This window comes from Podarcis raffonei, chromosome 5 (assembly GCF_027172205.1).
Source record: "Podarcis raffonei isolate rPodRaf1 chromosome 5, rPodRaf1.pri, whole genome shotgun sequence".
Classification (NCBI taxonomy): domain Eukaryota; kingdom Metazoa; phylum Chordata; class Lepidosauria; order Squamata; family Lacertidae; genus Podarcis; species Podarcis raffonei.
This window is the reverse complement of record NC_070606.1, coordinates 26,450,709-26,522,797: the sequence shown is the minus strand read 5'-3', so window position 1 is coordinate 26,522,797 and position 72,089 is coordinate 26,450,709. Positions and strand designations below refer to the sequence as shown.

The following is a 72,089-nucleotide window of genomic DNA, read 5'->3' as shown; positions in this document are numbered from 1 at the left end:
AAACTCTTGTTCAGTATTGGCCCCAAGTCAAGAACATAAGAACAGCCCTTGTGGGAAAATTAAGAATAAGGGCCGGATTTAGGTTTGATGAGGCCCTAAGCTACTTAAGGTAATGGGGCACTTTATTTGTCCAGCTGTCCTTTGTCAACAAGAAATTGTCACTGTTTTTTGTGCTGAATATATGCTAGATGGTAATTTATGGACCTAATAGGTATCTAAGGCCATTTGCACATAACAAAATATGTATTTTATCAAAGTAATTGTTGAACTGAAATACAATTAAGAAGTATATTAATAGTGAAATAATTATGAAGCTCTAATTTAAAATGATTTTTTATTCATAACAAACTTAATAATGCAAACACATTGGCATTTGGCAATAACAAAAGTTCCTTTAGAAACACAATTTACAAAGACTCATAATTTTTTGGGGGGGCAAGAGAGTGGGGCCCTAAGCTATAGCTTGTTTAGCTTATTCGTAAATCCGGCACTGTTAAGAATAGTAGGAAAGGATATGTTGGATAAGTATTATCCTTCCTTCACTCACACTAGTGAAGTGATGTAGCAGAGCAGATTGCCCTCAATATAGCTGGAAGCTAGTTGGCAGATTCGTTTGAATCTCTTAGTTAAGTTTATTTCCTGGTGTCCCCTTTAATCCCGCTTAAAAGTATAAAGACACAAGAGTCTTTCTGAGTAAAGTTACAAAAAGTTTACTCACATTTCAGTTCACGATTAGATTCCTGAAAGGCAGACTTTACTTTTCAATTACATAATAAACTGTGAATTCATCTCATATGGAGAGTGGACTCATGTGCTGCTGACTGCAGGAGAGCAGCATGGCAGCAAGAGAGAACAAGATAAGACAAGACAAAACCACAAGACAAAACAGAAAGACAAAATGGCTGCATGACTCGGCTCTTTTATGGAGTCAGCCAGAGCCACGCCCATGTCCCAGATCACATGCAGGGGGAGGAAGCTCCAGACCAGTGGAACAGGAAGTTACACTGACTGGATGTCCCCCTGCCTGTGCCCACTCTAGGGAAATAAGGAATGTTGTATTTGACTGTACTAATGGATTACATCCCAAAGCCTTGACGGATCAAGCCAAAGGCCTATCTAGCCCAACTTCCTTTTCCACTGCCCCCAGTGTGGGGTGTAGCCTGGGAAAAGAAGACATGGCTTGCGAGGGGATATGGCCTGGGTAGAGTCCCCATGGCCATATTAGAGAGGCTGGGAGGCTCACATGTGGCCACCAGGTTCCCAACCCCTACAGAAAAAAATCAAATCACCGGGCATCTGTGTAGAGATTCACACACAGCAGCAGTTCTGGAGGAACAATCCAGGCTTTCCTCAGCATTCCCAGAACATGACTTGCTCTGCCCAACCTAAAGAGGAATGGAAGATTTAGAAGAGAGGAAAGAAAGCACTTCTTGCTCCTCCGGGAGGTAGTGGTGACCACCACGTTGGATAACTATAAAAGACGATTGGACAAAATCATGGTGGAGATGTCTATCAATGGCTACTAGCCAGGGTGCCTCTACCACCATGGTTGGAGGCAGCAATGCTTCCCAATGCTGGAAACAAGTGCTCTTGTGCTAATGTTCTGCTCTCTAGTTTCCCACAGGCATCTGGTTGGCCACTGAGAGAACAGGATGCTGGACTGGATGGGCTGATCCAGCAAACTATCCTTATGTTCTTCTATGTGGTGTACCTACCAAGTGGGGCTGAGCTATTTACCTTGAACCAGCTATTTGACCAGCTATTTCCTGGTCATCAGTTTCCCAGAGGAACTTGGAAGCAGAATGCTGGAGTGGAGGAACTTTTCGTCTAAACCAGGACAACAACTTTTGTGTGGTTCTATGGTCTCTGTCTGAAAGTGTATCTGCATATGTGTATGTATGTATTTGTATGTGTGTGTATTCCACTCTTTTCTCTTGATCAGGCATAGGCAACCTCGGCCCTCCAGATGTTTTGGGACTACAACTCCCATGATCCCTAGCTAACAGGACCAGTGGTCAGGGATGATGGGAATTGTAGTCCCAAAACATCTGGAGGGCCGAGTTTGCCTATGCCTGTTCTTGATAGTAATTTATTTTAACTGATTTTAATATTGTATTTTTAAATTCTTGTAACTCAGTAGGCTGAAGGGCAGGTAAGAAATCTAAATGACAACAACTATGGCGACGACAATGGCTAAAGGTTGCCAAGCAAGCACTTACTATTTTACTGGATACTTTGCAACCATTGGGACCCTTGGATATAGTAGAGCTTGCCTGTTGGTGACCCCTGCCTTTTCCTTCCCCTTTCCTCCCCCATATTTAACTGTAACAACACTAATGGGGCCCCTGTGTGCTGCTGCTTCCTCTGTGCCCAAAGATGTCTCTGTGCCAGTGGCCACTGTGGCTTCACACCCAGATGCCAGCAAAACAGCACTTGCTAAAGAGCCTTTACCGGTGCTGCAATAATAAGAGCACTGATTTATAGCCCCGGGCTCTAAATCAGTCCTTCAGCTCTGAATCTGAATGTCAGTAGTGTGCTGCGTACATATCTCCTCTTCCATGTCCTGCCCTGCCATATGACAGTAATCTGATCAGATTGTCCTCTTCCGTATTCCTCCACGATCCCTCTTTACCTTGGTCAGATAGCCACTGGGTTTGATGGGCATATTTCTGTCTGATCGGCTCTCTCTGTGTGTGTTTGTTTGTGTGAGTGTGTTTGTGAATGTCTCCCCAGAGTCAGACAGACAAGGGACGGCCAAATCACAAAGGCAACCCTGCCTTTATTCTCACTTACTCCGTGCTTTGGGCATGAGCTTCTTATCTCATACATCATTATTCCTGGCCTGCCGCAGTGATTCCACAAAGTCAACTCAGGGCCTTAATACAAAGAGAAGTGGAAGCAAAATAGATGTTGTTGTTACTGCTGTTTTCATGGCTTGGCACTTTTGCCGGCTTGAATTTTTTAGTACAGCTGTAACGTCAGCTGCCTTCCTTTGCAAACAGATTTCAATTTGCCCAGTCCCCAGGAGAAAGGAAAATATTTAGGCTGCAATCCTACACATACTTTAGCTCAGAATAACTCTCACTGAATTTAGTGCAACTTAATTCTGATAGATAGGGGCACAGAAAGACTGCTTCATACCAAATCAGACCATTGCTCCATCTTGCTCTGCACTCATGGGCAGTTGCTCTCCAGAGTTTCAGGCAAGAGATTCTCCTAGCCCTGCCTGGAGATGATGAGTAATGAACCTGAGACCTTCTGCCTGTAGAGAAGATGCTCTACCACTATGTTACTGTTTATCCCATAAGAAGGAAAGGTAGGAGGTCCCAGGACAGGGTACACAGGAGACTGCCTTCTACTGAGTCAAACCATTGATCCATCTAGTTAAGTGTTGTCTATACTGACCAGCAATGGCTATGCAGGGTATCAGGCAGGTGTCTCTCCTGTACTTAGGAGGAGATGCTGGGGATGTAACCTGGGAGCTTCTGCAGACAATGCAGATGATCAGCTAATGGGCTACGGCCCTTCCCAATATGATACATGTATGATTGCACTGTTAAAATTCCTTACTCTCATTTTCACCACCTGAGATCTTTATTATAATGTTATTCATTGTGCTTCAAAGAGAAAACACGGTGTGAAAATTGCTGAATTACAATTTATCAGGAAATTCAATTCGGTCATCTGTTGTCAGCCACGTTCCTTCACTGACAGGGAATGAGAACCCTGGCATAGAGAGAGAGCAGATAAGAATGGAATGCAGAGGGGAGGGAGAAGTGGCAGGGAGCAGCTGTAACATGATCTCTGGGCACAGGGATAATGGAAGGCAGAGCCAGAGTCAAAGAAGGCAGCTTGTCAGCCTAGAAGGTAACTCAGACCCAGGAATACCGGCAGTGCCCTCTCCAAAATCTCATAGGATCACGAGACTTTATGAGAAACATGAAAAGGAAAGGAAAAGAAGGTGGGGGTTTTTCTGTTGGGGGGAAAGGGGGCAGAGCTTAGTTCAGGCAACTGTGCTATCTGAGGATGATGGAGATTAGCTGAGCTCTGACCTGGTTTGTTTGTTTGAACAATAAATCTGAAATAATTGACTGCCAGAGTCGTCTCACGTTTGTGGGAGAGACCCAAGCTATTACACCTGTGGTTTGAATCAATATTGCAGGTTTTCCCCCCGCTACATGTGCTAATGCCAAGACGTCTCTCTTATCACCAGCAAAATTGTGTTAATTGTCACTGTAACTATTTTGATTCTTTGTAATTCTCACTGACTGTTCCTTATGCAGTTCGTTTCTCTCTGATTTTACTTATTTCTATTCCACCACCACCACATACATATATGCCTACCAATCATAGAATCAAAGAATTGTAGAGTTGGAATGCAGGAATCTCACCTAAAGCATTCATAACACATGACTATCCAACCTGCAGGCTTAAAAACCTCCAAGGAAGGAAAGTCCAGCACCTCCCAAGAGAGACCATTCCACTTTTCAAGAGCTCTTACTCTCAGAAAGTTCTTCCTGGTATTTAGTAACAATCTCCTTTCTTGTAACTTGAAGCCATTGGTTTGAGTCCTACTCTGCAGAGCAGGAGAAAACAAGCTTGCTCCATCTTGAATGTGACAGCCCTTGAGATATTTGAATATGGCTATCATATCTCCTCTTGGTCTCCTCTTTTCCAGGCTAAGCATACCTAACTCCTTCAATTGTTCCTCATAAGGCTTGGTTTCTAGATCCTTGATTATCTTGGTTGTCCTCCTCTGCACCTGTTCCAGCTTGTCAATATCCTTCCTAATTGTGATGCCCAGAATTGGACACAGTATTCCAGGTGTGGCCTGACCAAGGCAGAAGAGAGTGGTACTATTACTTCCCTTGATCTGGACACTATACTTCTGTTGCTGCAGCCCAGAATAGCATTAGCCTTTTTTTTTTTTTTTTTTTTTTTGCTGCAGCACCACACTGTTGACTCATGTTAAGCTTGTGGTCCACCAAGACCCCTAGATGCTATTCGCATGTATGGCTAGTAAGCAAGGTATCATGGGATTGTGATGTGCTATCATAGGATTGTGTTTCACACATTTGATGAAGTGAACTCTGGCTTGCAATAATAATAATAATAAATTTGCCAGTCTTTAAGGCACTGCGATCCTCCTTGTCCTTTCTGCTGCAACAGACTAGCACAGCTTCCCCCTCTGGAAATCGCTAGAAAGAAAGGGCTCATCCTGCATTTGCTGAGCATTTGGGTCTCCTCCAGTGGAGCACTTAAATACACTTGTAGTCCCCTGTGTGGTGTCATTCACTCTCATGGGTCTGAGGATAGAACTAATAGCACCATCTGAAGAGAATTTCCCTCAGAGTCAAAGTTGATGGGATGTATGATAGTGAAATAGAACACAGGCCGGCCGGCTTATAGCATCATTCTCATGCAGTTCTATGAAGGTAGAGAGATGGAAGACAGCCATTTCCTAAAGCTGTCAGTCCAGCCCCTTTCAAGCCATTCATTCACTTTGACCATAAGGAATCAACTGCCGCAAGGAAATCCTTTGCTGCACATTGAACTCTTGAGTGATGCTTCAGAATTGCACAAAAAAACCCTACAGTCCTTCAGGATGGAAAAAATCTCCTTATATTTCTACATGCTATTCTCCCGCCTTTGTTCCAAAGCAAGGTCAAGCTAAGTAATTGAAAGCAGTGATGTGCGGTGACTTTTTCAGCAAGGCAAGCAATGAAAAAGACACACACACCCCAATGTACATATAGGCCGCGATCCAGAACAGTGAATGCCATACACAATAGCACATCCATTCCACTCACTCCCGACAGTTTTTACTTCAGCAGCTCCCCCCACCCATTTTTTTTAACTCCTTCAAGTTTTAAAAAGTAGTAGGGACAGAATATCAAAAGCAAAAATGGCATAAAACCTTAATAGACTGGACATAGGTAGTGAAATCAGGGGGATATGATGAAATAATTTAAGGACTCAGCTACATTAGTCAAAAAACAGCGTTTTGAATGCATTATAAACATTTCCTTAGTTTGGGGACTGTTGTTCTTTCAACATCCTTGCCAAACAGCAGCTCCTGGGATTTGTTAGGGAAAGCCGTGATATTAAACGGGAATAAAACCTGTGAGGCTGGAATGTAGCCATGCCTGTAGAAAGGGCATCACTCAGATGGCTGGGTGCAAAAGAGAGTTAGGTTCTTGTCTCTTGATAGTTTTGTAGAAGAGGACATTTCAGCTTGCATGATAAGCTACACCTGCTGAAATTCCTTCTTCTACAAATCTATTCAAGATGCAGGAGCCCCATCCTTGTTTACACCTGGCCACCCTAGGCACTACACCAGGATAATGAAAGGATGATATTGCCTCACCTTTAAAACCAGGAAGTCTTTGTCCACACACAATAGCCTTTGTGGTACCAAGGTCACAATGCTTTTGTGGGTGTCATAAAGCATGCTCCTGTTCCAACTGTGTCAGCATTTTGGTTCCAGACAAAGATGGCTTTTCCTCTCTGGCATTTGGATGGCACCCACGATGTGATATTGTATTTTTAAAAGCTGTGCTTAAAGTTTATGTGATTGTTATTGCATCCCCCACCTCCTGCTCTGGTTGTGAATCATTTCAAGATGGAAGTGCTGTATAAATTGAATAAACCTAACCGAAACCCTCCAGCCCCTTCATTGCAGGTAGATTCATAGGTGTGGGAGATTTGTTTTGTTACAGTTAGGGAAGTAGACATAGCTGATCATTAGAACTTGCATCATGTGACCTGGCCAATGAGAGAAGAGCACCTGCAGGCTATCTAAAGCCAGTAGCCTGTCTCCCTGATGCATCAGGCACCTAGGGGGCCAAATATGATTTCCTGTCCCCTCAACCCACACTGGAAGTAAGGAAGGGTTTAAAGAATCTACAAGAAGATACTTCCTGATTCTAGCTCTTTGTCTAGTTAGCTTGATTGGTCAAAAAGCTACCCATGTCTGTTTATTTATCACTGCTGGTGCAGTGGTGAATCCACTGTATATTTCGGCACTGCAAAAATAGGGATCATAACATGGACCAGGGAATAAGACAGCAAGATAAATGCTTCAGGTTAAAGCAGGGTTTACCAAACTTGGGCCTCCAGCAATTTTTGGACAACTCCCATCATCCCTAGCTAGCCCGACCAGTAGTCAGGGATGATGGGAACTGTAGTCCAAAAGCAGCTGGACCCTCAAGTTTGGGAAACCCTGGGTTAAAGCAAGGAACTCAGCCAGCTGAGCAACTACCTTTATGGGGATGGGTACTGAGGCAAAAAAATGGTGGTGTAGGAGCACCCATATCACCCAAAGTGAACAGCTGATGAGCCACATTGCCATAGCTTCAATTCTCTGCATGCATAATTCTGATATTGCTTGTGTATCACTAACTGAGCGTACGACAAATGCTCTTCAGGTGACCAGACTTGGGTACCGGGCCTCCAGCGGCTGAAACTTGCTTTACCCCAGGATGGGGATGCTGTGACCTTCAAATGTTGATAGACTATAGCGCCCATTCTTCATAACCTCTCACGATGCTGGCAGGGCCTGGTGGGCACTGGGGTCCGACAATGGAAGGTCACCGCTTTCCCAGACCATGGTGGTTATGTAACTCAGTTCCTTCTCCAGTGAGCAAGGAGGGAGGAAATAGTTTCCCCTCATCATACAGTGAAAGCACTTCAGCTCTACAAACATAAGCTTAAGCAAAATCTGTATGTGTCAGGCATTGTACGCCGGTTTCCAAGGAAACGAGCAAATCGTGCGTGGGGTAACAAAGATCCTGGGAGTGTGAGAACGGGTAGAATAAAACCTTGAGAGTAGTCCCTGTTCTTATCAGTTTTCTCACTGATTAGGAATATAAATTAAGAACCTTATAGCTTTCTAATGACTCTATAACTGGGAGCCATTTACCACCAGCCCCTGTGGCTGAAAGCTACAATCATTGTAAGGGACTGATAAAGCGCCTTCCTGTTTGGGAGCATTTCCTTTGATAAAGATGTGCAGTCAAGCACCATATTATGCATCGCGACAAGGAGCAGGGAAATATGCAGAGCATAATGCCACCATCAGCACATAATAGCAGCTCCCAGCAGGTTTTATTTCTGAAAGAGAGATTACAATAGGCCCGAGTATTTAAAGCTGCATTAGCCCTTTATAACAGGCCTAATTTTGTCAACATTCCTTGAACATCACCTCGGGAAAGAACTCCATCTGAACAGTGTGAGTGGAGGGAACAGCAAACTTTCAGAGCTGGAAGGATATCTTAGAGGTCATGTAGGATCAATGTAGGATGCAGAGTGCAGGATGCAACCACAACATCCACAGCATTTTGTTTGCTTTCGGCCGACACAACTTCTGATTTACTGAGCAGCCCACCAGCCTCATAGCGTGGCCTGCAAAGTGCTTGAAAACGCATCCTGTTGTTCAAGAAGGGACAACGAAAGCAGGTTTATCAAGACCACCAGAAATGGCTTGTGAACTGCAGCTTTCATGGTGACTCACAGGTTGTTAGGGCTGGGGGGCGGGATCAGTTCAATTCACACAGAAAATAGTAATATTATAATAATTTGTTATTTGTACCCCGCCCATCCGGCTGGGTTTTCCCAGCCACTCTGGGCGGCTTCCAACAAAGATTAAAAATACATCAAAATGCCACACATTAAAAACTTCCCTAAACAGGGCTGCCTTCAGATGTTTTCTAAATGTCAGGTAGTTGTTTATCTCTTTGACATCTGATGGGAGGGCGTTCCACAGGGCGGGTGCCACCACAGAGAAGGCCCTCTGCCTAGTTCCCTGTGGCTTTGTTTCTCACAGTGAGGGAACCACCAGAAGGCCCTCAGCACTGGACCTCAGCGTCTGGGCAGAAAGTACCAAATTTGTACTTTCTAAAACAAGATGCTAACCGAAATGCAGCCATCCCTCGAAATTCACTCTTCTCCGAATTTTGCAATGCAGTTCTGCAGCCAAGGAATGTATTAAAAAATGCATATTAGTGCTTTTTTCTGTGGGGTACGCAGAGGTATGTATACCCCTAAACATTTTGTGAATCTAATGGGAGAAGAAACTATATTATTTAATTTTTTTTTTTGGTTTCCTCTCTAGCACATTGAATCCTAAGTTCCATTGAATAGCACGGTAGCACGGTGACTGGTCAGTTTCAATGTTACCACCTCCGATGGTGGCTTCATTTCCTTTCCTGGTGTTTCCTGAGTCTCAGAGGGAAGCGAGCATTTAATGTGTGAAGCAGTGTGGAATGTGGATGTGTGGTGTTTTACTAATGAAAGGTTGGCCCCATTGAGGGGCAGTATTTCAATATAGTGTGAGCTGTCAGCCGTGTAATATGAGGTAATGCATGTTCTTTTATTTTGTCCATTTACTATATTTATTTTCCCCATTTGAAATGGTGATTTTCTTGAGTCAAAATGAGAACACTCCTAAACATTTATTTTTTAGAGAAAAACCCCCACTGCTTATACCAAAATTAGGTCATTGATTGATCTAGCTCTATGCTGAATGTTTCTCCAGAGTTTCCAAAAGGAAAGGTCATGTGCTTCTCACAAAGACCTGTATGCACAGAGTTGAGGCCACATTCTTCTTCTCCCCCATAAAGGAACAGTTGTGTGAACCAGGCATGAACCTCTGTGTGGTGGAGAAAGGCTTACCCCATCCCCGGCAACACACTTCTCAAGCACGGACAGAGGCTTGTGGGCTGGGTATATATGTGCACTAACCTCTTACATAACTCCCTAGAAGGGTTGCAAAGCAAGCAGTGTTGAGCCTGGTAAGGCTATTCTGTCAAAATCACGCCGTCTGATTCCTCTACGTGCCTGTCTGAGCAAACCCTTGAGGCAGTGACAGAGGCTTTGAAGCACAGTTCGACACAAGTTACTCCTTTAAATTCCCTCTCCACTACACTGATAGACACCAAGACCCTAAGTCTCTTAACAGACCACTCCAAGTCCATGGTCTGGTGCACAGTTTTTTATTGCTGTGTTTGCTGGCTTTGAAAAGAAACATAAAGAAAACAAAGGGATTGACTGTCTCTAAGCTCCAGTTAAAAGGAAGTCACTATCATAGCTACTTGTTCAGGACTAAAGACGAGTCACTCTAGAGTGTTTTTTAAAAAAGCAAAAAACACCTCTGGCTACAGAGGTTTTGTCACCCCTGTGACATCATATGAGGGAAATGATTTTATCAGGGTTTTCTGCACAGTCCACACATTTGCTTCTATCTGAGGTTGCCAACTTTCTTTTTCTTTTTGCATGTTTTTGATAGCAGCTCGATCTGCAAATTTTAATAGGTTATAATGCTCACCTTGACACTGAAAAGCTTCATCTGATTATTCCTGTGCATCAAGCTGCTGTGAAAGGCACAAAAACAAGTCAAACTAGTTGGTTTTTTGGTCAGTCGGCAGACTGGCAAGGGCAAACTGCATGCAGAACCAGCTTAGTACATGCCCATCTGATGCAAATTCAGTTGTGTACACCTGAAGTTGCAATGCAAACAAGTGAGTAAATAATACCTGGAAAACAAGAGGCAGATGCCTGGTTTTGGTTAGCATTTGCTGAAACTCCCTTGATTCATTTTTGTCCCCCCTCTCCCGGTCCCTTCTCTCGTTTATAGGATTTTACAACATCTGAAATGACAGCGACTGTGGACATCACACAACATAAGCATCACACAGGATGTTATTGCACCGCAGGAAAAGATGTTGGAAGGAAGCAAGCAGAGAGAGAGGCAGGAGGGGGGGAGGGAGAAGTCAGTACCTCTACAGGAACACCTTCAAGTTTTATTCTATGATCAAAGCTGAAGGGCCAATGGCTTTTCTTTGCATAAGGATATATCAGTCAAGGTGCCACACCTATGAATGGCAGCAAATTACAAGGTCAGGTTTGCTGAACTAAATGAGAGATGGCTTCATGCAACCTCAGCCTCTTAAGGCAGGATGAAGAACCTTTCTCTAAGCTAGAGACCAGAGATTCCCTTCTGGACAACCTTCTAAGAGCCACATGACAATAGCAGATTGGTCCTGACGCAAAAGTGGATGCTGTGTTTTTGGATCCAGGTGGTGCCAAAAGCAAAATTCAAAATGAATGGGTGAATTCCTTCTTAGGGAAAACATGTAAGGAGTCTTGAGACAGGACTTATCCACATTTACCTTTTGCCACTCTCTTTCCATGCAGAGGTCTGCTCTTTAACCCTCCGTTTCTGAGTATGGGTAATTTTTATTTTTATTTTGCCTGAGTTTTCCCCATCTCACCAGCTGCTACTGTTGGTGGACTATGCAGATCCTTCTTGATGAGGGAAATGTGCAGCCAGAGAGCATCTCTGACAGATGCCTATCTAGTGTAGTTGTTCCATGAAACTGGTTGGTAACAATGTAGTGCACAAAACAGAACAGGACAGCCCTGAATTCTATGCTCTGCTGTTGGCTACTGCACAGTTGAGCATAGAACCAAGGCATTTTCCTATGAGTTAATAATATATATTCATGCAAATCAGGGCTGCAGATCTGTGGCCTTCCAGAAGTCATTGGAGTACCATTCACATCATCACGGAGTCCTTGACTATTCACCATCCTGACTGGGAGGGCTACAGGCTCCATTTCCCTGATCTAGATGTGCATCTATAGTGTTTCCATAGCCTCCAAATATTTTACCCAAATGGATGGCTCCTTCGATACATTTACAAACATGAACTATTCTTTTGCCCATTCAGAGGTCAACAGAAGCTATCTCAGGTGTAGACTTTTGTTATCCATGCTTTCACCTGTGCCCTCATTTTAAGCCCACTTCACCACAACACATTCTCTTTCTCCCTTACCTGACAGTTCTATTTGTAGCCCTGTTCCTTTCCTACTGTAATGTATTTGCTCTTTCTCCCTTTCTCCTGCAACATCTATGGTTGTCACATTATTCCTCAAGCCTGGAGGAGCACAGTGACTTCTGAGGCAGGTGTCACTGCCGCTCTGTGAATCAACCATCAGGAGGTATTTATGAAAGTAGTGAATGCCTGGCTTGAAGCTCTATAGGAAGTACAGCTCAGGTCATACTGCTGGGGGGAGGGTGTAACAGTATGCCTAGTGGGTTTCACCTAATGAGTAGATTATCTAAGTCAAGTGGAGCTCACTGGAGCAGAACTGAAACTTCTACAGTTTAGGGTTCATTTTGAGTAGTTCCACCCTCCCACCCCGAAATAAACCATCAGATTTCTAAGCATTTTTTTTTTAAAGTTTGATTGACTTTGGCTCATAGCCCCATCCGTTAGGTGCTACACAGTCTATATCAGTAAATTTAATTTCCCCTTTTCCATTTAGTGGTCCTGTTATATTTTATGTAGTGCCTGTCCTTTATGTTGTTTGCATTTTCACCTTTATTTCAAAATCCAATGCCATGTTGTTGCTGCTTGTTAAGTCTTCTCTCTAAACAGCATGTGCTATTTTATGGACAAATCTCTCACCAGATAGCCTTCCCTTCCTATCCCAGGATTTCAAAAATGTTTTGACACCTGCAGTACAGACTCCTTCATCCCTCTTGATTAAAATGAAACACACACAAAATTGACAAGGATGCCATGTATCTCAGAATTCTGATAGCTATGGAACTCTTCCTTTTGAATTAAAATTGGAGCCACATTTTCCCCAAACACCCTCAAAGTCTTAAATAGAAGCTTTGTTAAACATGGAAGAGTATGAACTGCCAGCTCTCAGATGACTCCCTTTCCCTTGTGTTTCTGTAGCCATTTCCTAATGATTTCTCATGCCAGCTTCCCACAAACCCTTGGCCTCCTGCCACTCTCTCAACTGCCCTGCTGAGGTGAGATTCAAGGTTCGTCAAACTAAACTTTGCAATTCTACCATGCCCTCTTAATCTATACATTTTCTCCTTCCTAATCGAAGAAGCCCCAAACAAGCCTTTCCTTGTAGGGAAGGTGCTCCAACTCTATGACTATTTTATAGCATAGCAAATGTCTACTCAGAAGTAGGTCCAACTGTATTTAATGAAGCTTGCTTCTAAGTGAGCGAGTACTGGATTGCAGCCTTAGATCCCCTTTGGGGTACTTATCCTCAACCTCATTGCAAGTGAACTCAATATATTCTAAGAAGGGTGCTTGTGGGTTGGGTTACTGATGAAGAACTTGCTCTTATTCATGTCCCCCAGGCTTCCCCAGAGTGTGTTTCCAAGGAAGATCAAAGCTAAGGACCAAGTCATGAGAATCCTGTTTCTCTCAGGGCTACTGATTGACATCACCACTTCACCTGTGGGCCTAACATCTTATTTCTATCTGGGATGCTTTTTCCTTCCACATCTGTCTGGTTCCTGGTATGCCTATCAGGTGAAGGGGCCACCTTCCTGAGCCCTACAAGCTGTGATGAAGAAGACTCTTTCCTTCTGTGGTGTGATGAATTGTACTTTTGTTTTGCTTTGCACACTGCGCAATTAAGCTGTGGGATTCACTTCCACATTGTGTCATGATGGCCACCAGAAGAGGATGAGACAAATTCATGGAGGATAAAGATAACCCTGCTAGTCACTATATCTGTATGCCACCTCTAATTTCAGAGGCAGCAGAAGAACACTGTTGTGGGCCTCACATAGGTGTCTAACTGACCACTGGGAGAAGAGAATGGTGGACTAGATGATAGGCCTTTGGACTGACTACTCTTTGGTTCTTATGAGGGAGCACTGGTCACATCAGAATCTAAGGTGATGAAAACGACCAACTCTATGTGAAAGAAGCATCTGAACATGATCCCAAGGGATATGTGAGCAGTTGACTGTGGATATTTCTGCTTGCTTCTTTTGGTGTTGCAACAGAGAAAGAGACTTTTTCAAGATGAGAAGACCTTAAAATCAATATGGCCCAATTTGTTAGTCACATTCTTCCCTCAGTGAGAACTTGGCTGCAAAGATTGACATCCTGGCTGTATTATTCTGCTCATTACATGTATTTTAATTTGGGGCTAATATAAAATATTTAAGGGAAGCCAGGAAAGCAAAAAAACAAAAGCAAAAAAGACATGGGGAGTTTCAGTGGATGGGTCCCCTGACAGAATTCCTTCCAGACATTATGTTCACTTTGATTAAACAAAGCAGCATATTTGCTGATATAAAGAAAATACTTACAAACTGAGAATCATAAAACACACAGTTTTCTCCCTCGGGGCCCCAGGTGTCTTTTGTAGGACACAATTATCTCTTTACTGATGCTTCCCTTAAATAATACATATACCCACTGCAGCTCTTTCTGGGGATAATCAGCTAGTGGATTGGTTGAACTCCACTTCACCTAGGGTGAGATAAACTTTCTGCCACATGGTTGCAGCAAACAGCACAACTTCTCAACATAAGATTTTCAATTAAAAAAGAATCAAAACATTGGTTTACAACTGCAGAGTTAAGCCTGCACATAAACACTAAGCCAAACCATAGCTAATGGTAAATGAGTAAGTGTTGTTGTGCACAGAGCAAATATAATGGCTGCTTTGCTTCTCTTCCCTGGTCCTGTTGCTGCTGCACTAGACTAGAACTAGTGGGTGGAATTTGCATGATAGCAGATTTTGACCAAGCATTATGAGAAACTTCTTGACGGAAATAGCCATTCAATGGTGGAACAGATTTTCTTGGGATTAAGTGGTGGGCCTTGCAAAAAGTTGGGTCAGATGTTCTCCAAGACCATCTTCCAAGTCTATGATTCTGTAGCACTTATTTCCATATTAATGGTTTCCAGGGGAAAAAATCCATTTTGAAATCCTGTTAATTTGGAAAATAGCACAAGTTTTATGTTGTCAAAATTTGAGGTGCTGTGCCAGCATACAGTTCTTAATGGAACTATCTCCCATCTCCTTTTCCTCTGTCCCTCTAGAACTGAGGGTGCTGCATGTGGGCTTGACAGTAGACTTGGGGCAGTATATTGTCCTTCAGGTGGTAAATCAAGCCACAGGCCACCATCTCCTCCTCCATCATATACAATGTCTGTTCTCCCCAGGACAGAGAACAGAATTTCTCCCCCTTGCCTCCACAACCACCAGCATCCACTGGCAACCAAACGATGCCCTGCCCAGTTGAACAGCGGGAGGCAGTATCCCCAGGTCTTTGGGAAGGGAAACAATGTCACACACGCTTGAGCTTTCCTTTAAAAGTGTTTCTCCACAGAAAAATCAGCCAGTGATTTTCAATTGAGGAAATCAAGAGGCTTTGTCGCCTCTTGCAAATGAGTTAACTGAAGAGAAGAAAACAATTTCTCTCATAAATTGCTGCAGATGAGAAAGTCTAGACAGTTGTGGGGGGTCATGGAGAAGGATGCAAAACAAAGGTCTCTTTTAACTGCAGCCCGGATTTAACAGATACAAATGTTTGATCCAAGCCAATCTGGGTAATGTTGCAAGAGCAAAGCAGAATACGTTGGCTGCTGATTATTATTTGCTTCTAATCCAGAAGCAGTCAAATCAACAGCTCCTACCAGAGCACAAATGCTAGAGTTTAGCAGTCCCTGAGGGCAATAGCTGCTTGTTGAGAGACCTCATGCATTTCATGGTTGCAAACATAGATTGCCATCTGACTTGCTTATTGTACAAAAATTACAGCAATGTCCTTTTCCATTCTGTTTATTAGTTTTGGAGCCTGTATAGTGCTGACGAGTAAGGTAACTTGCTTTCCCCAGGCTTTAAAGCTCTTCAGATGTCTTTGTCTCAAACTCCCATCAGCCCAGGCAGCATGATCAGCATAGACTGGCAACATAGGTTAGTCCCCACTGACTTAAATCAACCTCGTCAATAGGTCCTCAAAAGTATCAAGCCAACAATATCCATTCAGGCTGATGTATGTGATTTGATGCTCATCAACAGCCTTTTCCCAATTTATGACACTTTCCTGTCTTCCTCACCTCAAGGCAACTCGCCATAAGTGAGTGGGCAAATAGCAATTTCCAAGTTTGCCTTAAAGAAATCATAGGCAATAAGGAAGCAGGAGTCTCTTCTTGACAAGAACTAAATGAAGTTGGCTCCATTGTTTTCCTTCATTGCCAGTTGTCAGCAGTGAATATTTCCCCCAGTGTTGTCTGGATGTGTGAATATTGGGTGAATATTTGATATTCAACATCAGTATTTGGCTTCTGAAGATCATACAGCAGCAGCCAACATTTGACACTGTATGACAGTTGGCATAATGTAGCAGTCAGCATTTGACAAAGTCCCCTATCAAAGTCTCCTGAGTAAACTTGGCAGTGATAGAATAGGAAGATGGGTCTCTTATGGATCAGTAACTGGTTAAAAATTTGGAAGTGGAGGGCAGAAATATATAAACAGTTCTCCCAGTGGAGGGAAGTAACTAGTGAGATCCCCAAAGGATCTGTGTTGGCAGCAGGGTTTGGGGAGAAATTTGGCTGTGCTTACATTTTCATGTGAAAACCCCACTTCCCAAAACAATGTGAAAACCAAAATGTGGTTATCTGTCTAAATTTATACTTCTCCAAATTTTGCAATACAAGTCTCAAACCAATGTTTATTTCTGTTTTTATTATTTACATTTCTAGCCCATCTTTGCTCCATTTTCTTTCTTTCTCTCTTTCTTTCTTTCTTTCTTTCTTTCTTTCTTTCTTTCTGCATTTATATCCTGTCTTTCCTCTGAGGAGCTCAAAGCAGCGGACAAGGTTCTCCCTCTGCACACATACCTCCATTTCATCCTCATAACAGCCCAGGTTAGGCTGAAAGACTGTGATCAGTCCCAAGGTTATTCAACAAGCTTCATTGTGGCCAAGTGGGGGATTTGAACTCTGGTTTCTCATGTCTTAATCCTACTCTCTAACCCCTGTAGTACACTGACATATATCTTCATCCAGAGCTGGATCCTAGCATTTTACAGAGGTTTTCTTGAGCTCTTTAGCAGCCAGGGTGTCACTTCTCAGACATAATACAGTGGTACCTCAGGTTACAGACGCTTCAGGTTACAGACTCTGCTAACCCAGAAATAGTACCTCGGGTTAAGAACTTTGCTTCAGGATGAGAACAGAAACCGTGCTCCGGCGGTGCGGTGGCAGCGGGAGGCCCCATTAGCTAAAGTGGTACCTCAGGTTAAGAACAGTTTCAGGTTAAGATTGGACCTCTGGAACAAATTAAGCTCTTAACCCGAGGTATCACTGTATAATGATCCTGATCCTGATCAAGCTGACAGTGGCAACCAGGTTTTGCATCCCTGCCTCTGTATCTTTTCTCCCAGGAATTGGCCATCATACCCTACTTTGCAGAGTTGTTGTATAAGCTGAGAAGGTCTACCCTTATGCCTAGTGCCTTGGATCCTACACATGCCACATTTTGTTTTAGTTGGTGCCAGTTCAGCCAGCTCCTATTAGTTTGTATAAGAGCATTTATATTACTGCTATTATTAGTAGTATTATTATTTCAAGATATATGACCTGCCCTTTACCAGCAGGTCCTGGGTTCAGGTTAAAACAATTTTAAAAACAGTTAGCAGTGCCTTTGAAAAGGCATTGATAGAACTTGTAAAGTTTCTCAAGTTTTCTAACCCCCCCTCCCAGTTTCTCCTCTCCTCTCTCCACTAATTGTCTTCCAGACAACTATATTACCGGGCTGGGGTATATCATGATCTGGCTCAGCAGGCTGCTCCACCCTTTCCCTTTTTTCAGAGCCTGCTTTCTGTGCATTGTCATGCAGTGGTAAGAGAGTTTGGGGCACTCTGTGGCTACAAGCAGTCGGCACAGTCACAGTAAAACCTTGCCATTGGCCCTGAGGTGCAACCACCTCCCCCCCCCCCATGATCCATGGAATGGTTTGGTCCCCTGAGACATACTTAGAGTTCATTGGTTAAAAGGGAAAGGCATTATGACCAGTTGCAGAAGGAGGCCACCAGCTAGGCTGCAAGCCCGACTACTTTTTCCTTTGATCGCAAAATGCTTCTGAACATCATGCTACTTTCATTGCTGCATGCCAATGTCTGCGTATATTTTGCTTTAAACTTTCATTGCAATCACTTAGAGGTGTCATGTCATGTTACACTACAGTGCATTGTATTACGGAAATGCACGACCTTATAATGGAACAAACATGGCGTTCCCTTTAAACTATTGTTGCCCCCTTTCCATTATTCAGTAGCACTAACTCTGGGTTTTGCAGGAATAATATTTTAACAAGTGAAATTTAAAAGTTTACAGTCTTTCAGGTGCTTTTTAAAGTTTAAGCTAGGAATATAATGCTCTGTGTGTGTCCCCGCGTGCATCTTTCTCCCTCTGAATCTTTATAGAGGTACATTTACCTTGGACTTGATCAATACATATGTCCTACACCATGTAGCAATTCAGTATGGATCCTAGAAGTAAGAGGACAGAGGACTTAGAACCCCCTCCAAGATTAGTTGTGGAGCGGAGCTGAGCCCCCAGCCCCGATGATTGGAGTTGGAGTAAGATGAATGTTGTAGTTGATCAATGTTGTCTATTAGAGGTGGGCAGATTTCAGACTTGTTGAGCCTATGTGAGTGTGTGTTTTTTCTTTTTTACCATAGCCTCAATTTATACCAACCAGAACCAGGTATAAAACAGCTGGTAGAATTTAAATACAAAAGCAAACAAAAACAAACCAACAGCGTGTGTCAGCACATTCCAAGTTTGGGAGTTTGTTTTCAGTAGCAGAACTGAACCAATGCTAGGAAAGTTCATTTTTAAAGGAACTAGTTCTAGTTCATCTTGCCCAACAAGACCAATAAAGACCTAGCTCCAGTTTGTCCTGTTACAAAGCAAACTGGTTTAACGAGGGAGTTTATGTGAAAATTAACTGATTTAATTTCTGTCCCATTCTAAGTGTAGGGCAGGCAGATGTGCTGGGGGGGGGGAACTGTCCCAGGGGTTAAATTGGGGCCGATGATGGGCCTAACTACACCTGTGTGCCACATCTACGATGACTTTTCTGAAACTTGTTTCTTGAGGAATTTAGCACAGTGAATGCACAGGGGAAATGTACAGAACTGAATGGTTCCACAGAGAGGAAGATATGACAAATAATGTCCAGACTGCATCTTTCGTAGTGCTGGCCCAATATATTTTGCAGCGTGAGATGAACAAGATGGTGTCTTCCATTCCATGTGCACAAGACAACTGGACTTGCAGTTGAATATTGCTTGGCATTTACTAGCTCTTCTAGCCCCTCAGCATCTGCTGCCTAAGGCAGCTGCCTCACTTTGCCCAACGATAGAGCCGGCCCTGCTCACTCATCTGCTTCCAGAGGCCTCAAGTGCAAATGCATCAAGGTCAAATGAGCCACTACTCTAAGGAAGCTGTAGCCTAAAGCCTTAATCATACCGGCGCCTCTGTTGTGATGTAATTAATTGGAAATTCCCTGCCGTGACTCTTAGTGGCTGTTTCTTTTCAAGAGGTATAATGCTTTAGGCTGAGTGAGCAGCAGAATATTTATCAGCCAGTGGCCAAAACCTCCAAGGAAAAAGGATGAAGATGGACAGGTAGCTTAGCACTTGTATTTGGGATATGTGCTTGTAATATGTATGAACTCATTCAACATTCTTACATAGATCTGCAGTTATAGCTCCTCACCTGAAGTGTCCCAACTTGTCTAGGAATTCATAGCAATATTAATAAATATAGTTTGAATTTTCCAAACTTAGGGCAGACTCTTAGGTTACCTTAGTGGTCTATTGCTGCTTCCCCGTGGCTGGGACGCACACTGCTCTAATTATGTTTGAAATGTGGAGACCTCATGGGAGCAGTGGTTATTTCCCACATCAGCACCATGCCTCCCCTGGGTAAACTTAACCCCAAATTTCCGTCATATAAACAAGATCTAACAAATGTGTCTTCCACTCGCCATAGGCCAACCGGGAAAAGCAAGAGCGCTGTAGTTTGTCCGCACAAATCTCATGCCAGTAAGTACCTGTTTTAATGAGGTACTTGCTTTGACATATGCCCAAAACAGGATGTTGAGGGTCAGTCAGGAACAGGAAATGGGATGAAATGCATCCTGCATCAGTTCCTTAGGCTACCCTGAGTGGCATATTGCAAAAAATAAAATAAAATAAAATAAATGGGTTGTTAAAAGTGGATATAGTGCGTTGCCAGGTTCATACCCAGTGATGGCCATAGGAGTCATGTGCATTGTTCATGGCAGAGAGAAGTGTAAAGCATTGAAGCTGTGTACCCCAGAAGCTCCATGAAAATGCAAAGGCCTTTGACAGGCTTGTGGAAGACTACAGTGGTACCTTGGGTTACAGACGCTTCAGGTTACAGACTCCACTAACCCAGAAATAATACCTCGGGTTAAGAACTTTGCTTTAGGATGAGAGCAGAAATTGTGTTCCGGCGGCAGCGGGAGGCCCCATTAGCTAAAGTGGTACCTCAGGTTAAGAACTGTTTCAGGTCAAGAACGGAGCTCCAGAACAAATTAAGTTCTTAACCCGAGGTACCACTGTACTCTATATTTGCAGAGAGATGACAGCAGTGCTTTGAAGTTAATGAGATCCTCTATAAGGGAATGGGGGGGCAGTGACGCTGCACTGCTTGGTTTATGGAGATTACACACACACACTATAACTTCAGTGTCAGTCCTACAGCGAAGCAAGACTTTCAAACAGATAAATGCTCCTGAACCATTTGTGTGGTTGCCACACACAACCTCCAGTCATCTTATCCATGCTTATTGCGGAAAGGTTCAGGTTGCACAAATGGAATCAGATTGTAGGTTAATCTCATTCCTCGTTTGCTATAAGAATTAAAGAGCTTGTCGGAACATTGTGCCTTAGTGCATCAACGTAATGATGCACTAAGAGACACATGGCTTTCAGTGTGCTGCAGAAACTCAGGTTGCACAGTGATTCAGCGGGCAAACAATGGGCAATGTGTCTGCAGCACAACACAGCCCATCCGGGAAACAGTCGTAAATCTTTGGCATGGAATGGGATGCCATGTCCCTGCTCAGGCTTTAAGGTATGTACTGCAGGCGCTCCAGTTATAAAGGGTAGATTAGTTGTACTACTGCATAGAAATCCTAAATCATGGTTCTACCTGGGCATGCGATTTCTTCAAAGATGTTCACACAGAGTGAGAGCTTTTGCTTAAGTTCTTAGAGCTTGTCTATTCCTACAGATCTTCCAGCCTTTGAAATATAGTTAGCAAAGCTTTCAGTAGGTTCTCTCTTTTTGTTTGTTTTTTAAAGTGAAAGGAAAAAATAATAATAAACAAAGCTGTGAAGGTCCAAGGTTCAACCTCTGACATCTCTAGGTAGGGCTGGGAAAGACCTCTGTTTGGGAAAGAGCCCTGGAGAGCCACTGCCAGTCCGTGTAAGCAGTAATGAGCTAGATGGGCAAAGGGTCTGACTCAGTATAAAGCAGGTTTTATTTGTGTCTTCCTTTTGCACACCTTTTATGGAAATCCCTCTCTGGTGCATTTTTAGTCTGGAACACCTATACAATCGTATCTTGGTTTTCGAACAGCTTAGTTCTCGAACGTTTTGGCTCCTGAACGCCACAAACCCAGAAATGACTGTTCTGGTTTATGAACTATTTTTGGAAGCCGAATGTCCGACAGGGCTTCTGCAGCTTCTGATTGGCTGCAAGAGCTTCTTGCAGCCAATCAGAAGCTGCGCTTGGGTTTCCGAATGTTTTGGAAGTCAAACAGACTTCCGGAACAGATTCTGTTTGACTTCCAAGGTATGACTGTATATCTGATGATTGTAAGTTATAAAAATAATCAACCACAATGTTAAATTACAGCAGGTGGAATTCAGTGTTGATCTCTTCCAATTGTTCTGTCTGTGCAAGCATTTCAGTTTCCCAGATGTAGTGCCCCCTCTCTCCTGCTCATGTGTACTGCTTTGGGGCTTCTCCCAACCTCCTACCCTGAGACAATTCCAGGGGTATTGGGGGTCTGTGGGAAGGGGGAGGGGAGGGAGGGGAGGGAGGAGCCCTTGCACAGGGCTTCCACTGATGAGTCTGGTTAGGTGCTGTTTTATTTTGGCAGGGTGACAAATCATATTTAGAATATACTCAAGAGTAGTCCTTTGTTGTCTCCCAGAATATCTTTGCCTCACACCACTGAAATGCTACCTATGCAGCCAATCTGTAACACACACACACCCAGCCCCCCCCCAACTCCTCTTATTAAACAAATAGAGTAAAATGGAAAAATACAGGAGCCAGGAACATTGGCTCTTTCAATCTCCCACTAAGAATGAATCATGAAGGAGCGAGATCTGTAAGATGTTGACTTTTCTGTGGTTAACATATAATGAGAGGCTTATTCCATAATGTGCCTTTATTTATTATTTAGCTGAGTTGGTGATCATTTACATTTCAGGGACATAATTTAGCTGCAAACCAGGGATGGCAGAGTTCCCCACTGAGCACTTGCTTTCAAATGTTAACTTCCAGAAGCACATCTAAGCTATATCATTGCTCCCAGGATTACCTTTGCTAAAATTACAGGTTCAAAAGGAGGAAGGGGGAGGAAAGGAAGAAAGACAGAAAGAAAGAAAGAGTTTTACATTCATCTCCCTAGCTTCTAGTATTAGTTGAACTTGGTGTCATAATTAACTGAGTGAGACAATAAAGATAGCAGCAGCTGAAGTTACTTTCCCCCCTCCCATCCTGGCTAAACTCCCGTGCCTTTACTCTCAGACCACAGTTTGACTTGTGGGCATTTGGGATTTATTGCTATTATGGGCTCAGCAGGGTGGAGGTGTCTGTCAGCAATCAAAGGAATCGCATCACCTTAATGGGTTGCATGCCAAGGCACCTGAGCCACAAAGTTCCCAGGAGAACAATAAAGCACACGGACACAAAGTATTTTGATTCATGGGTTCAAACAGGCCACAACTTTATTGGTTACAGATGTGAGTGGTTTGGCTTAGGCATTGGGGTGAAGCCAGGCTATAGCTTGACTCCTGCCCATCTGCAGGGAGTCCACTTAAAGGTAAACCACCAATAGGGGCACTCTATGACTTTCATCAAATAGGGGCACCCTGAGGGCTCCCTGTAGGGGCTGTGACATAGCCATAGCCCACGTCCAGGCTTCAGACAAGATTCACACCCCGGATCCCTTTAACAGGGTACCCTTACTGAGGAGGGGCAGGCAAAGGCTACAATTTCCCCCTCCATCCAAACAAAGGCTTACCTAATGCCTAACCTCACAAAAGTTGTGACAATTGCTACTAGGTAGGCGAAAACCAATTGGCCAACTGGGAAAATTCCTACCCGGCCCCAACAATAATGGCGACTGACAATTGTCCATAGCAAGGTCATATGCTCAGCAGGGTGGAGGTGTCTTTCTGCAATCAAAGGAATCGGTTGCAACGGCAGACTTTGGCCTTTCAAATTTCAGCAGCGCCTTGTGCGAGTCAAAATTCAGTGCCCCCTGCCTCTCACTTTACATCCTGCTTTCAATGCATCATAGCTGGGACGTTCTGGGGCAACCCCTAGGCTCAACACCCAGTGCAGCGGAAATGTTCACGCTGCCCTTAAATTCACCTCTGATGTTCGAAGAGTCCGAGCAGACAGAAGGAAGCACTTCTCCACGTAGCACAAAGGTGAACTATAGAACTCCCTCCCACAGGAGGCATTGATGACCCCCTGGATGGCTTAAAAAAAGGATTGGACAAATTCATGAAGTGTAAGGCTATCAGTGGTTACTAGCAAAGGTAAAGGTAAAAGGTAAAGGACCCCTGGATGGTTAAGTCCAACCAAAGGTGACTATGGGGTTGCAGCGCTCATCTTGCTTTCAGGCCAAGGGACCCAGCATTTGTCCACAGGCAGCTTTCCAGGTCATGTGGCCAACATGACTAAACTGCTTCTGGCACAACGGGACACCGTGACGGAAACCAGAGCGCATGGAAACTCTGTTTACCTTCCCGCCATCTATTTATCTACTTGCACTGGTGTGCTTTTGAACTGCTAGGTTGGCAGGAGCTGGGACAGAAAACGGGAGCTCACCCCATCGCAGGGATTCAAACCGCCAACCTTCTGATCAGCAAGCCCAAGGAGCTCAGTGGTTTAAACCACAGTGCCACACACGCAATGCTGGTTGGTGCTATGAGAACAGAATGCTGGACTGTATGAGCCATTGACTGGATCCTGCAGGGCTTATTATTCTTATTCATTATTGTTCTATTCTTACGTTTGGATCTCTTCTCTTTTTCTGCTGTGTGACATAGACACAAATTCATAAGGAGAAACTTTCCCCATTGCTTTAGCTTTATGCTGGGGGTGGAGAGCCTCCCTGTTGTGCAGTTTCTAATAATAATATAACCCTGCCCAAAATCTCCTTGGAAAACCATTTCTCCCTTACTTTATTATGAAATGAAAGTTTTCATTTTAACCTCAGTCACATTAGTTATGCATCAGGTGCTCTTTTATAAATAGGTGTCTCTGATCTCAATGAAATTTGTAAGGAAGGGAAGTTGACTTACCAAACATCCTTCCCCCCCCCACCTTCTCACACAAGGGGTGTCGTTTCAGATGTCTTTGCGAGGAAGCAAAGAGATTTCAGAGAAGTGGGGAAATTCACTGCAAGGTTCAAAGCTGTCTATTCTTGGATATAATTGAGATTAAATTCCCAGGGAAAGCATAATCTTATGAAAAAGTGCAAGACAAATAAGCAGGTGAGGATATTTAATTTTAATAGCACACATTGGCATTACTATTTATTGTTCTTATTTTAACCTCATCAGACCTATAAATATTTTGCTGGCCTGTTTCTATGCTGATTTTGGGCTGATTTTTATGCTGATTTCTGAGTTTTGTATATTGCTTATATTAGAATTATTTCAATACAATTGCTATGTGTTTCTGTGTTTTTTTGAAGCCACTCAAAGCGCAACTTTAGGCCAGAACTGGGGAATCTGTGACCCTCCAGCCATTGGACTCCAACTCCCATCAGCTGGTCAGAGTCAGGGACGATGGGAGTTGTAGTCTAACAACTTCTGTACAGACTGCTTGCTCAAAAAGAATAACAAATAAATCTCTAACTTGCTTTACATGAAACAGCATAACATTTTTATTAAAAATTGCAGATGAAATCAGCAATCTGTTTTCACTAGTCAACTTCTGCATAGGTCTAGACTCTAGAGCATAAACCAGAGGTTCGAGAGTTCCTTAGGAATACTAAGATACAACCTGAAAGAATTGCCTCCACTCAAATGAATCTGCCCCATTGTTCACCAAGTCTCTGCTCTATGTGAAGCATTGTAGAAGGTGTGGGGTGCAGAGTCCCAGGAACAGGATATTTTCAAGAAAGTAGAACTCTTTGCTGAAGCTCCCATCTTTGCTTGGCTTCCTACAGGCAGGGAAGATATTCTTTCATTCCCCCCCCCAGGTGTTTTGTTTTTAAAAATCATACAACCCTCACACTTGCTCAGAATCATCTCGACAGAAGTGGTAGTTAATAAAGAAATGTGGAAAGTCCTACAATGCACTTTGACAAAAGACTGAAACAGCCCCCGGCGCCTTAATTGTTGCCTCTGCAAATCAATTCACATTTCTGCTTTGTCTGTTTATATAGATCTGAGAGGAACATCCGGAAAATTAATGAGGTCATTGGTTTCCAGAATCCTAGGTGCCAAACATGCTGAATAAATAGCTCTTAATAGCTGAGCTTACGTCCAGCAATCAATGCAGCAATTTCACCACATCCACCTAATTTATAGATGCAAGGTGCTACACATTTCAAAATCAAGATGTGAGCCGAGGTTTCAGAGGCTTGCCCTGCCCCAAATAACCCTGGACACACCAAATTATGGACAAGGAACCTTCATTAGGAATGGGTGAGCCTTCATAGTGCCTGGAGACAGACAGTCAGGTAGAGCGTCCATTGGAATGACTTCTGTGAGGAGCACAGAGAGAAGAAACACCATGGTGCAGCTGCAGCAGCACAACAACTGGATGCTTTCATCTGCCCCGGCTTCAACAAAACACATCTTTCCTGTATCAGTCTATCCAGCCACAGCAGGTGCTGTAACCTTAACTTCATCCCCAAAGGCACACTCCTCCATTGTCTCCTGAGGCGGACGGACATCAACAATGTGTTCAAACACATTGGCAGTTCCCAAAGTTATGCTTCCAAAGCTAGCTGCCACGTTCTTGAGCAACACTGTCTGTTGTGGGACTTTATTTTCTTGAAAGAAGGATTTCCGGGGTGGCGCCATCGGCAATGGCGGACTCCCTCTGAACTGGAGGGACCAGCTCCGCGTGAAACGGGTCGTTTCCGCTACGGCGAAACGGGGACCCTTTAAAAATCACAGGCGGATGAAGCCTGTGACCATGGGACTCGGCGGGCACCTTTAGCGCCCCCCCAACCCGCAAAGGAACCCATTAACGGGCTCCGAAGCGAAGAGGGGGAAGTGGCGCGGTGCTGTGAGTCTACTGCTTTTTCCGTGGAGCGAAGCCGCATAGCCGTTGCCGGAGAGCACTGCCTTTTTCCTGGGACAATTTGGCATCTAAAGAATCACCCGTGAGTACTTAAAACTTGAACAATTGGACTTTAAATAAGGACTGGCCAGTAGAGAGGAATTGGACTTAAAATTTACTTCAATTTGGTACTGAAACGGGAAGGTCTAAGCAGGGAGTCAGCCTTCCGTTTCTTTGTAGTCAGAATAAAGCAAAGACAATGTAAACTAGAGCTTAGAAAATTACTTTTAAAGGATTGGCTATCATCATTTAAAACCGTGGAACCCCCCTTTGGTAGCAGGAGAAGAAGGGGGATCTCTTTTTGGACTGTTTAAACCTGCAGAAGTGAGTTTAAAGTAAAGTAACTTTCCACCGTCCTGATCCTGGAGCGGAGTGTCAGGACTGACGTTTGAAGCTCATTGACCAGAGACAAATGTTTTTGACAGACAGCTAAAAGAAAAGTAACATAGTGACTCCATTGTTTCCTTTCACATTTCAAAGGAACAAATATTGACTGAATATCTTAAAAAAGAAACTTTGTTGCTATTGTTCTTAAAAGAAAGAATAAACAGAAGTTTTCCCCCTAGAGGGAGACAGTGAAATTGTAACCAACTTCAGGAGCTTGCAGCTGTTACAGATTACAATCATGGGAAAGGACTTGTGACCTTGTAGGACAATGTTTTCAGAAGCTCAGTTGGGTGCTTTCTATAAAATAAATGTCCTATTGGATCAGTTAAGCCAGAAGACGGATTTGATGACTAATGCGGCCAGAAATTTTGAACAGGCAGTAGGAAACTACATGGAGCCTACCCAGGAATTAAAACAGGAGTGTGCTATGACAGCACAGATGAGAGAAGAGGATACTGCTGAATCCTGGGTGCCAGAAATGGAGGGAGTTGTGGCCCTGCAGGATCATGAGCCTTTGGATTTGATAAATGAATTTGGAAAAAAACAGATTTGGAAAGATAAAGTTTGGTTTGGTTTGGAAATGGGGGGTTGGACTGACCCTCCCATGCAGGAATGTTTAGACTTTCTGAGTCTGGTAATGGGCCGTCAGATGTTTGGAGCTGTGGGGGCTCTTAATTTTGGAGGGAATCTGAAACAGGTGTTTAAATATCACATGGAGTTTAGTCTGGACTATGGAAATGGGGCTGATCTGCTGAAAAGGGTCAAAAACATTACTAAGCTGGAGTTCCCACGAGTGAAAGGAAAATATGAAGAAGAGTCGCGGAAGGGACATGGAAGAGACTTGAGGGCCTCGGATATAAGGATACCAGGGTAATGCGCTAGATTAATGGGACAAAAAGGACTGACAAAATCCGAGACCAGGAAGAAGGGACGCTGGATGAAGATTGGATTGTTTTACTTTTTTTTGTTTTATCATTAGGACTGTTTTAAAATAATTGATGAATGCTAGAAAAATGTTGAAATGGAACTACTTGGTTCTAGTAAAAATGTTTAAAGAATTAGGTTAATGATATGGTTATGAGAAGTCGGTAAAAATAAGATTTAAGTTTTAAGTTTTAAGGTTTGCTATAAGACAAGATGAAAATAGATTAAGATAATGTAAGGACAAAATATTATGAACTATGGAAAGGATTTGCTGTGATAATTATTAACCAGGATACAAGAAAGGGGAGGAGGAGGAGGTCAAAGAAAGAAGGTAATGAAAGTTAAAAATTTGAGAATGATGGATGTATTGTTTCTTTCTATTTTTCTGTTTTGTCTTTTTTTCTGTTTTTTCTTTTTTATAATTTTAAAAAAAATCTTTAATATTATTTTTTTAAAAAATATTTTCTTGAAAGAAAAGCGGGAGGAGGGTTAGGCTAGTAAGAAGCCATCACAAAACATAGGTTGCTTCTAGTCGGCCTATTTATTGAGCAATCAACCTGATTTGCTTGCGCAAAAATTGCCAGTAGGTTAGATGGCACCAGCTGTTTATTGAGCATTCTGTTTTATTTGTTTCTGGGGAAACTATAACACGTTGCGTCAAGCAAGCATTATTCCACATTTTCCTGTGCAAGTCCATCTTCCCGGGGAGATGGGTTTGTTGTGCAAGAGCTCCAAATCAACTTTATTTGTGCCACCTGAATTTGCTGGTATGTGACTGAATCTCATCTGAAAATAGCAGCAGTCTGGAAGTGCCCTTAATAAAGGGCTGCATTGGGGAGGGAAGGATCGGCAGTAAGGATGCAAGTTAGCAGACTCCCTTAATAAACAACCAAGAGCAAAGGCAGTCTTTGTAGATTCTGGGGAAAATCACAGGGAAATGATATAGATTTAGCTAATCATAAAAGAGGCTGTTAAAACCTCAAAGGTCTCACTAGTGAATTATCTCACAGCCATCAAATATTTAATTGGCATTGCACCCTGAAATCCTGCTGAGCTCTGTACCTCTAGACAGAAATATTCCGGCAGAAATGTTGGGTTTGGCCGACTTTGAGGCTGATGCTAAGTTGCTGTCATGCGGGGGGGGGGGGAGTTGCCCTGAAAATTCATGGTTGTGCTTTGCGCATAAATCAGCAGTAACAACCTTGGGCAGTAGTATTGAAGATGCTATATCTTCCATTTTAAAAAGTCACAGCAGAGGATGCAGGCAAAAGAGAATTGCCAGGAAATCTTTAGACGCCAAGAAAAGAGGAGGGGATGATTCCCAAATTTCATGACAAGCCTGACTCCAGAGTAATAGCTTAAATGATTCGTGGGTTGATCCTTCGCCATCTGTACCCCCAAAGACAATGGGGGGTAAAAGAGATGCGGTGCGGAGATAGATGCAGATGGAATTCAGACCAAGACATCTTTCTGCCCTCAGCTGCGCACTAAACACTCCCTTGCTGTGTGGACAACCCACCACAATAATTCAACTGTCATGCTTATGATTGTTTTCTAAGCAGAGCAATAAATTCTCTATAAAACTTGTGAGTTTTGTTCTAACATAAAAATGTTCCAGACAAGACTGAACATTGAACAGAACACTGAAGCAAAGGCAACTTGTATTGCTGGGGGAAGCTGTATAACTCACTCCTTGTTATAATGTACAAGTCACACATACATTTGGCATCCAGTCTTTCTTGTTTTCTTTCCATATTCCTCATGTTACTATCAACACAGATGGAGGAGATTTGGGGGGGCGGGTGTTGCATTTTATTGTAAACCCACCTAATTCACATTTCCTGAAATTGTATGTGAACCGAAATGCCACTCAAAATTTTTGCTTCTCTAAATTCTACAATGCATTTCTCCAATCAAATAATATGCTTATACAGGTTTATATTAGGGAAATGTGCAGATAAATGTTGTTGTTGTTGCTGCTGCTGCTGCTGCTGCTGTTACTATTTTACTCATCCTTCATTCTAAGGTCCTGGAGCGGGTTACAACGTTTAAACACAATATTAAGAACAGTTTTAAACAACTTGCAATCACAGAAATAAGGTGGATCCTAAACTATATACCTCAAAGGTCAAAAGACAGGCTAAAGAGGTGTGCCTTCAGCAGTCTCCTGTGGGATTGCCATAACTTTGGGGATGCCACAGGGAATGTTCTCTCCCAAGCCACACACTGTTGAGCTTCTGAGGGAGGAAGAATCTGCTGATCTGAGCACAGAAGAGCTTTTGTAGGAAAGGAGGCAGGTATTTGGGGCCTCAGTCATTTAGGGCTTTAAACACTAATGTGAGCACCTTGAATTGCATACCCTCCAACATTTTCATTCCCCAAATCAGGACATCAGGAGGGGAGAGCCTTCTGGCACAGTGCTACGATGCTCATCAGCAGGGTACACCACAGCTCTGGCACGACCCTGTGCCAAAGTGAGCATGTTTTGGTCTAGCACTCTGGCACAAGGACTCACGCCAGAGTGCCAGACTAAAAAAAGGGGGCATTATGGGACGCAAACAGAAGCCAGGATTGGCTTCTTAGATTCCAGGATCTCTCACTTAAAACGAGACAGTTGTGGGGTATGAAATTGGATATGCAAATGAACTGGCAACCAGTCTGGTTCTTTTGAAGCAGGCATTAAGTGAGATCTAAAAACGGGTGGCGCTGTGGGTTAAACCACAGAGCCTAGGGCTTGCTGATCAGAACGTCGGCGGTTCGAATCCCCATGACCAGGTGAGCTCCCATTGCTCAGTCCCTGCTCCTGCCAACCTAGCAGTTCGAAAGCACCTCAAAGTGCAAGTAGATAAATAGGTACCGCTCCGGCGGGAAGGTAAACAGTGTTTCCGTGCACTGCTCTGGTTTGCCAGAAGCGGCTTAGTCATGCTGACCACATGACCCGGAAGCTGTATGCCGGCTCCCTCGGCCAATAAAGTGAGATGAGCACCACAACCCCAGAGTTGGCCATGACTGGACCTAATGGTCAGGGGTACTTTACCTTTTAAGTGTGGTATAGCAGGAGTAGGGAACCCCTTTCAGCCTCAGTACTGAATTTCTTTGTAGGCAACCTTCCAGGAGCCACATACCAGAGGTGTATGGAGCATAGCTGTCAGCTGTCAGAATTAAGGGAAACTCCCTTATTCCGAACAGGATTCCTCACAAGAAAAGGGAAAAGTTGACAGCTATGGTATGGAGCCAGAGGCAAAAAGTATGTGGAGCAATGTTATGCGAGATGTTAAGCGAGATGAGCACCGCAACCCCAGAGTCAGTCATTACTGGACATAATAGTCAGGGGTCCCTTTACCTTTAAATGGAACCCCAGCCAGTATTCTGACTGCTGGATTTTGGGTCAATGAACATTTCCGAGTCGTCTTCAAGAGCAGTCCCCCACCCAGCGCATTGCACTCATCCAAACTGGAAGTTACCAGAGCATGGAGTACCGTGGCCAAGACGTCACTGTCCAAAAGGGGGTGTACCTGGTGAACTAGCTGTAGCTGAAAAAGGCACTCCCAACCACCAAGGCTACTTGAGGCTCCAGTGGCAATATTGAATCCAGGAGCAACCTCTAAGCTGCAAACCTGCTGATGCCAGGGGAGTGCAGTCCTGTCCTCTCAGGCAGCAGAGGAAGCAACTCCCATGGCAGGTTGCCAGGAATGGATAAGACAAGGAAAAGTTCTTACCATCTGCTTTTTATTCAGTATTTACAGAGAGAGGCTTGGAACACAGCCTCTTGGAATAATAGTGTTCTCCCGAGTGACTCTCCACTCCCTTTTTCTCCAACTTCCTCACTCGTCATCATCTCCCCTACGGGTGGCGCTGAGGGCCCTTTGATTCTGAGCTCTTTGCTTTACTACTTGGACACAAGGAATGTTATCTTTCTCACTTTTGGATGGGCAATAGCTACTGAAAGGCTCACTGGCCAGTTTCTCTCACCTTTAGCTGGGCTTCATGACCATGAAGTCCACAAAAGTCAGTATGCTTCAGCTGAGCAGCATCAACATGAGTTCACAATAGCCAGTCTTTGTCCTTCAGTCAGGCATCAGCAACATGAGGTCATAATGGAAGTCTCTCCTTCAGTTAGCAGCAGCAACCGAGGTCACAATGGCCAGTCTGTCTCCTTTAGGCAGGCAGCATCAACATGAGGTCACAATGGCCTTGCCTATTCTTCAGGTGGACATCATCAGAATGAGGTCACAACTGACACAACTGTCAGCAGCTCCCAGCTGGTTGCCCAGGAAAGTGTAAAGACAAGAAAAGGTTTCTTGCCATCGTTTTTTATTTCAATATTTACAAAGAGAGGCTATAGAACCCAGCCCCTTGGATAATGGCAAGTGAATCTCCTCTACCCATCTCTCCCAGTTCCTCATTTGTCACTTCTATAGTTGCTGCTACATACCCTCTGTCTTTGAGGACTTTGTTCCTCCTATTTTTAAGGCTTGCCAGGTTCTGGGAGATGGAAGGTCTGGGATGCTTTCTAATACACTGTGTAAGCCAGCTGCTGCTCCGGTTCTGCCTCCTCCTCTCCCATTATTTCCCAGCTTCCCCCCTCATCTGCCTCTGAGCTGTGACCTCCCTCAAACCCCTGTTGTAATTCTGAACTGTCTTCTTCTTCTCTGGAAGGGTCAGGCTGGGCAGGCGGTCTCCACCATTCCTCCTCTGCACAGTCCCTGACACTTACACAGAGATTAGTCCATGCCCTTTATTGAGTATTTGTTCTGATTTGTTTGCCTAATATACACATTTCGGCAAAGCAATTTCCCCATATATAATGAATTTTTGTATGTTATTTCCATTAATATATTCATCACGCATGTGTATTTTTCTGCACATGGCTGGAAAACTGCATTGCAAAATTTGGAAAAGTGTGAAGGATGGCTGAGCTTCAATTCAGACATTTTGTTTCGAAAAGGTGAGTTATGCAAGTTTGTTTTAAGATTAAAAAGATAAAAGAAAAACAAGAGAAACTGAAATGGACAGTTTCAAACACCTCTAAGAGGACTGAAGAATTTCATGAAACTCTTTCAACATAACAAAATGGGTGTGTGGTTATTTGAATGAATCAGTACCGGTGGCTTTTGAAATGGCCTTTGCGGTTTCAGGGTAGACAAACTGGCATAAATAAATTCCACAACATCAGCAGTTCACCTCTGAACACATTTTTTTTCCTGGTAAAGCCAGTTCACAGTTCACTGAGCAGAACTGATTTAAGACAAGAGCCTTTGTATCCTGTAGTTTGTATCACCTGTATTATTTATAGTAATATGAATGGCTCTCAGCTGTTAATTTGCTCGAGATCTTCTTCTTAAAATAATCAATTGTTGTTCTGGTAAACCTATTCTAAGCTTCTTTGTTTTTTTAATGGAAATTTCTGATAAAGCTCTACTGAAGGATTTAAGCCACATATTAATGATACTAAGGTTTCCGATTTCTCATGACATTAATTGTTGTTTAAAAATATTAGTATTGTATCTCTTATTTCTAAGCAACAAAACATTTGTATATCAGGAGAGGGGGAACTTTTCTCTGTCAAGGGTCATGTTTCTTCAGAGCAATCTTTCAGAGACCACATGCAAGGAGAGATTGGGACTGGAGCCAAAACTGGGTAGGGCCAGAGTCAAGAGAGAGGGGTGTAAGAGCATAAGAAGAACCTGCTTGATGAAGCCAATGGCCCATCTAGTCCAGTATCCTGTTCTCACAGTGGCCAGCCAGATGTCTATGAGAAGTTCCTAAGCAAGATCTGAGCACAGCAGCACTCTGTCCCTATTTCCATTGGAGAAATGTTGGAGGATAGGTCCTTGCTTTCTGTTTGAAGATTGTTACAGATATTCAGAAGCATGCTGCAGAAAGAAAAGAAAAGTTGGTTGCAGGAGGAATGGAGATGTGGGTCGCACTTGAGATCTGTGATCAGTTTGCAAACAAAAACATATTTGTCTTGGCTTTTATTTTCCCCAGAGACCACATTTCCTTTTTGATTTTAGGACAGCTACCAGCTCTGAATGCTGCAGCTAGATCAAGTAGCTGTTCAAGATGACTTGAAAAAAGAAAGGCCAACATCTTTAACCCTTTCAGCCTCCATAATCATATGCAAATACACTATTGATGTGTTGGAGGGCCTACACCAGATTACTCCATCTTGAGATTATCTGTGGTTTGTTGTTGTTTTTTTAAATTTTATTTTTAATTGGGAATGGATCCTGACAAGTCACTCATGCCTTCACTTTGTTATCATGCACGTAACCACATTTGGTGTACAGAATTTAGGAGGGATGGAGTGGTGTCAGAAGCTCATAAGGCATCCGCTTACCCTTCATCAGAGCAAGTTGCTTGGTAAGAGCTGTCCATGGTCCTGCAATCACCAGTATGTCCTGCCAACCTTCCTTGCTCCTTTGCCTGCTTATCTCACTGTCTTGCTGCCTGGCAACTAGGTCTCATGAGTACCAACTACAGATAGATTGAAAAGGGAGGAACGAAGACCTGGTGTGGCATAGGGGCAGGGTTAGCCCATGGGGCCCTCCAAACCCCCCACATTCCTTGCAAGTGTGGGAGAGTCAAGTGAGTCCCCATCTAGCACAAAACAACGTCAGTGGCAACATAGCAGGAGGCATACCCCCCATACTCTCCTTTTAGCAGAGGCTTTTAGTCACTGAACAAAATTGCCAGTTTCCCTGAGCTGTTGCATCAGATATTTGCCAGAGCTCCTTCAGGTGTATGAGTCATTCTTCCAAGAAATGATTCTCAGTTGCTTTCTCAAAAATCACCATTTCATAACTAAAACGGACTCTCTGTGTGCGCAGAATGACGCCATTACAACTCTGGGCTTCTGAAAAATGACAAAGGTGCTCGCAAAGCATGCTTTGGTCCATTAGAGAGATATGAGTTTGGCTCCAAAAGCAGCAGGAAACTTATAATTGTTCATGTTTCCAAGAAGCCTACGTGGGACAGAAAAAGATGCTGGTTTAGCCTGCACTCTCCTTGAAGACCCGAATCTGAGGCTGCATCTGCACTATGCATTTAAAGCTGTATCATACCACTTTCAACAACCATGACTTCCTGTATCCTGAGAACTGTAGTTAGTTAAGGGTGCTAAGAATCATTAGAAGATCCCAGTTCCCTTCCCAAAGCAACAATTCCCTGAGTGGTATAAGTCAATACCTCTTCCTAGGGAACTCTAGATAGAACAGTTGGGGCTTATATATCTCAGTTCACAGAGAAAAGGGGTTTATCCAAACATCACCCCTTGGGATAGTAGCACTTCAATTGCATCTATTTCCAACATTTTGCCTTGACACAAAGGATAAACTGTACTGACACTGTCAAAGAGAAAAGCAGCCATTATACCATTTCCCCAAGAAACCTGGCAATGACTTGTTTGCACAGAGAAAGAAACCGATGATGCGAAGGAGCTGATACATTGTGAAACATCTCCCTTCGATATGAACTTTCTCTCTCTCTCTTGTCTAAACGATTGTCTAAAAACATCATCACCATCACCTATACAAAAGCTTAAAGTCTTGTTATTTTGGTTGGTCCTGCTAAGGTTTTACCATTCTGGGGCTTTTTAATTTTCTTCTGCTGGAACAACATGGCCACCCAAATTTTGGATAAAAATACAAGAAATCTGGGTTGTATCAATGCTGCCTTTCCACTTACCAACTTCTGTGTGCACAATGGAACTTCTACCTTATGTTCTTTTCCGTGAGCCCACCCTCCCACCCTCAAAATCTGCTCCGGAGGGTTTAAGGACACTCTGAAGCAGAATTTTCTTTGGGGGGGGGCCGGGAAAGGAGAAGTCCTGCTGTGTGAGCAGAATACTGCTGACGTCGTATTGGATACAACCCCAGGTTTCTTTTTATAACCTTCGTTTCAAATGATAAATAGACTCCAGGATAGATTTATGTGCTGCTGTTTTTAAAAAGCAAAGGGAGCAGAGGCACTATATCATCAGAAAAGGAACGGTTTCATCTGTCTTAGATCCCTCACATGTGTCTAGCAGGCTTTAAGATATCTTGGAGCCCATAGACCTGGCCAGACAGGAGTTTGATTGCTCATAGTATCCCTCTTCCACTGATAAGAGTCTAGGCTTCAGTGATGAGCTGGTTGAGATCCAATAAACTAAAGTTCAATCCAAACTATGTGGAGGGGCTGTTGGCTAGTGGCTTATCAAGCCATAGAAGGAGGTCTGGCCCGATACATTTCGGTGCCTGAGGCAAAACATCCCGTCACTGCGCCCATGAGGCTTGAGGCTCCGCAACAGCTTCCTTTCAAGGACAAACCCTTGAAAAGCTTTGTCACCAGGCTGGGGCAGGGACCAAATTCTGCAAAGGCTTCTGGAATGCCTCTCTCTTACCAAGAGTCATTGAGAGGGAGGCATTCAGGAGAGCTTTGCCACTGGCCTCTCTGCACCCCAGAGGTGGAGGAGACCAGCAGCAATGCTCAGCAATGGAACAGTGTTGCTCTGCCACCACTTCCCTTACCTGGGTTGCTTCTCTGGTAGAAGCAGAAGCAATGGGGGTGAGATGCCTACAGACAATGCTTTTTTCTGGGGGGGGGGAGCAGGGATATGCATTCCCCTAAACATTTTGTGAATCTGAGTTTGGCCTCATCAAGGAGCAGTATTTCAATATGAGTAGGAAAATGAGAGTACCCCTAAACATTTTTTTAGAAAAAAGCACTGCCTACAGGGGTGCCATCTCTTGCATTTTTACTACCTGAGGTTGCTGCTTCACCCTGCCTCATAGGTAGTCCAGCTTTCAATGGAAATTGTTTTTGACCCGTTCTAATAAACAATCCTCCTCAAAGATCAGTTTCATAGCTTGCTCTTAGGTCCACTGCTGCTGTTGGAAATATATGTAGATCATGGTGCCTACCATCAACTTTAGCTGGTGTGTTGGCTGTGCTCCTTTTGGAAGAAAGATGTCCAGAACTCTGTTATCCATACTTTTGCAACATTCATACAGAATTACTGGTTTTCTGGTTTTCATGGAACTAACCTAGAAAACAGGTCAGTATTTTGAACAGTGCATGATCATTTATAAATGAATAAAGTCTATATCTATATCTATCTATCTATCTATCTATATATAGTTGACTTGTACTCACCATGACAAAATAGGAAAAGCTTCATCCACTTATTATTTCCTACATACAATATTATTGTTAAAGGCAGGGGTAAAAGACTAAAAAAGATGTTGGACTCCCAATAAATAAATATTTTGTTGTGGATTTTACTTGCACATTTTTGTGGGGTGGGGGATGACGTATTTTATGCTTGTTTCATGTTTTAATCAACAAAACAGCAAAGCTATATCATGGATGCTTTGGATGAGCAGTTCAGCTCCTGCAAAGCCCATCTTACTTATGTGATTTGCTAATAATAACCAGCATGTGCTAGAAAGATTCAGAAATAAACATGTTGAAACCAAGCATTGCCTGAAGTGAAATACTAATGTGAATCTGGAGGTTCCTGACTGGACAAAACATCTACAAAACGTTGAGGGAACTGCAAAGCATTTTGATAAAACTAGTGACATTTCTGTGTTCTGCACCTCCCCAAGTTGTCACCAGATTTTGCCAAAAGCAAAAAAACATTAGGTGACTTTGGAGGTTCCTTTTTAACTGAAAGACTGAGAGGAAAAGCAGAGAAGCAAACAGGGATCAATAAATCACCAAGTTTCAATAAGATGATATCCAGGAAGGGCGTGGTTCCTCAAATCCTGATTCAGAACCGGCGTGATTGATCTACACTCGTGAGGGATTTCTGGGACTTCTTCCATGTCTGGGTGCGATGCTTGTTGATGTCTCTGTTAGCTAATTTGTATTTCATCCTGTTTCTCTGCAATCAGGGAATTCCCTCCAGTCAAGAATGGCTTTGTGTCAACAGCATGTCAAATAATAAGCCCTGGCAACCATTTCCCTCTCCAACTGCTGTACTAAACTTGACAGATGGGTGTCTCATCTTGAGGAGAAACAATAAAGAGTGACTTGCTATACAAATATGACTTGTCAAGGTCATGGTTTTTGACAGCCTGAGCAATGCTAAACTGAAGCCCCATTTTCTTTCATACACAGCTCCATTTTTCCCCTTCTGTCCAGCATATTAAAATGCCAATTAAGCATTCTGGACTCCCCTCTGAGCCCCCTCATGGTTGCACATCTATCACACCTTTAATTCTCCTAAGGCTCATCGTTGCACACAGGAATACGTACAGAGCAAAACCATTTGCTACTGGTACCCATGACACTTTTATCAAATATATGTATACCAACCCCTCATTATTATTTCTTACAAATGAAAAATTGCTCACATACATTACAAAATCAAACCATTCTGATCCCTCTTTTTAGTACCTCTAGCCCGCTTTAATTTATTTGTCAACCTTTCCACCAAAGCTATACTCCAAACCTTTTAATACCAGAATTCTTTTTAGCTCCTTCCAAAAACAGGCAATCATGAGTTTTAATGCTCACTTATCCACATCTCAAATTCTTTGTTATTGGTTAATTTTTGAAGCCTAGTGTTTGTTTCTTGCCTGGTTACTCTCTGGAAGATTGTGAATTAACAGAACCCACAAGAAGTAGCTACTAGGGCAAATAGAAAAGGTCATAACTTGGATTTAAAAAGATTTGTTTCTACCCCAACTTTCCTCTCATGAGCCGAGAGTAGTGTGCATGGTCCTCTGCTCCCCATTTTATCCCCATAACAACCCTGTGAAGTTGGTTAGGCTGAGAGATCATGGCAGGCCCGAGATCACCCAATGACCTTCATGGATGGCTGAATGGGGATTTGAACTCTAGCCAACACTCTAACCACGATACCACTCTGATTCTAATTGCTTTCATGTTGACATTTGAGCTGCAAACCCAACATTCAGTTTTCAGAATTTTTTATAAAAAATCATATCAACATTTGATTGGATACATGTATAGATAAGTTAACATATTATAAAATTATGTTCCAAGTCATCTCTTTAATACTATTAAATAGAGAGACTGCTACAATCTATCAGATACTGTCAAATGTTGATTGCTATATGTCAAATACTTACTGCTCCTGACCAGATATTGTCAAATGTTGAGTTCGCTGTCAAAATGCTGAAAATGAAAATGAAATACTTTCAATATTCAAACATCTAGAGATTATTTGTCATGGAAATTCATGAAGGATAATCTTTAAAGTGGTTCCAACTCTTAACAAGGACAAACTATCATTCACACTATTATTCAAATATTATTGGGTATTATTGCCCTTTTTCATATTTTAATTCAAGACTTTTTTTCATGAATACGTTTTTGAAAGCTTGATATGATTGAGTTGTTTAATAATTTCCTAAGAGTTAGAGTAGCTCTTCATTGACTTCTAGATGATGATACTTAGGCTGCAATTCTAAGGTCCCTGGGTGGATGTCTAAGGGTGAAGAAGAAGAAGAAGAGTTTGGATTTGATATCCCGCTTTATCACTACCCGAAGGAGTCTCAAAGCAGCTAACATTCTCCTTTCCCTTCCTCCCCAGAGGAGGAGGTAGATTCAGAGGTAGAGCGAGCAAAGAAGACTCATTCTGAAGCATACTGAACCATAGGATCAACAGTCCTTATATCGCCTGACATGCCATAGGAACAGAGGACAAACTAGTCCACTCTGGAGGTGGTGCTTCACGAAAACAAACTGGTATTTGTTTTCTTTTTTTAATAAATGAAGGGAAGGGAAAGGAAAAATACCCACCCACCTTCAGTGTGGAGGAATGGGGGTGGGGGCGGGTCACCCCGGGTGTCACCACTGGGGGGTGACAAAATGGCGGGTGGCATTCACCACGGGGCCTGCAGCCTGCCTGAGCCATGCATCTCTCCTGGGAGTGATGCGGTGGCTTGAGTGCCTGCAGGCTCCGTGCTGCCCATACAGTCCACCCACCGCCTCCCCCTCAGCTGTAGGGCAGCTGAGGGGGAGGAGGCAGGCAACTCCTTGGAGGCTCTGCAGAACATCCTGCCCTGGCTCACCTCGCCCCCATGGGCGGCTGGCCCTGCCCCTGGGTGCAGGGCATGCGCACTGCCCCAGGCACCTGATTGGCTTGTTCTGCTGCTGCCCACCTTCTACCCTGCTGGTGTGAATCTTGCAGTGCATTAGAAAAGGAGGTTCACCTGTCTTTTGCTCTTCCTCTTTTTCACCATTTGGTTTTCACCATGGCGGAATATTGAAGTCATTCCTAACACACACAAACACATTTGCTGCTGTAGACTGACTGCATCCCAGCAGGAAAGCCTTTAGCATTGGTAGCTATGGAATACCTTAAAGGCCTGTCTGCTCACATGGTTCCATTCATCATCCTCATCAAAGGGAGTCCTGTGCATAACCAACCACTTTCAAACATGATATTCTGCTGTGAAGTAAAGCAATACCTTCCCTGAAATGCAACTACAATTTGAATTTATATATTGCCTGGCGCACACACAAACACACAAAACAAATAAACCCGATTCCCAATTTTAGATATGGTTGAATATTTTTTAGTCTATATGTAAAAGTATTAGACTTTACAAGCTGGCACATAATTATATCCGCCAATGCATCGTTTTGGGGTTGTTGTTTTTAAGCTTCCCTGGAAACTAAGTTGTTAAAAGCAAGATTTACAAGTGTCCGAAATGCAGGAGACATTTTGGGGAAATTTCAGATTTCTGCAGTGTTTTCTTCCAGCTCTATTGCTTACTTTAAATATGCTCACATGCTTTCAGGTTCTGCAAACATCTTTGAGACCAAGGAACCGGCTCTTAATTGAAAATAATAATGATTTTTTTAAAAAAAAAATCCCCAGAGTTACCAGTGTTCTATTCCAGAGGCCACATTTTGTCTTCTGGGATTGGTAGTATTTCACCGCGTCCCTACAGACCTTTCTAAGCATATCTCCCTTTTCATGCAAAGCACTGCAGAATGATCTGTGATTTACAACCTGCACAGCCCTAATTAATTTTTTAACGCAGTGCCTTCAATGAACTCAATTCTCATTTCTTCTTGTCCATATTTTATTAGACAGCACAGATATTAATTTATTTACTCATAGAAAGCTGAAGTAGATCAGAGGCAACATCTGGTTATTATTTGCAATAGTGTACAATTATTTTTTCAGCCATCTTCCCCAGCTGTGCCTATTTGTACACAGGCTGAAGAAATAACACACAAATGTCAGGGTGAAGTAATCACTCATCTGCAGTCCACCTGCACAGTCTCTCTTCTAGGTCTTTATTGTCGCTCTAGGATTATGCAATGCCCTCAGATCAAGACTAAGCCTCAGGAGAATTGTTCCCCAGGAAAATAGGGCCAGCCCAAGGCAATTTGCTGCCTGAGGCAAAGGACAAAATGGCACCCCCCACTACTGGCAATTTAATCCTGCTTCATCAATAGATGCTTTCACTATACCTGAATGCAGCACATTAGCTAATGGGCTGCTGGGTAGGCAGTGTGGCCAGCACAACTCCAATACCTTGCCACCACTCCCTGTCCTCCAGCATCTCTGACATGAGTCCAATGGTAGGGCCACCTATGACTAATGCCACTACTGGTTTGACCTGCTGATGGGAACAGTAGTCATTAACTTTCGACTTCCAGTGATTTGTCAACTGAGCTGCACAGAGAGCTATGAAGAGATAGCCAGGCCACATCCAATGGACCATACAAAGCCCACAATACATCAGTGGAGATACCTTTTGAGACCTAGGTATAGGCAATTAGTGGTCCAGGGGGCCCTTGAATGTGCCTCAACATTTTTGGAAATGAACCAGTGGGCAGAGCCACAATGGTTAGCCCTTCAGTCTTTGCTCGGTTTAAAATACAAGGCTTGCAAAATATCATTGATCAGGGCTATAAGCCAACCACCAATGTGTTGGAAGCAAAGTAGAGCTCTAATAATTCCTGCAAAACCATTAGCCCTTGATCTTTTAATCTGATAAGACCCACCAACTTCCAAGGCCACACATCCCTTTCTGCTTATAAAATGCCCTTTAATAATAATAAAATAACAATAATGTATCCCCCTCCGCACTTACGGTAAGCAATGCAAATGAAAGCAAAGAGGACTGCAACATCTTCAAATAATCTCTACCCTCCTGCTGTGACTTTCTATTTTATGCCACTTCTTGCATGTTTAACTGTTATATACCTGCACCTCTCTAAAATGATATTTCACAAAGTTTACGAAAGCAGACTGTCCTTCAGAACCGTTGAAATTCACTGCACGCAAATGATACAGAATCCTCAGCACTATACACCCAGCTGCTACGGTCACTATAATAATTGTGACTCAAAGTAGGAACCTGTGTTTCAAGAGTGGTTGAATTCAGGGGAGAAGATCTGGGGAACACCAAGCAACAAAACAGAAACTTAGAGCATTAGTCTTTTGCTAGTCTCAATGTAATACGTATAAGCACTTCAAAAAGAGTCCCTCTGTTGCATACTCTAAAGCAGGGGTTCTCTAAATTTCTAATACTCCGGGTTCGTTTGAGATGGCTGAAAATCGCTGAGGTCCACCAGTCACAAAATGTTGGTGCAGCGGCAGAGCCTGTCACAAAATGGTGGCAAATGCAGACAAGAGTTTGGCATAATCACCTTCCCTGGCTGTTTGCTTAGATCAGAGTGAGCTATGGTTAGTATCCAAGAGTGAGATGAAAATGGATTTAATTAAAGACACATACTGGGCATGCGCGGAATCGTGTTTTGCACTCTGTGCTGTAGTGGAACTTTAAGGCAAATTGCATGCAATTTGTAATGCATTGGAATATTTCATGCTGGGCCAATTCCTATTGTGAACCAAGCCCAGACTACCAGATCTCCTGTTTAAGCAAAGGACAGGGGCATAGGAAGGGGATGCAGTCTGCCCCGGGTGTCATCCCTGAGGGGGTGACAAAATGGCACACCGCGGAGGGTGGCACGTGTCAGGAGTTGAGCCTACACTCGATTAGGGCCCTGGCAGAGACACATGCCCAACTGGCATGTTCTCTCCCTCCTGGCCAATCGTTTGGGAGCTTCAAAAGCTTTTTTCTGCCCGAACATCACAGCAACCAATGCCAACCGACACCGGCACACTTAGGGATCCACAGAGTTTGCGCAGTTGCATAAAAAGACCTCAGCAGCTCACATGGAGCACTGCAACGTGGCTCCCTCTCTCTTTAGCATCAGACAGCAAAGAGAAAATTAGAACAAAGGGCAATAGTCCCACTTCACAGAAAACAGTAACACAAACATCCTGTTTCTGTCACATCCCACTCTGTGAAGTCAAAACATATACCATCATGTGAAAGACAAAAATCCCATGACTGCAATCATGGAGCAGGAATTCTAACAGGACTTACCGCAGGGCCTGCCCTGCAGTGCCTGAGCCACGTGTATCTCCTGGGAGTGACATAGTGGCTCGGGGCCTCGCACTGCCCGAAATGGCAGTGTGGGGTTTGCATCCACCAGGCAGACTCTGTGGGTAGCTCGCTGTGCCGACCCCCTGGCAGGATCACCACAGCGCCCCTGTGTGGCGTCCCCTTGTGCGGATCGCCCCGCTCCTGCCATTCTGAGTGCTGGAGCAGCTAGCTACACCCCTTGCACTGGAGCCATTGACACATGCATGCACAAGGCATTACTTGAGGTTCCTGTAACTAACTTATGAACATGTATGTGTGTCACACCCACACCCTCCTTCATTGCTTTTCACATGCTTCCTAGGGGCGTCAATGTATCTGAGGCCAGGCTTTGCTACCACCAGCAGCACTTGAATTCTCTGGGTGGGTGGACGCCAGAGTTCTCCAAGCTTAAGTGAGCCTGGGCTTTCACGCATGATTCAGTTGTAACTGTGACTGAGAGGCTGTGCTCCACTCTCAGGAGAACGGGGCTAATGGAAATCCAGCTAACCCAGAGAGTAGTCTGATGTAAAACACTTGTACAGCACAAAATGATTTTGCATCACCTGCAAAGAGGGCTGTAGAAGGATATGCTTGACTGGTAAGGGATGACACTTATGAAAAGGAGAGAGAGAGAAAGAGAAGGAGCAAAAGTAAGGACAGACATGCAAGCGCTGTGAGCCCCTAAGGCACAATGCAAACCAGACTTGTTTGCTTTTGGAAACAAGCAGGGTCCAGCCCCTAGACAACTATGCTGGTGTATTATGAATAAGTGTCTTAAATATAGCTCATTGTGTTTGTGGCAAGTTTGCAGAAAGCAGTAGCTAAGTGGATCATGGGCCTCTGTGATAAATATGTGAGTCAAAACATTCCTGCTCAGGATATGGATAAATGGGAGCTTTTAAAAATATTGATTCATCTCTATCTGGATTGGAAGATTGGATGTGCACAAGAGGAATCCCTTGAAGAAACAGCAAGCCTTTCCCCAGGATGTGGGTGCACCTATGCCATAGGCTTAATGCGATCCCTGAGCCAAGGAGATAAGTAACTACCATATTGGCCTGAATATAAGCCGCACCTTTAAAATCCAAAGGGGAAAAGACAATACCTGAATAAAAGCCACTCCCTTAAAATTCTGCAGGCACTCACACCCATTCCGTTTTATGGTATGTCTGTTTCAGAAGAGATATCGTAAAAGCTAATTTTTGTAAGGTTGCGAATTTAAGCCGCACTTTAACTTTTCACGGTCAGAATTGGGGTGGGTGAGTAATGCTTATATTAAGGCCAATACAGTATTCAGCATTTAGAATACATATGGAGGCAGCCCTGCATGGGCAAGCTTTTTAATGTTTAATGTTTTATTGTGTTTTTATATATGTTGGAAGCCACCCAGAGTGACCGGTGCAACCCAATCAGATGGGCGGGGTATAAAAAATAAAACTGTTGTTTTTGTTCTTGTTGTTGTTGTTGTGGAACAAGACAACCAGTGTGGTGTAGTGGTTAAGAGCAATAGACTCGTAATCTGGGGAACTGGGTTCGCGTCTCCGCTCCTCCACATGCAGCTGCTGGGTGACCTTGGGCTAGTCACACTTCTTTGAAGTCTCTCAGCCCCACTCACCTCACAGAGTGTTTGTTGTGGGGGAGGAAGGGAAAGGAGAATGTTAGCCACTTTGAGACTCCCTAGGGTAGTGATAAAGTGGGATATCAAATCCAAACTCCTCCTCCTCAACTTCACTGGATAAATGTTAGAGGGGATGCCTTTGGTGAGCAGGATATGGCATAGGAAATTGCATTCCCGGCCCAGCTCTAGCTGAACTCAGCCTTAAAACCTCCCCCTGCTTTTCAATGCTTTTTGCAAGTTAGATGGATTCAGTGAAAGAGAGAATACACACACACACACACACGACTCACTGCTGCTCTGCATGGCTGGCAATAATGCCTTGTGAAGCACTTTAATTCCTCAGACTTGTGATAACCTTTCCTTAAGAACCTCACACGGAATTTGGGGGAATGACTTGGAGAATGAATCCTTTAGAAGACTCCCTGATGCCGGCTGGCAGACAGCAGCTGGAAAAGCAACAGAAGTGAAGATGACTTTGGAGAACTTAGAGACAAAGCTTCCCCTAATGAATCTCTCTCCTTCAAACGATCCTAGGGCTTTAACACAAGAAAGTCTGACTTGTTTTTTTGTTCTTTTGAACTGCTTTTCTGTAAGGTTTTAGCAGCCTAGTTTCTAATAACACACAAGCCTAGGCAAGTAGACTAATTGAACCCTAAAGATTCCCTATTAGGGATTCTTTGTATATGAGGAAGATATCAAATTTATCTGTTCTGCAGCAAGAGGCTTGCTCAAGAAGCATTCCTATTGTGCCTTTGTTTATCTTATGTATTCATCTGGAAAATAAAGTTGTGTCCCCAGTGTTTTATATAAACTCCAGGTGGCTTAGAGTAAACTAACGGAATCCAATTTACTCACATTAAAAATAAAACACCACGGTTATAATGCACAATGTTAAATGACAGAGTTAGTATTAAGTTCATTAGTATGTCACCCTTCCTTCAAGAAATTCAGGGTGATGTAAATAAGACTGTCCTATTTTAACCTTCAACAACCAGCGAGGGAGGTTTGGGTGCGAGATCGCGAAAGGTCCAAAGTCACCCAGTGGATGCCATGGTTCAAGTGGGGAAGATTTGAGCCCTGATCAGAAGACATTTAATTTGCTACATCACAGTGGAATCTCCATCAACACACTTAGATAAAACTTATGGACAGTAAGAGCCAGTGGGGGTGAGATGGCCAGAGTGATAAACTGGGATCAGGGGATCCAGAGTTCACATTTCCACTCAGCCACAGAACCCACTAAGCTTGGACCAGTCACTATCTTTCAACTTGGCTTACCTGAGAGGGTTCTTGTGAGAATAACCAGGGCATAGCCATGTGTGGCATCCTGAGTGTCAAAATAAAAATCGTAAATAGGAGTGTAAATGGTAAATAATGAATCATAGCAGTAAATACTAATATAGTCAGCATTGCATCAGTTTCTGTCAATTATTGGCCTAAAGCAGGCACGTCCAACCTCAGGTTGGCTGCGATCTACCAACAAGTATAAAAACTTGGCAGTATCAAAACTCTGAAGGCATTTAAGTTTACGAAATAACTAAATAACTAAATAAATCTTTATTTCACAAATACAGTAGTTATGTTTGGATATCATCGTGACAGATCCAAATAGTTACTAGATGGACAAGTAACTAAACAAGTGAGAAAAGCCAAAGTATATTTTTATATTAGATTTGCACAGATTTGAGGAGCCAGCTTCTGTGTGGGTGTGTGGATGTTAACTTTTCCCCTTCCAAGTTGCTTCCTTCCTTGCTCCAGGATTTCCCTTCCCTGCTCCCCCCCCCCCACGGCATCCTCACTCTCTCCCTCCACCTCAGTCTTTCTGCTTCTGGAGCTTTTCGTTTCGAGTCCAATCATGTTATCACCCCCACCCCGAAGTTCGTACCCTGCGGGAACACCCCCTCACCCATATCCCAGCCATCCCTCAGGGCACCGCGTCCCCCTCACCCCGCTACTGGTGCTCAAGCCCCCCCCCCAGTGTAGTGCAAAGTGGGCATCAGGCAAGGAAGGTAAGCCGGCTTCCTCAGCTGGAGGAGGGGCTCAGGCTTGCATGAGACTGGTGGCAGCAGCAGTTGCTGCTGCGTCCCAGGCTGCAGAGAAAGGCTTTTCTTTCTCTGCCTGCAATCAACAAAAATCAGTCAGCGTTCCCCAAGTCGATCACGATCGACGTGTTGGACATGCCTGGCCTAAAGGTTTTCCCTAATTATTTCGAACCCTAGGCAGGAAAAAGGACACACCTTTTTCTTGGATCACATCCACAGTCCCTGCTGGTGAGAGGGCAGGGACAGTAATATCCTGACTTCGAATTTTAGTTCCTTCCCAATCCAGTGTTAGGGATGCAGGTGGCACTGTGTCTAAACCACAGAGCCTAGGGCTTGCTGATCAGAAGGTCAGCAGTTTGAATCCCTGCGACGGGGTGAGCTCCCGTTGCTCGGTCCCTGCTCCTGCCAACCTAGCAGTTCGAAAGTAGATAAATAGGTACCGCTCCAGCGGGAAGGTTAGTGGCATTTCTATGCGCTGCTCTGGTTCGCCAGAAGTGGCTTAGTCATGCTGGCCACATGACCCGGAAGCTGTACACTGGCTCCCTCGGCCAATAAGCAGGATGAGCTTCACAACCCCAGAGTCATCTGCGACTGGACATAACGGTCAGGGGTCCTTTTAATCTAGTGTTGCCAGTCTCAGGGCATTGTGCTCATCTTGGAAGTTGCCACATTTTGGTCCAATCTAGACGAATCTGCTCTTTGAAACACTACCAGAACAACCACATCAGTAGAAACAAATAATTCTGAGAGCCCCCCCCCCCCTTTAGAGCATGTTGTATCATAGAGACTATAAGTAAAAGTATGAAAATACTAGTGAAAACATAGAGAAACCAAAGAAACAGCTAGCGTTTTCAGATATAATTTCTCTCCATTTATTCTCCCTTCCCGAGGAGTGGCAGAAGTTGGAACATTTAGTCTCCTGGGATACTCCTGGAACCAAGGCCAAAGACACCAGTTCTTCCTTCTGGAATAACTTGATTTCCGAGAGCACAGTTTGACAGCAACAACTGCTGCTACTACTACATCATTTTTGTTGATGCAACATTAAAATATTTGCAACAAGCTCATATTATAACTTTGCATAAACTGAACTCTAATGCAAGGGAAGAGAGCATGGAAACTTCAAATAGAGGCACAGAGCTTTATAAAGATTAGGTGAGCAATCCTTCTCAATACTGTATCACGAAAGCGGGGAAGAAAGCCCACTGGCAAGCTGCAAGGAAGCATCTATCAGCATGTATCAGAGCTGTAATGATGTTTTCTAAGTGATAGTGTTTGGGAAAGCCGGAGCTTTGATTAGGGATAGATTCATGATGTGGGGGGTGAAGAGGAGATAAGAACCTTGAATTATGAGGAGTCAGATATTCCCAAACTCACAGGGATTGAGTTAATAGACCTATGAATATTTATCAATAGTCAGACAGATAAAACGAAAATTTAGTTGCTTCGCCATGGACAAATTTCGTTAGCAAGATGCTTCTTTTTCTCTCCACAGGCTTCTATTTATCTATAGCTGTAAAACCTGCTAAATAAATAAATAAATAAATAAATAAGGGGCTTCTGGTCTCATCTCTTTATTTAACTGTTTTAAAAGCCAGAAGAAGAAACTGTGTTTAAAGAGTTAGCTGTGGGAGCTTCTTGTATCAGTTTTCTTCTTCCTCCGGGTTTGCTCACACTTGCCAACCGACCACAGGAGGGTCCAGGGTTGTCTTTCAAGCACCATGGAAGCTACATGCTAGCTGAAACTGGAAGCATCTTGTGGGTGAGATAGATGGATGGGCTAAGTTGGAAGTCGGAGCTAAGTCAATGTGAGAGTCTCTTCAACTGTTTATCCCCTATTGTGGTGCATTCCTCTCACATGCACATGACACATCAGCTTTCAGAGGGAAGAAATATGATAAAATTGATGAACATTTAAATAGAGGAGACACAGAATTTATTTATTTTATTGTTATTAATTTATTAAATTTATATACCACCCTTCATCGAGAGATCCAAGGGCGGTATTAGTAGTAGTAAAGGTAGTACCCTGCCCATCTGACTGGAATGTCCCAGCCACTCTGTGTGGCTTCCAGCATATACACAAACATAATAAAACATTAAACATTAAAAACTTCCCCATACAGAGCTGCCTTCTTCTAAAGGTTGTATAGTCACTTATCTCCTTGACATCCGATGGGAGGATGTTCCTTCTTCTACCGAGAAGCCCCCCTGCCTGGTTCCCTGTAATCTCACTTCTTTTAGTGAGGGAACCGCCAGAAGTCCCTCAAAGCTAGATCTTAGTGTCCAAGGCATTGTGAGTTTAGGGACACAGAATAGCAATTCAGAGAGGCTAAAGAACTTCAGGTTAAAATTTAGGTGCTGAAAAGACTTGGAGAGAGACTGTATGCAAGTGTTTATAGGCTAATGCTAGAGGCCTAGCCAGGGCAGTCGTCCTCTTATATACCTGCTGGGATTGACAAGGCATCTGACCCTCACCTGAATCTCATTACTCTCCTGACAGGTGATTTGGTCGGCAGCCACAGTGTGGAAAGAAAAGTATGAGATTGCCCACCAGATACCAGGCACTCAATTTTAATCTAGAATTTAAATTCTCAAAACTTTCTTCTTTGTTCATTTGAGCAAGTAAACTACTGCTCTCACTTCATTACAAACAGTATTTCTACCTGCGACACACTTGAGCAAACCTGCTCCTCTTCCTTTCACAGATATTTTGTTGCCATTTTGCAACTGTAGCTGCCTCTGATTAGTTATAATTTAACTCTTGGGGGAAATAATTAGTATCACACATCATGTGCATGAAAGTTGCCAAACCAATTAACCAGCTAGAAGGATTACTGTTAATAGCACCAGTTTTCCTATAACTTGAGATTGCTGGATAGTTTTGATGAACTGCAAAAGCATTTTTAGTTTGCTTTCTGTTGCCACCCTGGAACTTTTCTTTATTAGTGCCTCTTTGTTTTGTACGATTCCTTGCAAATGAAGGAAAACAACTTTTCTGCTTGTATATGTTGATAATATGATTTTGGTCACTGAGAACAAACAAGATTGTACAAAAACAAGATTGGGTGCAGGCCTGGCCAGGACATAGGCGTCCTGACTGTGACAAAGGTGACCTGTGGGCTTGCTTGTTTGATTAACAGTTGTTGGGAACTTCAAGGTCCCTGCTCTCCCTTCTTATGGTCTTTGTACTGGACATGGAGACTCCAACAGAGAGCATTAGATGTCAAGAAGGAGGCCAAGTGGGCATCCTATCAAATGACAGGGCAGGAGCTACACAGAGCAGGGCCTTTTCGCTGGTTGTGCCCATTGTGTGGCTCACTCTTTCCAGACCTGTTCTCTTTTGGCCTGTATTTTGCAGCTTTAAAATTTAGGAAGACTTTGGAAGAACTGGTTGACAAGTCTTATTAGTCGCTGACATATGAGTCGATTTTATTTGCTGCTATTCTGGGCTTCTGGTGCACCAGGCTTTACACCAGAGCCCTTGCATGAAGTCTTGGGTTTGCAATTTTGGGAGAGGGGAGGCTGCGGCACTGGGGAGCGGGCATGCTGGCGAGGCCCCCTAAATTTAGAGACCCAAGTTGTCCTGCCCTCGCATGAAGTCTTGGGTTTGCAATTTGGGGAGAGGGGAGGTTGCCTGCTGGGGAGCAGACGGGCTGGTGAGTCCCCCTAAATTTAGAGGCCCTAGGCTTCAGCTTACTTAGCCTATACATAAATCTGGCACTGGCAGAGAGCAGAGAACTAGTGCAAGGCTGCTTGGTCCTCTGCTAACCAATATCATTCGTATATTTTCAAATGTTCATGAGCATTTTAAATCAAATACTAGCTTTCAGGCATTTTCCCAGAGAGTTCTTGGTTGCCTATATGGCTGCCTATATAAATATCACATGTGTGTGGTGGTACGAATCCAACTAATTCAAAAGAAAATTTGCAATTTGCAATTATTATAATAATTACGAAGAGAACCTAATAGTAGATCTTCGTGGATGCAAATCAATCAATATTTCTAAATTACCTAAAATGCACCCTTCCATTCCTGGATTGCATCAGTCATTTTTCCACCCTTTAGGCCTAATTGTTTCTGTATCCGATTAGCTCCCCCGCACTCCACTTCTTCCCAGCTCTCTGTTCAGCCATTTGTCTTCTAATCCTGAGTCTTTGGGTGCCAAATGTGATATTTAAGCCAGTAGCTATCAGCTGCACTCTGATACAACTGGCAGCTCTGCCCATGTACCAACTGCTAAATCTGGACTTTTTAAACAATAGGATGTGGGTTTTGCTAGGTCCAAACGAGCTCTTGATTGAAATAAATCGGTGCTCTTTGTGGAACAGCCAAGGACAAAAAGGAGCAATAGGTAGCACTGCTGTCCAGATCATAGCCTCAGTATATTGGTTGGCAGCAGAATGTGAAGAATGTTGGCCTGTCATTCAGGCAGGCTTTACATGTCATGGGCTGAAGCCTGGCCTCGTGTTCTATAATCCGTATTGCCTGAGGTTTTACACAATCAGAAGACATTTATTGTCTGTGTGAGAGCGAGGGGTGGGGGAGGGAAATGAGAGAGCCGGGGATATTAACTTTGGACTAGGGCCACCTCTGAAATATTTTGCTGCACATAAAGCTGAGGAAAAACTAGTCACAGGGTTTTTTTGCAAACATTTTCAGCTGTGCAAGAAGCCTTGTTCCAGGTACAAATGAACACAGGGTAACTTCATCCGATAGTATGTTGCCCAGATAGCAGTGAAGGAGACAGAGTTTCTCCTCCTTATTGGGTTCTTGTGAAACCTCATGGGATGGGATCATTCTGTGGGATCTCGCAAGGGGAAGGAGTGGTCAAGGTCTTTATTTTTATTTTTTTAAAAAGATATGTATTGAGATTTTACAAAAACACAAGTTTACAAAATAGAAAAAAGTCATATAAGAAAAAGAAAAAGATACAAAAAAGAGAACATAGAAAAATACATAAAAAAGAAAAAAGAAGAATAAAAATACAAAATACAAAAAACAAATAACTAAAAAAGAATTAAAAACAAATCCGTTTTTTGTAACTTTAAACTCATTAGCTTGTTTCCTTGGCCTCCTCACACCTCCCCTTTTTGTATTCCCATGTAAATAATCAAATCAGCAAATCATTACCCTCTTTCGTTTATCTTAACTCTATATCTTAACATATTATAACTCTATATTTTCATCCATTATCAATTCATTTTTGCATATTCTTATTAACTTTGTTGCTAATGCCACTTATTTTCAATCCAACATTTTAACATTCATTAATTTTACAGTGTTTCTGAAGATAGTCTTTAAATTTCCTCCAGTCTTCTTCCACCAACTCTTCTCCCAGGTCTCGGATTCTGCCAGTCATTTCCGCCAATTCCATATAATCCATCACCTTCACCTGCCACTCTTCCAGGGTGGGTAACTCTTGTGTCTTCCAATACTTTGCAATAAGTATTCTTGCTGCTGCTGTTGCATACATAAAGAAAGTTCTATCCTTCTTTGGCACCAATTGGCCGACTATGCCCAGGAGAAAGGCCTCTGGTTTCTTCAGGAAGGTATATTTAAATACCTTTTTCATTTCATTATATATCATCTCCCAGAAAGCCTTAATCTTTGGGCACGTCCACCAAAGGTGAAAGAATGTACCTTCATTTTCTTTACATTTCCAACATTTATTATCGGGCAAATGATATATTTTTGCAAGCTTGACTAGTGTCATGTACCACCTGTAAATCATTTTCATAATATTCTCTCTTAAGGCATTACATGCCGTAAATTTCATACCTGTGGTCCACAACTGTTCCCAGTCAGCAAACATAATGTTATGTCCAACATCTTGTGCCCATTTAATCATAGCAGATTTAACCGTTTCATCTTGAGTATTCCATTTCAACAGCAAGTTATACATTCTTGATAGTATCTTAGTTTTGGGGTCTAACAGTTCTGTTTCCAATTTTGATTTTTCCACCTAGAAGCCAATTTTTTTTGTCCAGATTGTAAGCCTCCCTTATTTGATAGTAATGAAGCCAGTCTCGCACTTTATCTTTTAGTTTCTCAAAACTCTGCAATTTCAATTTGTCTCCTTCTTGTTCCAATATTTCCCAATATTTCGGCCATTTGGCCTCCATATTGAGCTTTTTCTGAGCCTTCGCTTCCATTGGTGACAACCACCTTGGGGTTTTATTTTCCAGTAAATCTTTGTATCTTATCCAGACATTGAACAATGCTTTCCTGACAATATGGTTTTTAAATGCTTTATGTGCTTTAACCTTGTCGTACCACAAATATGCATGCCATCCAAAAACGTTGTTAAAACCTTCTAGGTCCAAAATGTCTGTGTTCTCAAGAAGCAGCCAGTCTTTCAACCAGCAGAATGCTGCTGATTCATAGTAAAGTTTAAGGTCTGGCAGGGCAAATCCACCTCTTTCCTTTGCGTCAGTTAATATTTTAAATTTTATTCTAGGCTTCTTGCCCTGCCAGACAAATCTGGAAATGTCTCTCTGCCACTTCTTGAAACAGTCCATCTTGTCCAAAATTTGCAATGATTGAAACAGAAATAACATTTTTGGCAATACATTCATCTTTATAGCTGCAATTTGACCCAACAAGGAAAGCTTCAAATTTGACCATATTTCCAAATCTTTTTTCACTTCTATCCAACATTTCTCATAGTTATCTTTAAATAAATTTAAATTCTTAGCAGTCATATTAACCCCCAAATATTTTACTTTCTTAACTAATGTTAAACCTGTCTCCTTCTGAAACCTCTCTTTCTCAATTGGTGTAAAAATTTTCTCAAGCACTTTAGTTTTTGACTTGTTCAGCTTAAATCCTGCCACAGAGTGGTCAAGGTCTTTAAAAGGCCTCACCCACAAAGTTTGGGGTCCTGTGAGTTTCCCACCCACCTTTGGGTTAGAGCTATTTAGGTCACTGGTTGACAAGGCCAGAAATGAATTTTTCCTTCCAACATTCATTGGCTTCTGGCCATTGCTGCTACAGTTCTTTGCCTTTCACTCAATAAAAAATTGCTCACTCATTTACTTTTTGGCAGTATTTTGCCACAACTGTAGGCTGGGCAAGATCAGCATAGTAAAGAAGGGGCCTGCCCAACATTTCTCCAGTGAAAATAGGGATGTCAATAATAGCAACAACAACAACAACAACAACATGTACAGGGCTGCCTTCAGATGTCTTATAAAGGTTATATAGTTACTTATCTCTTTGTCTTGGGGATTGCATAACTCCATACCCTCCAACATTTCTCTGATAAAAATAGGGATGCCCTAAGGAAAAGCAGGACATTCCAGGATCAAATTAGAAACTGGGATGGCTTCTGTAAATTCAGGACTGTAAATAGGGACACTTGGAGGGTCTGTGAGGGGAGAATTAGCTTCGACACATTTCTGCTGTTGACACATGAAAAAATGCCACATAGACAAATGGTCAAAGTATGGCCTTTTCACCATTTTGCCTGGTGTGTCATAGTTAGTTACCTCACTAATAGTTTTTCCCTGTAGGTGGTTTGTTTATATCAAGTGGCCCATAGTTCAACCTACACACGGTGTCCAGCTCTTTCTTTCTGCCTTCAGATTGCAACTGGTATGAAGAGGTAGGTGTGCAGCCTCTACACATGAAGAATTCCAAGCTGTTTTGTGTGCCCTGTCAAGTTCAAGTTATGAGTCAGTGCCAGCCTGTGCAGATTGTAGTATGTAGTACATAGTACAGTGGTTTTACAAACACCTTGGGTTACAAACACTTTGGGTTACAGACTCCACTAACCCGGAAGTAGTACCTCTGGTTAAGAACTTTACCTCAGGGTGAGAACAGAAATCGCACGCCGGTGGCGCAATGGCAGTGGGAGGCCCCATTAGCTAAAGTGGTATCTCAGCTTAAGAACGGTTTCAGGTTAAGAACAGACCTCTGGAATGAATTATGTTCATAACCAGAGGTACCACTGTACTTTAGTGCGGTTTTGCCTCTTTCGAGCAATGGACAGCAATAAAACAAGGTAGAGGCCAGGCAGAACCAGACCGAGTTTATATCCTTGCACCTGTCTGGGCATCTCAGAGCTCCTGCTCATCCCTGCTGCAACAGATTCTGACCCTGTTGTGTGCCAATGAAATGATTTTCAGGAGAGCTCTTGAGAAAAGTTGTGATTACTGGATTGGGCACATTATTTCCACCTTGTCCTCTCTTTTACACCTTAGTACAAATGCTATATGCAAGCCAGTATGCTTCAAATAGCTGAATCCATTTATCATTGGCTCTCCTGTCTCATATGACAGCATCATTTTTTTAGTCTACATGATACTGACAGCTGAATTGACCCAGTAGGGTGCTCCATGAGAGCAGCCGTCTCAAATATTCATTACACTACTAATGTATTCCTGCCATCTTTCTCTAGGCAACTGTCCTCTTGGAAGAGGTATGTGTAGATTTAAAGGTACTTCCATACCACTTCTGCAATGCAGGGCACAGTTGCAGGGATTTCATGAAATGTTATTTTAGAGTGGGGAGTGAAATGAGACTTTTCTGTACCTGTTGCATGTAAAACACTTGTCTCTCTCCACTATCCAATTAATTACTAAGTGAATGAATGATGAGTTGCTGCTGATTTCTTACTCTGTAATGACTTGTAAATTTTTAAAACAAATTTCACTTTTGCAAAATTAATTACACTCATTAAAAGTATTTACTAAGTGAAGTTCTTTATGAGGCATTTGTTAAATGTCATGTTTATTTTTTCTGCTATTAATCAATGAGGTAGCTGAATCACTTTTAATAAATATATCACTCTTGTTACTGTGTTTAAAATCTAAAAAGGAAAAAGAAAGCTTCATGTTCTCACTTTTTTAAGTTTAACCTTTTCAATTATTTTGTTTGTTTGTTTAGATATATTTATTTTTTAAAATGGGTGGAATTCAATGCCACACTATTACAAATGTCTGTGCAAGCATATTGACTTGTCAGAGTGATCCCCCTCCCCTCCTGTGCTGTTCTGGGGGTACCTCTGACCCCCAAAAACATCCAATTTCAGGGGGCACAGAAGGTGCACAGGGAAAGGAAGGGGGAGAGTACAGAGTGCAAAATGACATACATAACCTGAGCCTCAGGCATCTTCCATTTTTTACTATTCCTACAGGAAAACATTTTGTATCTAATGGTGTCCCTCCAATGATGAAAGGAATTTTGATCCAGCTGAGGCTTCTATTAGTGTAATCGGGAGGGAACTAATTTTAGGCCAGTTCCTCCTATCCATACCCTACAAAGTGTTCCAGAGACTTGTGGGACCCTTTGGAAGGTAGTGGTGTGGCTGCAGGAGGAACTGGTCAAAACCTCGCCTTCCCATTCCATTGACAGAAACCTTCAATGGATGAAAGGTCCTTCCATCAGCAAAGGGATGCTGTTAGATATAACCCAAAGTATTCACCAGCCCAAGAAAGCTAAATGGGGTAGGAACATTCAACAGAGAAAAGCAAGTAGTTGATTCTTGAAAAAAATTCCCAGATGCGTGAAGACAACCCCAGATAAAATTATGACCTCACACACACAGGTCATGGTGAAACTCAGGAAACTGCTTCTCTATGTACTTTGGGGCAGGTAATTATTAGCATATTGTTTCGTATCAAATTTCTCATTCCAGTAGGTCCATAACAGGCCCTTCTGCTGGATGAGGGTATAAGAATAAATGTTGACCGCTCATTGGGGCATCTGGCTCTTGTTATGGTAGAATTCATCTGCTTATATCATGCTTGCTCCACTGTAAAATAGCATATACATATTTATGACAACAGGTAGGTGCATCTTGCAGTGCTAAGAGGAAAAAAGGGTGGATATAGATATATAGACCCATATGTGCCAATAGAGATCTTCCTGCATTAATAGCACATTAATGGTAGCATCAGTGCATTGTTAATTAATTAAATTTGTATACCACCCTATACCCGCAGGTCTCAGGGCGGTTCACAACATAAAGCCACAAAGTAATAAAAACAAAACCAAGAACTCAGCAATCTGCCACATTTTAAAAGGGCATTGGATATCATTAGTAAGATTTATCGCTGTCAATGCACAATTTGTCAACAAGAACAAATAGATTATGGTACATTTTATTCAGCAAATACAGCGGTTCCCAAACTGTGACCTGGGAAGGATTGGTGGTCCCTGATACACTTTCAGTAGGTCATCAAGAACACATCAGTTTTGCAAAAAACAAAACAAACAAGAGAAAAATAAATAAAAGCAAAAACAAAAACTTGGGAGCTGAAGGATAATATTCAGGAAGAATAAACTCTTTCACAATAGACTGATTATTACTTGTGAAAATTTTCCAATGCATGTGAACTGTAGCTAACCACCTACTGTATGTGTGGAGGGGGTGGGGAATCCATCACAATAAGCAAGAAGAATAATTTCTTTCATTCTTTTTAGATTTTAGCTGAAAGGCAGCACCACACAGAGGCGCAGCTGCGGAGCTCAAACTTCTGCCTCTTCCTGTTGGGATACCGATGAGGCAGAACATTAATCTGTATAGCAAACGAATGACTACCATTTACATAATTACATTTAGCCCCAACTTATAACATATTCATAAGCACAAGAGAGAAGAATGATGCTTTTGTATAGATCAAAATAACAGATCAGCTTGAGTATGGGGGAGGCAGATCGCCGGAATTCAGAGTTCTTACATTAATCTAAGGCTGAGCTGAATTTTTTTGTGTTTCTACACACACAAAAACCACCAGGTAATCAATATGGGAAAGTCATTTTGGGGAAGGGGAAGTTTCTTGCCTTAAAAAAAAAACTTGCTTCGGGAACCACTTTAAGAGGATAGAAAGATGCAACCCTGGAGTGAGCCAGATCAAACTTTGATTGCTTAAGGCCAAAGACACTCAGATCTATGCAACAAATAATATTTGCAAATGCAAATACAAATACAATCATACCTCGGAAGTTGAATGCCTTGCGAGTTGAACATTTCGGCTCCAGAATGCCGCAAACCCGGAAGTGAGTGTTCCGGTTTGTGAACGTTCTTAGGAACCTGAACGACTGATGCAGCTTCCTGCAGCCAGTCAGAAGCCACGCCTTGGTTTCCGAACGTTTTGGAAGTCGAACAGACTTATGGAACAGATTTCGTTCAACGATTGTACTGAAAATGCTATGACAGAAAACACTGTAAATAAAGGCCAGAACCAAGGATTTGTTGTTGTTGTTTAGCCATTTAGTCATGTCCGACTCTTGGTGACCCCATGGACTAGAGCACGCTAGGCACTCCTGTCTTCCACTGCCTCCCACAGTTTGGTCAAACTCATGTTGGTAGCTTCGAGAACACTGTCCAACCATCTCGTCCCCTTCTCCTTGTGTCCTCAATCATTCCCAACATCACGGTCTTTTCCAGGGAGTCTTTTCTTCTCATGAGGTGGCCAAAGTCTTGGAGCCTCAGCTTCAGGATCTGTCCTTCCAGTGAGCATGCAGGGCTGATTTCCTTAAGAATGGATAGGTTTGATCTTCTTGCAGTCCATGGGACTCTCAAAAGTCTCCTCCATCATTTAAAAAGCAGCCTTCCTACGCTAATGGTAGCACCATTGCATGAGAAGGACTTGCAATTATCAGCACATGGTTATTTAGCAACAACAGCAAAGTGATTATGGCACATTTATTCAGCACATATAGCAATTCCTAAATATGCACACAGCTTTATTGCTGTCCACAGACCCAAAATACACAGTAGAACAACAGTATGTGATATTTGAACCATTTGAGATCCCTGCTACACCTTCAAGAGCTCTCTTCAGCTGCATCATTTATATTTATATACATAAAAATGAAACAGTTACAGAAAGGTAGCCGTGTTGGTCTGCCATAGTCAAAACAAAAAAATTTTTTTCCTTCCAGTAGCACCTTAAAGACCAACTAAGTTAGTTCTTGGTATGAGCTTTCGTGTGCATGCAGTGTGTATCTGAAGAAGTGTGCATGCACACGAAAGCTCATACCAAGAACTAACTTAGTTGGTCTTTAAGGTGCTACTGGAAGGGGAAAAAAAATTTTGTTATAAAAATGAAAAGTATGCATGAAAAATTGTATGCATTTATCTTAATATATGCAAACAACTGCCAACCCAGCAGTTCAAAAGCATACCAGTGTGAGTAGATAAATAGGTACCACTGCAGCAGGAAGGTAAACACCATTTCCATGCACTCTGGTGCCCGTCTTATTTCCTTACATGTCAGCATTTAAAGTTTCTGACCAATATTTTTTTTTAGAGTGATCTCACGATATAGCCAATTTTCATAGTTTTAAATACCCCAAAACTGAAAAACAAGTCTGCACTTTTGAAAAAAAACAACAACCTGTAATAACCAATATTATTTTAGATTTTAAGATGAACAACTTTGTATCATTATTTTTTTCTATTACAGCTATGGATTACAAGAAAGTTTTACCCAGTAGCCATTCCTCCCCCCCATGATGTCCAAAAAGTGTAAAATTTTGTTACAAGACATAAGAGACCCATAAATTTTATTCTTTGTTGAGAAAGAGCATGTCTTTGCAATAATTTTCACCATTAAAAACTTTTGATTCCATTGTGCCCTCATGCTGAAAATTTTGGTTTTCTAAACCTAGTTTTTCCACAAAAAACCTACATTTATATATTTTTTTAAGGCATTTATAAAATTTCAAAGAGATCTGATCATTGGTTATGGAGCAAAAAAAAAAAAAAAATGCACACAAGGCCGAGGATCTCAAGAGGGACAGAAACACAGATTTCATGAAACTTTGAAGTGCTATAAAATTAAAACCGTTTGAGATAGAGGGGGGGAAATCAAGGGGGTTTCTTTCAACCATAAGGGAAGGGTGTACAACAAGTTTCATCAAAATCTGAGATTGTGGGTGGTAAAACCCTTGTTTTTTGCGTTGATTTGATGTGGAATGACCCCTAAACCATCCAGGGGTCCGTTACCTTTACCATATGCAAACGATTTCCCCCTAGTATAATGCATGTTTGTATCCTATTTACACACACACACACGTGTATTTTTTTTGGGTTGGAAAACCTCATAGCAAAATTTGGAGACAATTGAATTTTGAGGTATATTGGCTTGGGAAGGGCAGATTAGTAGGTTTGCATCACAACACAAAGTAAATGAATTGATTCCCCCGTTTTCTAGTATGTGACATGCTTCAGCAGTCCACTTACTGCTTTTGGGGATAATAACAAAATAACAACTGTAGTGACTGAGTTTTAGTCAGAGGCCCTTCACATATCATCCTAAGTGGTTGACTGTATGTAAAATAAGAAAATGTGGTGGCTTGCAAAAGAACAAGCCATCCAACACAGTGTTTCTCACTTTGAGAACCTCTAAAAATACTGTATAAGAAGTTCTTATACTGTTTTTTGGTCGTTGCATTGTCATTGGAAAATAGATTTCATCCATAGGCTCTATTACTTACCAAATCCCAACCTATTCAGTCAGATCCTATTATAACAGTAGCTGCCCCCTGTTCTGCTTGATCTGAGACATGCCATTTTTATATCATTTATATTTATATTATATTGTTTAAATTGGAATATGACACAAGCTTCTGATGTGAAAGGACTGTTGCTTGGAAATTGCTGAAGTAAACAGGGCAGTGTTTAGCCACCAGAAAATATGCAAAACTATCTGGATTGTAAAATTGTTAATTTTTGACAAGGGGTGGATCTACACATAGGGGGGGAATGCTATGAATATGTCAGAAATAAAATCGTTATAACGAAAGAAAAAACACTATGTAAAAATCACATAGAAATTAATTTTGCTCTTTGGTGCCATCTGGTGTTGCTTGTTTATAACACATTCAAAGCGTTATTTTTTTTCTAATGTAGCTGAATCCAATGTTCCCTCAGATCTTGAAATGCACTACATAATTTGGGGAGGGGGTCAAATTTTCTAATGCAGTACTCATAGAAGTTTGCTATCAACTATGATTTTCCCACCCCCACCCGAAAAATGATGTAGGATAACTCATGTTATCCTGAATCAATGATGTCTGAATTAGTTAAAGACAAATTAACCCTTGGGATGACCTGGAACCTTCAATGCTACAAGCATGCTCTGTTATCTAGTAAGTAATTTGTATGTTGTTCAGAGTTGGTTTGAACTTTGCAAAGTTCTAAGCTACTTCCAAACAAGTTTGAGGTTGATTTGACCAATTTTCTGCCAATGTTGGGGAAATAGGGACTATTTTGTAAAGTTTATAGACTCAGTATGGCAAGTGGTACACACCTCTTTGCATTCGCTTTGCTAATGAATGGCCAATGCTGATCAATGGCTTCCCTCCCTTCCTTAAACTCAGCAAACACAATACGAACTTGGTTCTGTCAAAGATGTTTACTTCTCACTCTTTCTAATCTTACCTTACAAAATACACACACATTTGCATAATTCTAGTGTGCTCCCGGAAAGCTTGTTTTCTATGTGGGCTCAATATATCTAAAAAAATGCAGTTTCTTTCATTTTGAGAGTTATTCAGTTAATTTTTGCTTGACTGACAGATCTCATTCATTATGGATCGAACTGGTGGGATATCTAGAGATTTCCAATTCTTTGCCGCGTATAATTTAGCTGCTGCTGCAGACAAGCTTTTGATAGTTTCTAGTGGCACATGAAAGGAAATATTTTCCAGCTTTGATTTTGCATTTGAGGATCCTTGCGTAAAACAACAGCATGATGGATTCTGTTATTCCAGTGTTTAAATTGTGATGTGTGTCTTTGTTTATTTGTTTATTTGTTACCATTTAAGTCATCTGTCATGAAAAATCCCAAGGTGGTTTACATGTGAAAAGCATCATCCTAGAAAGAATTCAGGCTGATTTATGATTCCAACATGAACATTCGGCTGTCATCTTCTAGGATAGCTATTAACTAATTGGTTTTTCAAAATGGTAAGCAAAACTGGGAAGCTGGGCGTGATCCAGCAAGAACAACTCTGCTTCTTTTTTTATTCCTACACTTCAACATCCCCTTAGGTCAGAGACTGGGACCATGAAATCCTCTGGATTTTGTATGACTACAATTCCCACCATTCCTGAGCACTAGGAGAGCCAGCGTGGTGTAGTGGTTAAGAGTGGTGGACTCATAATCTGGTGAACCGGGTTCGCTTCCCCGCTCCTCCACATGCAGCTGCTGGGTGACCTTGGGCTAGTCACAACTCTCTGAAGTCTCTCAGCCTCACTCACCTCACCGTGTGTTTGTTGTGGGGAAGGAAGGGAAAGGAGATTGTTAGCCAATTTGAGACTCCTTAGGGTAGTGATAAAGCGGGATATCAAATCCAAAACTCCTCCTCTCCTCCTCCACTAGCCGTGCCAGATGGGAGTGTGAGAACTGGAATCTGAAAGCATATGCAGGCCACAACTTCACCATCCCTACCATAGATGATGCCCAACCTATGTATTCTTAGTTTTGTTCACCACAGTCTTTTGCTCAGGTAAGAGGTTTGCAGAATCAAAATCCTTGTGTCACATTTTTTTGCTAAGAACTCTTCACTTCCACCTGCTTACTAATACTTAATAGCAACTCTACAATGTTAGGCCAGATGGAGTGGGGGGAAAGAGAGTGGCGGAAAGATAGTGGTATATCTAGGGTGAGAATTCAGGACTGGATTCAAAGGTTGGGAAGTGAACTCACCAGAGGTGAACCCACTGACAAAAGGCTACTGTCCTGCTCCTCCACCATTGCATTAACTTTTTAAGATTTGGAGTGAGGAGTTGAAATCTAAAGAATTGCAAGTCTGGTCCATATATAATGCCTAAAAAGCCTTCCCAAAGCCTGTCCAGGAAGGCAATGATTTAGTGATGGGGACAGTGATTTAGCAAGGCCAAGAGACCTTCAGTCCGAAAAAGGCCCCCAAGCCCTGACCTAGATGTTGCTGAGCCAGACCTACAGCTTCTGTTTTGTAGGGGTCAGCTTTGCACTGAGCATAACAACAAGTTTAGTCCTGTGCTGATTTGCAATGGCAAACATAAAGAGAGAGGAAATGTAGGCTTTCATTGCAGATTACAGTTATTTAACAAATTATGCACACACAGAAGATAACAATCTAAAACGTGGAACAGGAGAAGCAGCACATTGCAAAAACTAGAAGACAAGAAAGCAAGAGGAGGGATTTCATTTCCGACCTAAAGTCACAATTTGCAAATCTGCATACGTGGGAGATAGGCAGAACATTAATATTATCAGTGCAACCCCAACGAGAACTTTCATGCAAAAATAATTGTTTCTGCTCCACTCTCACTATCCAGTTTGCCCTGTTTGGTTTATAATCATACTGCAGTTGTTCATGAGGTCAATAAGGAGTAATTTATATAACAGGAAAAAATGGATAGAATTCCTCTTCCCTCCCTCCCCGCACTGAGCTGAACACAGACTATGAGAGAACTGACAAAGTCCACCGGGAAATATTTTCCCTTATACAAGATTCAGCAACAACCCATAACATCTGGTAGCTTAAAGACATCAAACAAGACATTAAAATCAAAGTAACACACCATGTTTGAACTCTCTCTGCTTCTGAAATTCTATATGCTCAGGAAACCCATCAAAAGAAGAGACAGAAGCCTCATTCCCAGCAAGGTTGTAAACATGTGCCTGGGCTGTATTACCTTAGACTGCATGCATGAGGTCCTGTGACTGAGGTCCACAATGAAAACAAAAAAAAATCCTACACACAGAAGCAGTGCAGGGAGCAAGATGGCTACAACTCCACAAGATCTACACCTCTCTTCCTCATCCTGGTGCCCTCCAGATGCCCTTGCTGCAGCTCCCATAATCTCTGACTGTCTTAGCTGGGGCTGATGGACATTGTAGTTGAAAACATTTGAAGGTCACCAAGCTAGGAAGGGTGGTCTGGAGAGTGTTTCTTTAGCAGTGGTCACACAAATATGTCCTTCAAAGAGGCCAGGAGAGCTCAATCTCTCAACGAGGCAGTAATCTTGTCTGTCACACCCAACTGATCAGCCCCTCACAACTCAATGTTAGAAGCAAGGCTCAAATAAATAAGTAGTAGGCTGAATATCTACATCCAGGTGGTTTGGGATCTACTGAGGGATATCTGGATGATTAGTAGTAGATCAGATCCTGATGTTGATCTTTCTTTTCCCCCTTGTTTCTGAGGTAGGTCTTCCCTCACCCCTCCTTTGCTGGCAGAGAGAGGGCACCATTTTGTGGTCCACCTCAGGTGTCAAAATGTACTGGTATTTAGCTGGCCCTGCAACCATACATAGGATCGTGCTTCATGTCTCCAAAAAGTCAGGTATGTTGCGGCACCATGCTAATTACAGCCTCAGCTACCCATTATTTCAACTTTTACGAGTTCTGGCCCCAAGGCAAGAGTGACAGCGAGTTTAGCCAATTAAGACACCAGCTTTGGGGTTGCAAAACTAACAAGAACATGACTAACATAGAGGAGAATCATTCTCCCTCATCCCACCCCCTCACTGCTCTCATTGCCCTGCAAGCCTGAAGATGGCATCTCATTGGCTGTCTTCACTGCAACTCTCACCATAGGGTCTCACCACTGGGGCTGAGCAGGGCCTGCAGGGCTGCATGGGGTCCTGACATTGCACCCTGACCCCAGTTCACTCTTAGCAGCATTTCCAAGCCCCTCACGACTTTCCCCACAAGGCATGTCCATGTCCCCTTGTCCAGCCATGGAGGTAAGAATACACTTGAGCCTCTAATGGCTCAGCTAAACCACTAGGGAGAGAGGAATCACCCAGAGGAATTGCACCAACCTTATTGAAACGCTACTGATAATGGAAATGGTTTACTGAATATTTACAAACAAATTGTAAACAAATAAGAACATTGACAGGATTGTTGTAATAACCTGCAGTTTCATAAGAGAATATATTTAAAGTAGATGAATAAAAGAATAAGTTAATTTAGAATATGCAGGAAATGTAAAAAATAAATTGAAGGAACCGCAGAAAGAGGAGGAAGGAAGTTGAGTTTTGAAATGTTAGAATGATTGTAAAACTATTGAAATGTATGCAACTGAAAATCATAAACAAAATAAGAAGAAGAAGAAGAAGAAGAAGAAGAAGAAGAAGAAGAAGAAGAAGAAGAAGGATGATGATGAAATGCTACTGATAATTCCTCAGATCTTATACCTCAGAAAGAACCTTCCAGTTCACTGGCATTGTCCCTTGATATGAATTGTGTGACAACTCAGTTACAGTCAGCCCATTTTCAGAGAAGGGGACTGTGGCGTTCGTATGGAGCCCCTGGTCGTCTCACGGACTATTGACCCATACACCACTAATCCGCTGCCACCAACCAGGTCCTCCCCGGTAAATCACTTAGTTTCAGTCAGGTTCTTAAGTTAACAAAGAAGAGTGTAGTTTATTGCAAATACAAATAAACTTTAACTGCATTCAAAACGTTGTTACTCTTTACCTTTTTAGTCTTATTTTATCCTGTCTCTAACTCTTCTACCTCCCCTCACACAAGAACCCACTGCACTAACTGTCTCTCTATTTCCAACTGTCTGCCAACTGCTTTCACAACTGCCTTTCCCAACCAACCAACCAACCAACCAACTAAAACCAACAAACTACCCACTAACTAGCTAACTCAGAAGAAGAAGAAGAGTTTGGATTTGATATTTTGATATCCCGCCTTTCACTCCCTTTAAGGAGTCTCAAAGCGGCTAACATTCTCCTTTCCCTTCCTCCCCCACAACAAACACTCTGTGAGGTGAGTGGGGCTGAGAGACTTCAAAGAAGTGTGACTGGCCCAAGGTCACCCAGCAGCTGCATGTGGAGGAGCGGAGATGCGAACCCAGTTCCCCAGATTACGAGACTACCGCTCTTAACCACTACACCACACTGGCTCTCTCAAACTTGGGCTAAGCCCTTTTATAAACAGGTAGGCTCCACCTCTGGCTTTTCTATTGGTCTACCTATTAACCCTTTCTCTCCCCCTGTACAGACATTTTCGAAAGAACTGGCAAACGCCACAGGGATGAAGAACTTGTCTCCACCACAATGGTATTCCAAAATTCTGTCCTTTACTGTATCCTAAGGGAGTGAATGGCTGTCATACATTAATGTAGACAAAAGTTATGGGGTGCACAAGATCAGAGAGAGAGAAGCAGCTCTAAAGGGATTTTATTTTATTTGTTTAGAGCTTGCTGGTGAAAGCTAGAGGGCTTCCATGGCTAATATTGCTTTGAAAGTGACATTACTTTGCATCCCGGGCACAAGACGTGTGCTTCTTTGCATATTGCCTTCTCTCCATCTGCAAGCATAGTATTACAGAACACCCACAAGTCCTTGGTAGAAAGGAAGCTGACTATTTAAAGCTGCCCAGGGACTTCCACTGCTCAAGGGAGTGTGAAACAGTACATTTCACTCTCCGACCACAATACCCTTTGGCAAACAATGCAAACGGTTTCTAGGGCTTGATGAGAAATGCCCAACATCTAGATGCATTGCAATCCGAACAGCACAGTGTGATTTTCACAGGGACTGTATAAAGGCTAAGTACAAGCATGCCTAACATTTTCCACATGGCCAACAGGCCACAGAAAAGGAAGCTTGGAATATCCAGTATTTTTCTGCATGCTGTCCTGTGTGGCGGATATAAATGCTGACGTATGTATTTTGACTCCTTCAAAAATATGTAGCATAATTCCAAGCACATATAATAATAGAATTGTTGAGTTGTAAGGGACCCTAAGGATCATCTTGCTCAACCCCCTGCAATTCAGGGTCTGCACCTGTCCTATATGGGGATCAAACCTGCCACCTTGGTGTTATCAGCACCATGCTCTAAGTGAAGGCCTCGTAACTCCCGACCCCATGCTCTCCACAATCACATTGCCCAACCCCACTCTTTTGTCCCTGTCTGCCATAGGTCTCATACACCTCTCTCACCACACAGTTGTCCTAATTCTCAATTGCACTCTATGGCAAGTCCTACAATGACCCCTCAGGTTGCTTTCATCTGCCTGCTCTTTGTCTTCTCTCTCGCATGCCTCTAGGGGAAGACTTTGGTCTTTCAAATCTCAGTGGCACCCTGTGCAAGGCCAAAATTTGGTGCCCCCAACTTGTCATCTTCTGTTCTGCTCAAGTCACTATATCCTTGCTGTGATGAAGCCCTGTGACACTCCCTAGGCTTGACACCCAGTGCAGTGGAACTTGCGTGATGAAGCCTGGGCCCCGCAGTTGCCTTAGATAATAAACACATGGACCCGAATATATTAGGTCAATGGGATAAAATAGGCCACAACTTTATTGGTTACAGATGTGAGCAGTTTGGCTTAGGCTTTGGGTGAAACCAGACTATATCCTGACTCCTGCAGGGAGTCTCACTAAGGGTAGGGGAGCCCTATGAAATAAGTCAAATCGGGGCACCCCAGGGTCCCCGATGGGGTCATGGCATGGCCCCAGCCCATGCCCAGGCTTCAGACAGGATCCACACCCCCAAATCCCATTAACAGGATACCATTATTGAGGAGGGGCAGGCGGAGGCTATAACCTCCCCTCCCATAAACAAAGGCTTACCCAATGCCTAACCTTACAAAGTTGTGACAATTGCTACAAGGTAGGCGAAAACCAAATGGCTGGTGCCTATTTGCCAAGTGCAAAAATTCCTGCCTGGCCCCAACAATATGGCAGCTGACATTAGTCCACAGCAAGGCCGAAATCATAGCACGCATAAAAAGAGGGAGGGTGGACTGGGAGATCTGGTGAGGAGGCGAAAGGAGGGTGCCCCCAGCCATGCCACTGTTTAAACGGCAAGTGGCCATGCCCCCAGCTGCACCAATTAGTCAGCCAGGGATGTGACACAGCCAGGAATTCCTATGACGTGGCTGGCATACCTCTGCCCTCTATCCGAGTCACTGGGAGGTCCCAGATGCCCCGCCGCAACACCGCCCACTGGGGAAGGTGAGTGGGCCTGTCACAATGCCCTGAATCTGTCTCTGATGCCTTCATAGTCTTTGTTTACATGTGCTGGAAATGGAGTGAAACAACACATGTATGGTGGGGATGGATAGAATTGAGTGTGCTAGCTCTGCCCGCTATTCTCCTTACCCTGGGTGGTTATCTGAAGCAGGGAGCCTGCTTCTTCTCATGGAGGCTGCCTTCTCAGTGTAGAACCCTAGACATGTGGTTGCCATAACAGTCAAGAGAAGAGTGATATTTATGAAAATCTGCCCGGTTACAGACCTCCTCAGAGTTGTGCAGTACAGTTTGGGTTTCTTGTCTCTTTGGATGATGAAATTGTACTAGGGGAAGCAAGAGTTGTGTTGTCTTTCCCCAGCTTTCAAGTGCCAAGCTCACTATGAATACTTAATAAGTAATCAGTGCAAGTAAAGTGAGCAAGCTGGAGATCCGGGGATAACTTGCTTTTTACTTATTGCATGTGGCTTTGGCAGGCTTAGAGGTTATATTAAACTGCCCCAGTTTTTGCTGGAGAGGATTTCTAATAATAAAAAAGTCAACGCTTCTTAATAAGTTATAAACGCAAGAAGCAATGTTCCAGGAGAGGGGTGTAAGGAGCTTATCCATCTCTCTCCTTTGGTTTGCACAGTTTGCTGAGATGATGCCTCCGCTGGGGAAATGGAAGTTGGCAAGTGGACAGCATCCCATCTGATGATTGGTGGAGGATTGAGTCAAATGCAAAGGCAAGAGATGGGTGACGGACTGGCTTAGAGAAATCGTGAGGGCATGAGAGGAAGGCCCCTTTCACTCGGATCAATCTTCTACCTGTAGGGGTAAAGAAATCTCTAAGTTTGGGTTTTTCATTTTTGCAACCTTAAATTTGGTTCTCCACATTTCCACATCAGTTTTTTTTTGGGGGGAGGAATTACATCTGCACGAAAATTCATCATCCTCATATTCATGTTTGTATGTGATTTTGCCTAATATGCACATCTTGCAAAAGGACTTTCCCTAATATAATGCATGCCAATGTTTGTTTGTTTTAACCAATATATACATTTTTATGCACCTTAAGCCTAGTATGTGCCTTTTTCCTTTTACACATTGCTTGGCTGGAAAATTGTATTGCGAAATTTGAAGAAATGTGCATTTTGATGGATAGCTGTCCTTTGTGTACGTATTGTTTCAGAAAGTGCTATTTAGGTATAAAGGTAAAGGTAAAGGTACCCCTGCCCGTACGGGCCAGTCTTGACAGACTCTGGGGTTGTGCGCCCATCTCACTTAAGAGGCCGGGGGCCAGCGCTGTCCGGAGACACTTCCGGGTCATGTGGCCAGCGTGACAAAGCTGCATCTGGCGAGCCAGCGCAGCACACGGAAACGCCGTTTACCTTCCCGCCAGTAAGCGGTCCCTATTTATCTACTTGCACCTGGGGGTGCTTTCGAACTGCTAGGTTGGCAGGCGCTGGGACCGAGCAACGGGAGTGCACCCCACCGCGGGGATTCGAACTGCCGACCTTTCAATCGGCAAGCCCTAGGCGCTGAGGCTTTTACCCACAGCGCCACCCGCGTCCCTACGTATATTTCTAGGTATATTTGACTTTAAATGTGACTGATCCTAACTCCTCCATATCTACCCGGAGGTCCTCCAGTGGATTTTGTTAAGGATGAATTTAATTCAGTGCCTGCCCTTTCCATCCTTCCATGAAGAAACCACCCAAGCAAATTATGTTTGCCAATTGGTTTCATACCTTCTGCCAAAAAGCACTTCAGCAGTCATTCGGGGATCTATGCCAGGTGCTTTTTCTTAGCTTTGCTTGTCCACCTTAGTGAATTCATCCACAGCAAATGAACAGCAATTGATGGAAAGATCAATTGGAGTAGGAGGGATACTCTTGTTAGAGTAATTCTCTAATGTCACATTGTGCAGTCCTTCAGAATATTGCCTCCATTGTAGAAATGATTCAATCGCATTCAGTACTGGGCCAGCATCTTTTCCACTCACCTTTGCTTCTTCCTGTTTGTTTGTTTTTTAATGCTTGATTCCTTTTATCTTTCACTTTATTTAGCCAATTTCTTTAAATCACTTTTATAACAGCATACAAGCGTGTAAAAAGGAAACGGCAACATAAAATGAATTAAAACATAAACATGAAATCTCACTGACTCAGAAATTCCCACAAAATTATACGGAAGGTGTGAGGGATTTATGCCATTTGGTTATACAACGACCCCAGCAAGGGGAGAATTTATGGCACTACGGATCTTGTAAAAGTTCTGGGCTCAAATTTCCTCCCTGGGAGAAATGAAATCAAGAGGACCTTGGAAGAGGCAGGGGGTGGATGGAATTGTGTGAGGGCAAACTGCTTCAACAATACCTTTTCCTCATCCCATGTTTCATCACCCAAAATGCTTCCCTCAGCCGTTCTGTAATGGAGCACAGTAACTACATCAGCTTTGCCCTTCACACTGTTGTTCCTGTTGCTCTGTACAAGTTGGAAAATGATGGTGTGATGTGGGGAGTCTTTCAGGGTTCTGAAATGTGAGGGAGGTCTCCTCGAGTATAGAAGACTCCCCACTTCACACAAGTCCACTCACCCTCTTTGGTGGGTGCGATTGCGGGCTGGCATTACCCCATGCACTGTGATCTGACATGGGAAGTCCCAGGGACTGTTTCCCAAGCAGCAAAAGAAGCCTTTGGGCTGAGCTTGCTGTCTGGATAATCGGCTAATCAGCGAATCGCAAACAAGAATGGGCCACCGGGGTGTGTGTGTGTGTGTGCTTAGCCCATCTCTCCAGTAAATTACATATACTGTATATATTGTTGTGGAGGGGGGTGACTAAAAATCAGTCCTCCTGTCAGGGAAATATCTCCTCACTCACCCAGTGTAAGATATTCCATCTTCTCCTTCTTTAGCAGAGTTTGTCTTCTCATCCAGTGAAGTAAGCAGCTCACGTATATCTTTGAAACAAAACTTTAATAGTAGAAAAATGTAACATGGTTACACACTGACAGAGAGAAACGAAACATCTCGAGGCAAGTGACAGTTAGCCTCTTAACTGACAAGCTGAAAGGAGGAGCCAATACTAGAGTACAGCATAAAAGCCCCGCCCACTAAAGGCCAGGTATTCTATCAATCAAATTAGGCATCAATGCTTTGCCTACACATATTAAATATGCATAGGCATGTGACTTGCTCTGCAACCAATTTTTTGGTTGGACCTCCCACACTCCCATCCTTTATATATTGCTTTTGTTGTCAATAAAGTTGCGGCTTGATTTCACCCAAATATTGGTTGTCAAGTCTCTTTGTCTTGGTATTGGGGTGAATCGAAGAGTAGGGGGGGATGCCTGGCCATGCAATTGCCCTCCAACTGTGGAAGGTGAACTGGGGCAGGGGCAGTGCTAGCACTGGTCACTGCTGTCCCAAATCTGTCCACTTTAACTTCTCATTTTTCCCTGTCTTCTTGTTCTCCACCTCAATTTGAAAATGAAAATGATGAAATCCCTCAGCATTGCAGCTCACAGTTCTCCTAATGTACACATTTTTGTATGCTATTTCCCCTAGTATGCATGTTTTTGCAAACTAATGTTCGTTAATAGAATGCATTTTTGCATGTTATTTTCACTAAGATGTGCATTTCAATGCACTCTTTCCCCTAATATAAGCATTTCTGAACACAGGATGTGGCTGCAGAAGTGCACTGCAAATTTGGAGATGTGTGAATTGTGAGTTTCAGTTTGTCTATTGTCTTGTAAAGTTTGAATTAAACAGATTCACTTTTAAATGAAAACTGAACTGAATTTCTCCACCTATCCCTACTACTGCTGCTCTCCCTTGACTGTTAATGTACACAGAAAAACCAGGAAAAAGTTCATGTTCCCAGGATTCTGTCAACTCTTCTGGACCTGTTCCCAAGTTCCTCTTGAGCCTGAGACATGTTCACCATCATCTCATTTTCATACGTAGTAGGGGCATTCACATGTTAAATTCAATGAGAGTACAATCTGTAAACTATCTAGTGGAGATGTGCACTCCAAGAGTTATTCAAATGTAACTTTCAGTGAGTGAAAACTCTGTGGATGGATCTTCTGGGCTGGATTGGAGGTGCTTATATTCATTTGAACGGGATGCGGGTGGCGCTGTGGGTTAAACCACAGAGCCAAGGGCTTGCTGATCAGAAGGTTGGCGGTTCAAATCCCCGCGACGGGGTGAGCTCCTGTTGCTCGGTCCCTGCTCCTGCCAACCTAGCAGTTCGAAAGCACCTTAAAGTGCAAGTAGATAAATAGGTACCGCTCCAGTGGGAAGGCAAATGGCGTTTCCATGCGCTGCTCTGGTTCGCCAGAAGCGGCTTAGTC

General features: G+C 42.9%; 2 long non-coding RNA genes across 2 annotated transcripts; one reads left to right on the top strand and one right to left on the bottom strand.

Moving 5' to 3' along the window:
• Window positions 1–38,737: 38,737 nt before the first annotated feature.
• LOC128413851 (uncharacterized) lies at window positions 38,738–70,741 on the bottom strand. Its single transcript, XR_008330491.1, has 3 exons — window positions 70,613–70,741; window positions 67,883–68,557; window positions 38,738–38,865 (listed from the first exon to the last, which is right to left on the bottom strand). It is a non-coding gene; the product is annotated as an uncharacterized LOC128413851 (long non-coding RNA).
• On the top strand, window positions 65,683–69,897 carry LOC128413850 (uncharacterized). The gene is made up of 3 exons (XR_008330490.1): window positions 65,683–65,711; window positions 68,382–68,935; window positions 69,320–69,897. It is a non-coding gene; the product is annotated as an uncharacterized LOC128413850 (long non-coding RNA).
• Window positions 70,742–72,089: the final 1,348 nt, after the last annotated feature.